Below are 72,089 nucleotides of genomic sequence, written 5' to 3' on the forward strand. Positions count from 1 at the left end.
GGGCAAGGGGAATTCCCCCATAGAAGGCACATCCTTGAGCACAACAAAAATAGAGGAATGTCAAGCCAAGATAGTCAAACATCAAATTGTCACCTCAAGAGTGGGTTGAAACTGATCTAAATATGAAAGTATAGTGGACTAAGGAACTAAAGAAAAATGTTGGTTGGACTAACCAATAGGAGTTGAGGGGTAACACGAAAAAGACTTGCCAAAGTCGCACCAATTGCATGGGAATCCCCCTCAAGAACCACGAAGTGAATGGTAAGAAAAGTTTCAACATCCTAACAAGATACATCACCCTAAGAGAAACCATCAACCAAAGGATCAAAAGCATGAATACTCAAGTGGTCTTCACAAGCATTCCTTCACCATGATGTTGTGCCTTTGTGTCTAAAGAGCGTACAATATTATGCTAGGTGGGCAATGGCAAAGCATTGTCTACAATTGAAGGGAAGACCCTCACAATCAAGTAGTTGAATCCAAAGCCTAATCCCTATGAATGGGCTTGAAGATATCAATTTCCACCGAAATATGAGCAAATGTAGAGTGACCCATGTAAGAAAGTAGCAAAGAAAACTTTTGTGAAGTGACCAATAGCATTGCTAATAGCCTCATAGTAGGCCTCTTCTTAGAACTAGAGAGGAAGATTTGAAAGTCAAACCTACACAAATCTAACATTGAAAGGTATAGAATTAAGGTTGGAGGAGATAAATTGAGGCTTGACCAAGATAGAACACATCAAATCCATATCCTTTGAAGAGGCAAACCACATTATAAAGAAGCCCCTAGCACAAGAAGCTTCCATGAATCCAAAACCCAATTGTGTAATTGAAAAGAGAGGGCCCAAAATAGTTGAACCTACAAACCAAGCCCCTGCACTAATTAAAGAGACTGATCTTTAGCTCAATGAGAAGCTTCCATGACTCCAAAACCCAATCGTGTAATTGAAAAGAAAGGGCCCAAAATAGTTGAACCTACAAACCAAATCCGTACACATCAAATCCATATCCTTTGAAGAGGCAAACCACACTATAAAGAAGCCCCTAGCACAAGAAAAGAGACTAATCTTTCCCTCAATGAGAATCTTCCATGAATCAAAAACCCAATCATGTAATTGAAAAGAGAGGGCCCAAAATAGTTGAACCTACAAACCAAGCCCCTGCACTAATAAAAACATTTATTCTCAAGCAAATCTTACTAGCAACCAACCACAAGGAAAGATTGTGCGCAAAGGAGGGGTTGAGATTTATCCCATAGAGGGTGTGAAGAATCCCCAAAACCCACAATGGCTACCTAGGATTACTAACAACCGATAACAGAAGCTAAAAACTCAAACAATGAAGTAGAAACCCTGGAGTTCATGGCTCCATTACTAATCCCAAAAACCAACACCAACACCAATAGGGGCATAACAGTCAAACATAAAAATGTTCATTGAATTGGCATGAGCAAGGGGTTTTTCCTTTGAATTGACAAGAGGTAGCACATCTCCCACAAGGCATCCTAAACTACACCACCAACCCACAAAACCACAAAATAAAAGAAGGATATTTGCAATTGTTAGGATTAAGCACAATAGCAAGGGAGATGTCAAGTCATGACAAAAACAAAACCATAGTTTGTAATGTAACATTGTCGCCCAAAAGAAGGGTGGACAAACCTCCAACTGAAGCCACCTCTTCCACAAACGCATGCAAACCAACAATCACAACGAAGAGTGGTAAGAAAAAAATTGAAATTTCAAAGGTTTTTGTGGCAAGCAAAAGTTCAACCATTGTGCTCTAACGTTGGTGTTAGATAGTTGATGTTGAAGATGCATAGTTGTTTAAGATATACAACTGTAAGGAATGTGATGCTACTCAACTTATGCAATTAATTTAAACATGGATTGAAAACATTAATATATCATAAAATAATAAAATTAGACACCCAAAAAATCAATGTTCAAATTATAATCTTTAATGCAAATTGTACGATGGCATATTTAGAAAACTAATCTTGAACCTTATTGCCCAACCATAAGCAAAGATTCACGAAGAGTCCAACATCGTATCAAGAGACCTCAAGAAATGCACAAACATAAAACAAACATAAACAAATAAACCTATGTGTTCAAGAGACGCTTGATACTCTTGTTCTCCTATCTACCAAGATCTTGCATGATAACTGGTTGCTCTCATATTTGTAGCACAACACACAAGAAGCTATGGAAGAATGGATTTGGTTGATTGATAGAAATAATGATTTGAAAATATGAAGATTTGATATGAGATCTCAAAATACCATGAAGACATTCAATTTTCAAATAAGTGAGCGAGCCAAAAGTGAGAGCGAAAATGGATAAAAGAGAGATAGATAAGCATTTGTCCCACACTTGTTAAATAAATGTGATTGGTGAAGGATGAAGGTGATAAATTAAATGAGTTTATGAAATGGTTAAGATTAAAGGAGAATGGATAAAATGAATTTATGAAAGGGAATAGAAAGAGTTTAATAAGCTAGATAAATAAACATGTAAATTTATTTAAATAATAAACAAAAAAATTAATGAATTAACTATAATATCTATTTAATTAATAGAGAAATCAAATTATGAAGACATTTTTATGTGTCTACACAAATCAATTAAAACAATATATTGTTTTGATTACATAAATTCTAGAAAGAGCCCTTACAGTAAAATGATTTGATTTAAAGTATATATGAAATGGATGTAAACATGTAAGTCAATTTTATATATATATAAAGAGAGAGCGAGAGAGGGGGAGAAAGAGAGAGAATCCATTTATTAATTAAAATTTGTTACAAAACATTTCATTAAAAATGTTGTTTACATGGAGAAAACCTCAATCTACAAGCACATTTTTTATAACTACTTTTTCTTTTTTTGTCATATCAAGGTGATTCAAAAAGATATTAAAATGGACTCAAATGACTATTATAAATATAAATTGAATATTTTAAACAAAAAAAATTAAGTCCTTAATTCAATGCAATAATAGCCTACCATATGTATTTTTGGACATCTATTTCATATGATACAAAATGAGAAAATTTGATTCCAATGGACATCTCCACTATAAAGATATTTTTCAATCGTTCATTTTATGTCAAAACTGGTAAACAATATACATATTTATAGCATTTTGTTGAAGACCAATTCACTATTTTGGACATAACTCTCAATGTTCTTCAAATGTATGCAACTCCACTTGCATTGGAATGTAGGCTCAAAGAACTATCTCCACTATGAACAAATTCTTAAAAAATTATCATTTGGTCCTTCAAATTGTAATAGAACAAAGCGTTCTTGTAATTTTGACAACTGAAAAAATGCCACAAAAAGATTCAGGTCAATTTTATATAATTTCAAATCTGAATAAACATCTCACCATAATACATGAATTCATTACTCATTTCATATTTAATCCACAAGAATAAATCTTATAATTTTATTAATCAAAATCATTGTTTGTAGATTGAATCTAAAGCTATTGATTTGTGAGGATCATCATGTTGAGTGATTTTTCCTTGCTTTTTTGTTTTTAATATGATATGAGAATTATTTACTCAATACGATCTCCCACCTATGAATACACACATAAATTTGGAAAGAAATCTCTTCCTAAATTTTAACAATGCAATTAGAATAATTTAATTTAAACAATACAATCTAGGAATACTTACCAAGTCAAAAGTTGGTTATTGATCGACATTCACCTTGGAGTTCCAAATCTAACTCGATCAAAATAGTATACAAGAATGTGACATGATCCCTCACAGAAGCACCAAAATAATGGGTGGAATTATGTCCTCTGTAAATTCAAGGAAAATAACCTCGTCATTGTCATGGCAAAAATATGTAAGCAAGCCACAAGTATTTGAATTGAGTAAAATCCCAATGACTTCAAACTAATTTGAAGATTGGAGTTGAGAATTCTACTACAACCAATAAAAATTTGACATTAATTTATTTGATACAAAGAACTATTTTATTGCATTATTTACTTCCTTTTATTTTAAAAGTATCTCACTTTTGTGTGTACATGTTAATTTTTGTTTTGAAGAAACTGCATCCATTATTTCACTAATTCTTGTGTTGTTTTTATTTTAATGAGTACAGTAAATATTATATAATTCTATGTTACTTTTAAATTTGATGTTTATTATTAAATATTAATTATATGATGTATAAATGATTGTCAAATTTAAGTTAATGAATTACATGGTCACAAAATAAGATATTGTCCTACCATTGTAGAAAACCTCTTAGCAAAATTAAAATAAAATAAACAAAATTAAATATATAGAAATAACAAAAAAAAACTAAACGCATTACACAAACTAAAGATCCATATATCATAGAAATAAAGTCCCCACCACAAACCTTTCTATGTGGATTCATTTCTTGAAAGAGTAAGGTGTGTTATCCTCTCCACAAACTTCTACAACAACTAAAGTAAGATCTTACAATTGAAATCATATAATCACACAACACAATTTGAACAAATTCTTCTCCTTTTGCTTTTATTTATTTCTTCACCACTCCTTTACAATATGTATTCTCTTGTATAGAGAGGCTTATTTCAACAAACTTTATAACAACTAGCAATAACAAAGAATAAGATAACTACATTGGTTCAAAATAAATCCAACTAAATTAAAAAAAACCCTATAATATTAGTCAAGTTAAATAAAGTCAATCAATTTCAATACTTGAGACTTCAAATATTTGTGAAACATCCTAATCTTCATACTCTTTTCTTATATTTTCTCCCTTAAGTATAGTTGCAAGTTAATATATCTACGTGCACGTGCGCGTTGTAACTAACATCACATATGGCACTAGAATCCTTATAATAATTGTTGCAACTCTAAAGGTGCCAATATTAGTTGGAAAGATGTTAAATGAATGGGATAAATTAGTAAAGCCAAAATAGGCAGCTAAGGTGGATGAGGTCAAGTTTGGATGCCCGAGACTGATTAATGGTAGCTATAGATCATTATTACAAAGGTAAGAATGATTATTTGCATGTAAGGTAAGACGAGTTGTAGTGACATATATGAATACATTAGAATACCCGGCAAAAATAGCATACTATAATTTAATGATATTTTATGCTCCCAAAATGCCATTATAAGATTTTGAGTGCCCAAGATGATGACTAATCATAAATATTGTTGGAAAGTTCATGAATGCATCTATTATGATGAAGTCCAATCAACAATCAAATAGTTATGTAATACTACATATGTAGCCAAATGTCATCGTGATTTGGACTTAAGGTCTAATAAACTTTTTGAACATGTTCACATGATAATTTTATTCTAAAGCAATGCCTTAAATTGGATTGTGTCCTAAAGTATTTAATCTTGTGCCACATAAAGAGGAGTTGCATGAAGTGTTGAAACTCATATCTTCTTGTACAACCAAAGTGGTGAATCTACAAGTTTCAAGAAGGTGCACACCCAATTCCAAGGGTAACTCAAGGTTGAAATCATTGATATGGGGTCGATCCTTATTCCGAGTACCTAGGGTGATGTACTACTTGTTTGCATTGACATCATCTTTCTATTTCTTTCTTCCTACAACCAAGTGGTTGAAATTCATTTTGAGTAAAAGGCAAGAGAATGAGTGGAAGTTAAGACAATTGTAGACAATTAATTTAAGAGATCTCAAAGATCTTTAGAGTAATGAGAGATGAATGCCTAGAATGTATAGAAGCAATTAAAGCTATCATATAATTTTGTTTATGAATGAATAAAATCAATTCATTGTAGGAAATTTATGTGCCATGCTTTGTAATTTATTGAGTGTTATCATTTGATATATGGTTTTACAATTCTAAACCTTTTAGCTCAATGATGCAATGGGAAGTAGAGTTTAAAGAGCTAAAATAAGTTGATGAGCAGCAAGGCCTGCAATCAACATTAGATTGGCTCAAATTGCATAATAAGGATTCAATTCACTATAATAATTTCAAAAAATGCATGAATTTTTAAATTGGCTAATAGATGATGACTGATTTTTGAGCTTGTTGCTCAACTATGCATTTTTTAGCATTCAATTGTCATTTTAATGCTTGTCACTTGTAGATTGTAGTTGGGATCCTCATATTACTTGTACTAAAATATCAACTTTATCAATCATTCATGCCATTATGATTCTCAAACTAATTATTCGATCTCTTCTTTCACTTAATTTAAATTATTTTTAATGTTAAACAATATTTATTTTAATTTTATTATTGTACCATTGTTATCCCAAAAATTTTAAAATCCTTTCAACACTCCACCTCCATAACTCAAGAAAAAAATTGCAATCTATGAAAAGCTATCCCCATGTCCCTTCTCCATAAAAGACTAACAAACATTGATAAACACTATGTGGAATTTAAGTTTAATGAGCATATAAGAATTTAACACGGGTTGTTAAGTTCTTTTAAAACCAAAAAAGACTTCCAATCTATCATTTAGAGGGAACAAAATGCAAGATTATCATTTAGACCCTATTAGGGTTAATGATTAAGCACATAGCTAGCAACTACAAGCTAACAATGTTAACTTTAGTTTGATAGTTATGTGGCTTAATTCAAGTTGTTAATCCTCTTAAGAGGCTATATAAATCATGTAATCTTGTCCAATTGAATATAAATAATTAGGTTCATCTCTTCTTGTATAATTTATATTTTTGTTCTTATTTGTTTTAGTGTAAAGCTAACAAAGTGTGGTTTCAAATGTGTTATTGTCCACTAGTTGAGTTTGTAGAGATTGTTATGTGAGTCATGGCATTTGATAGAAAATCAAGTATAGAGAAAATCAATTTGTATTGTTTAAAGAATAGACAACACTAATTCTACATACCAAATTTCTCAAAAAAGACAGTGACAAAAATGAGATAAGGTGTATAATTTCGAAAAACTTTTAAAACTTCAGAAATCCTATTAGAAAATTTAAAGTTTATAATTTTTGCACTTAGGAAGTGAATAAAAAAGCAATTAATCATTTTATTTTATAAAGAATAGTTAATGGAATAGAAATAGCAGCTTCAAAATTTAGTGAACTCATCGACTAACATAGCAAAGATAATAAAACAAAAGCAATCATTGGACTAGTCATGTCATATTTGATTCAAAATTGCACCTTATTGACCTAAATACATCATCTAAATAAATCTATGAAGAATTAAGTTATTTGGTTCCAAAGCCATGTATGTCAATTTTATGTTAGATTACATTTTTTAGATTTAAAATGAAAAAGTGGAATGGTTATATCCAACCAAATGAATGGACTTAGATGGCTTATAAAACAATCAGAAAAAAATTGTATGAAAGTAGAAGAAGAAATTATAAATGTTGTATTATCGAACAACTTGCCTTCAAATTATAATAGCTAGACTTTCACATTAAGTCAAATGTCCTCACAACAATTAGATGGTATGATAACTTAACACCTAACGAAGGAAACAAATAAGTTGGAGGTAATACGATGTGTTCCAACGACTCTCCCACTTCTTCTGGTTTGAATATCCTCTCTCCTGCCACTTTTGGCCTGCCTCCTTCAGCTTCTATCCGCTCGACTAGCTTGGCTCCTGGCCCGTTGGACCCTTTTGTGGTTCCACCTGCTTATGTTCCCTTTGCTACCGGGGCAGTGGTGGGTTCTTTGCTCCCGGCTAGAGAGACCCCCTCGATTGCCTCTCCTAGTGTTGTTGCGGCTACTACTCTCAAAGACTGCCCCCCTCCCATAGGTTCTACGGCCTCTGCTTTGGCTCGTGGTGTGGCAGCTCTTTCTGGAAAAATTTATTCAAATGTTGCCCCGTCCAAACCCCCACCTGCTGGTAAACGTAGCTTTGCTCATGTGGCAAGATCTGTGACTCAATCCTCAAAGGGGGTTTGTCCCCTCCCCTATGCCAATTCATCCCATGTGGTTGTCTATGGCCAGGATGTTGTGGACAGCATTGGGTTCTACCAACGTTATGCCCTGGTGTGCATATTTTCTAGGCTTTCGCCCTCCTTATCCGACCTCCATCGTTGGATGAGTGATTCCTAGAAGCCTTTGGTTACTTACAATATCGAGTTATTTCCTTGTGCTAAAGGCTTTTTTATTGCATCCTTTACCTCTTCAGTTGATCGAGACTTGACCTTGGGTAAGTTGTGGGCCTGGGGTGTCCACCCTCTCTGTCAAGCCTTGGACTATTGCCTTCAACTCTCTTACTGAACCACTTAATGTGCGTCCAATTTGGGTCCATCTCTCGAATCTTCCCCTTTATTTTTGGGAGCAGTCCTGCTATGAGGCCATTGGAAACTCCATTGGCCACTTCTTGATGGTGGATGAAGATACTTCCTCTATGGGCCACTCCACCTTTGCCCGCATCTTGGTTGACATTAATGTTGCTTCGCCTCTCCCGAGAGATGTGGTTCTTATGGTTGGGGACAAGCCCTAGACACAACCGCTTGACTTTGAAGGTCTCCCTTTTCGCTGTCGAAAATGCTTCTCTATAGGACATTTGGCCTCGGATTTCTCTCTCGCAACGACACAAGGGTGTTGTGACCTGTTGGAAAGACGTTGCATTAGATCATTTGACTAACTACGCTTCTGAGGAGATTTAGGATGGCTCGGGTGAGGAGTCCCAAAATGCGGTGCCTTTAACTATTGATCCTATTGATTATGTTATTGTGGCTGCTCCTTCTACTTGCGAGACTTTGCAACCTTGGTCTACGGCTCCCAATCAAGGCTCGGGTGCTTCTACTCCTTGATTTGGGTTTGTTTTGCTTTTGGTCTTGCAAACTCCTCTATTTGCCTATCTGACATTGTTTTGTGGGACTTGCTCCCTTAGTTTTTCTTACTACCTATGGGTTTTTGTTAAGGGTCACTTTTGTTGCTTTAATTATCAAAAACAATACTAAAAAAATGTGTTACACACACACACACACACACACACACACACACACACACACACACACACACACACACACCCTACTTTTGTTACTTTAATTATCAAAAACAATACTAAAAAAATGTGTTCTTCACACACACACACACCCCGATCCTTGATTTAGGTTTGTGTTGCTTTTGGTCTTGCAAACTCCTCTATTTGCCTGTCTGACATTGTTTTGTGGGACTTGCTCCCTTAGTTTTTCTTACTACCTACGGGTTGTTGTTAAGGGTCACTTTTGTTGCTTTAATTATCAAAAACAATACTAAAAAAATGTGTCCTTCACACACACACACACCCTACTTTTATGTTGGAAAGCTATTCATATGATGTCAAATGACTATTTCAAAAATTCAAATGCTTGTGTTGTTGGAGAACATGATGCATAGAATGTCAGATCTGGTTGAAGGTTGGAGGAAATGGAGGCTGGAGGGATATCAATCATCTCGAACTAGCTTCTCGTTCAGGGATGATACATTGCATGAAAAGCATCTTTTTATCGCTAGTCCTTTCAGGAGAAAGAGGGGGCATGCAGTGGTATGTTGGTTTGTGGATTGTTGAATCCACAAAATTGGTAAGTTGTTGGTCTATGGATAGTTGGAATCCACAAACTAGTTATGGACAGTTGTGTGTGGGATGATCAATGTATTTACCCAAACATGAGGAGATTGGGTTGATCCTGCTGCAAAGTTGGAAATTCATTTACCTAGACCATGAAGTTTAGGTTGACACTGATGAAGAGTTGGAGATTCCAGACATTTGCCTAAACCAAGAAGTTTAGGTTGATGCTGATAAAAAAAGAAAGGTAGAGATTTCAGACATTAACCTAGACCTGGAAGTTTAGGCCAAATGCTGATATAGTTTTGTTCTTGTTTCTCTTCATTATGTAAACCTTAAAAGGGGGTTGTTAGGAAATAAGGTTTACATTTAATAATCTTTTGTTTGTAGTTTTTGTATTTTTCATAATGTAAACCTTAAAGAGGGGGTTGTTAAGAAATAAGGTTTACATCTAATAAATCAAATTAGGTTAGTTAGTTGGCTGGGTAGGTCACTCCCGTAAATTAGTTTTGTACAGGAATAATGGCTTTATAAAGCCAATATATTTGATGTAATGATTGAACCGAATGACAATAATAATATAAGTTTAAACTTCATTTACAATGTAATTCCTTTTATTGTTATTTTGTGTTGCTGCTTTACAAGATATAGAAAGAGCACACATCAATGCCATGCTTCATATACAAAGGGGAAGCCTTGGCTCAATGCCTAGTCAATGGTACTAAACATTGGGGTCCATCCAAATAAACGCAAGTTTTCACCTAAAAGCTTGCTGCCCATTTGTAAAGTCTTGTGCCCTTATTGCCAAACCAAGAGTTACACATACCATGTTGTCTGCTGTCACAATCCTCTGTTGTGGATTGTTCTATTCTTCTTCTTGAGATTCAACCACAACGCACTCCATGAACAAATTTAACAGAGAAATGATCAACACTGAATTGAGAAAAGATAGAATAAAAGGAAAAAATACAGGGACATTATCTGTTATACATAATTTACCTGGGGTACAAATAGACATTATAGTTTGACTTTGATATAACCAATGTTCCTAGAAGGTACCTAACTTTTCCCTTTTTGAAAACTAATTACAAAAATTGGGTCTTTTAGACTGGCGATGGGAAGTTTTCTCTCATCCTAATTATGGATAAATACTATGCAGCTAACATTCTGGTTTGTTCATAGTTGTTGCAGAAATTTGCAAATTGAAACAATATTAATATCCACAAATGCACATAGCAGATAAATGGGAGAGTTTTGATTTGATGAAAGCAATGCGCCTATCTGATATAGAGCACATTCCTTTGAAATTTCTGATACCAACTAGATCATTTCGAAATATGAAGAGTAACTATAAGCTTCATGTTCGCATTATCCCCCCAAAACTTAGGAATTGTGCGACTCCTTGACTAGTTTGTTAGGAGTTTGTTGCTAAAATTAAAATTGAAAATATCTAAATTGAAAAGAATTGACCAAAAGTAGATCCGGGAAAAAATTTAGAATTTATGCAACCAATTTGATTTTCTGATAATAATTTTCCTTCTTAAAATTTCTGTTTATACCATCATACCAACTTGACCTTAATTATGCATCAGAAAAGCACATTGGTTAAATAAAATCCAAAAACCGTTATAAACAACTTGACCTCTTAAACTGGAATTGAGATTCTTTAAGACTCATACTTGCATTGCTTAACAGCTGTTGCAGAGAATGGAAAATGAAGCCACAATTATATTTATGGCCACAAATGACGGGAGTACATCAGTGGAAGAGTTTTCTATTAACTAATGTTGGAGATGTAACAAGTTAGATGGCAGTTTTATGCCTCTGATATTTGCTTTTATTGCATTACCCAACATTACACGTTGTCAATCTAAAATGCATCCACTTATCAGTCTTTTGAGGGAGATCTTATACGCCTGCTCTTAATCAACTGATTATGCTATTTAACTCTTAATCAGCCAGCAATTATTGTATCTAGTATGTACCAACTTATGGGTGTCTAATAAGGCCTTCTGTAGGCTGTCATAAAAGTTTCAGAGGATTGAGTTTTTACACCAAATTTTAAATATATAAAAGTTGGAGGCTTGCTGTCCAAGATTCCAACCATTTAATAGACCTGATTAATTCTAAGTAGAGATTTTGAGTTTCAAGATAGGCATATGTGGACCTCCATAGATTCAGTAAAAAGAGGTTTTATTGCTATCTTAAGTGCAACAAACTTAGATAGTTTGCCATCCATCTGATACAACTAAACTGGTTCGTTCTTATAGCTCAATTTTTTCAAATCAGTAATTTAACTTCAAAATAAAGTTTCAATGGATTCCAATAGGAGTTAGTAGACATGATGTTTATTGTGTCGTAATAAACTTGAAACCTCATCAGCCATTTTATGTAAACTTAAACTCTAAAAATGGGAAATACAAAAGATAATTCTGGGAGATGCAACTTTAAGGCACATTCTGATTGTTAACTGCTGCAAAGCTTTTAATTCCAATATGAAGGGATCTGATATGTCAGGTAGTCTTATAGGCTACGTTGGGAACTTAGAAATATCCTATAACAAGCCTCAAGTGTTCTAGAATTCATCTTTTTTAAGTCCTGTAGTATAGATTATATAACTGGTTCTAATTGTTAGAAGTTTTGTCATTGATGTCAAGTTTATTCAAAGTTTATTTGAGCTACCTCCCTGTGAGCTTGAGCTGCTTGAGGTGCCTGACTGGTTGGTTGAGGTAGTTACCTGCCTGGTTGAGCTAGTTGTTTGCTAGCTTGAGGTGCTTGGGTGTGTGGTTGAGCTGTGCGTGTGTCTTCATAAGCCGACTGAGCGTCTGCATCAGCTGGCTGTATGCCTGCGTCAGCTGCTTGTTAGCTTACTTGTCACTTATCAGCAACCTTGTCAGATTTTGTGCCATGTCACCCTTTGATTTTTCAAAGGAGTTGATTTTATTCGATTGTAGCTATATTTATCTTTTGTGTATTGTGGAGTTTGTAATGGAGGCTAAATGAATTTAATTCGATAGTCTAATTCGTAAAAGCTTGATAAATTGGTGAGGTGCTTTCGTATGAATATTTTTTGGCTGAGCATTGGGAAGGTTCGTGGCTTCTATACAAGATGAATTTCTTCTTAGAGCATCGTGAGTATATTTGAAAAAAAGGGTTCTGGAGCAAAGTTCGTGGGGAATCCCAATTAAATCCCTGTCAGAGTTGTCATGAAAATTTTTAGATATACCTTGGTTATATGCTAAATGTATAGGTTGGTAGCGCAGAGGTTTGACTGGTAACGCACAGCAGTTATATCCTTTGGAGTTACGCATTTTCTGCGGGTTGTGGAGAATGCTGAAATGTGATGTTTTTTTATGGAGCAACGCGATTTATTCTGAGTAGAAAATTAATGGTGCGTTTTTCAAATAAAATTTCTGGAGAATTTCTGGGCGTTAAAAATAAAAGGTGTAGTCGTGGTGTATTTTCAGAATGGTATTTTTGATTTGTGAGGAGCCTGATTCATTTTTTATTTTAAAGGGAGGATATTAGATATAGAGATACGTTTTGGTTGGCATGGTATCATTGCTGCGACTCTTCAAGCTCATAACGGAAGATCATTTTTTATTATTAAAGGGTGCTATCATGGGAAGAATTGTATGTGTGATCAATTACTGAGGCGTGTAACAATGATGGCATATTTCTTCCCTTTTCATGTCGGCTTCTATTTGTGAGCTGCTTTTTCAGTTACGCATGATGTTTTGAGCTTTCTGGAATATGATATGATGAAATCAGGTGTGTATTAAAAAGAAGGGAGGCATTTGTGATCTTGATGTTGGAGAACTTTTGCTGGAAGTGTGATACTTCTATTTGTTTTGGGCAGTAATTTATTTTTCTGAGAAATACATGGTCTGTAGTATGGCTGTGGGAAGTGTTTGTAAATAAAAAAATTCCTAAGTGCTTTCAAGAGATTGGCTCGATATTTCTGGTGAAGAACATTTATCGTCTTTGTTTTGGTTTGGACTCAAAAGAACAGGGTACTGAGACAAGCTTCGAAAATCTTCAATGTACCTAAGTTGACTATCTTGGGATATAATTTTTGCCTTGTGCTGAAATATTTTTTTTGTTATTCAAGCAAGAGAAGTGTGATTGGTTGGTGGTGGAAGTTCTACCTTAGTGAAGGTTGCTTGTGAGTTGGTGCTCATTACATAAAGTTGGGTTGGTGCCCATTGTGAGTTGGTTCTCACTCCTTTTATTTCTGAGTTGGTGCTCTCTGTGGGATGTTGTTCTCATTTGTACTTGGGTTGATGCTGACTCTTTGTTAATTAAAGTTTTATATGCCATAGTTTTTTACCCGAAAGGGTTTTCCACGAAAAAATTGTGTGTTCTTGTGTTATTTGTCTTACTGCATATCTTTTGGTGTTTTTCTATTAATTTGCGCAAAATTTTGAAACACTGATTCACCCGCCCCCCTCCCCCTCTCAGTGTTTATTGTGTGCTTCTCACTAATTTGACATTTTTTTATTTAACCTTACTAGTTCAATTAATTACCAATGTTCCATGGGGACACATTATCTAAAACTGAGTGGTGTCCTGAACATCCCAGAAACTTGGGGACTCAAAGAGATGTCACCTCCCCATCGCACTTTTCTTGAAAGTTTAAGGCGCATCAACAAGATATCCTCTAAAAAAGGGGCCATCCCTTGAACCACCTAATATCCCCTGGCCGTCCCAGCTATTTTAGGGCATCCCCCACATTAAACACAAAAAGGCAGCAAAACAAAAATAAACTAAAAGCATTCTGAAATGGGCGAAAGCCCTGATGAGGAACCCACCAAGACCCCTCTCAACCCAAAAAAGTTTTGAAAAACTTTAAAAACCCATGCCCATTGCTGTTCTATATAAACAAAAGAGAAGAGAGACTAAAGTAAATGGAAGAGCAAGAAGAAGAGCAGTTTCCAAGATATTAATCTGATGATGACTCCAATTTTTAGAGCTTGCTGCTCAATGTACTTATGTACTATGTGTTGCAAATAATAGCTAGCTCAGATACGTGATTATTGAATTTTAATGTTGTCAATGACAATTAAAATTCATATGAATTATCTCTCATGTAAATGTGTTATTGGGCTCGACCCAAATGTGTAACGTGAGGAAGCAAGTAACGTGGAAGGCAATTAAATGTAATTATTGGGCTGGACCCAGATGTGTAGCGTGAGGAATGTACAATGACAATGTAACATAATTAAATAAACATGCAAGCCGACTTGGGGATATTTGGCACCAAAAGGTTGATATAAAACCAACAACAAAATGAAGTCATTTGATCATCAATCTACCACGGATACAATCTGCTCTCCTACATTGGCGAACACTCCTTCACTTGTGCGAATTTATTTAAGGCTATTGTTAGGTGAAGTTGTCAAGATCTTCAAGCGAACTTGAAGGCTCTCCTTGGGCGATTCTGCTCCAGCCTACCTTAGACCTCTGCTGCTGATCTCCTTTAGTCATCTGCTGTTGATTATTAGTTGTCCTTCACTTTCAGAGCTTTAGGTTCATTCAAAATAATCAGATTATTAGTTGTCCTTCACTTTCAGTTTGCCGTTTTAGTTTTGCAAGATGGTTACAGGTCTGAAAGTAGGGGATAGACTTGAAGGTGCCTTCAATTTTACATCATGGAAGGTTTGTGTCCTCCTTGCTCTTGAAGAATTAGAGCTGTTACAGTTTGTGGAAGACGTGGTTCTGACTGAACCTTCGGATTCGAAAGAGCTAAAGCAATTCAAGAAGAATGCTCTCAAAGCAAAGAAGTTCCTTATTGATTCCATGAAGGATCATCTTGTTCCAGTCATCTCCAAATTGAAGACAGCCCGAGAGATGTTTAAACATCTAGAAGGGATATATGAAATCAACAACATCAGTCGGACACTTACATTGAGGCAGCAACTTCTTCAAGTCAAAATGTGCAAAGGAGATTTAGTCATGTCCTTCTTAATGAAGATTTCAGAATTGAAGGACCAGCTCAGCGCCATTGTGTTGTGCGTTGCACATGCTCCCTGTCGCCGACAGGGTCCCCCTTTCCTCTTTTTTGGTCTTTTCGCCTCCACCCTGTTGAGTTCCACGCGGGGTGTCTCGCATCCTTTTGAGCGTGCCCGTAATTAGTCCATGAGATGATGATGTTATGAACGAAATCTTGGGAATCCGTGAGATCAGTTGAGCCTTCGGGCATGAAATTCCAAGAGACAGTTTAAACTTGAAAAATCGCCTGAGATAGGCGTAGAATGATAGAAACTGGCAGAATCCCCCAAGAAAGATAAAATGTTTGAAGGTCGCATGAGGACCCAAAGTGTCAATTTTCGTCAAGGATATAGGAGAGACAAAAGGATGCAAAAGGTTTAAAGTTTCAAACTCCTCCAAATCTTGAAATTCGCACTAAGGAGGAAATTACATGAGGTTTTAAAGTTTACAGAATGGATGAAAATGGCGATTTTCGCCAGTCAGAGGGTAATTGCGAGAGGGAGTAAAAGTTTTCAAATCCTCCCTAAACCCCGAAAATCGCACTTTGGAGGAATAATGCGGAACGTTAAAAGTTTGCAAACGCCACTAAAAGTCCGAAGTTGCCAAAGTGGGTGAAAACCCCAAAAATGGCATCACAAGGTAAAAGTGCGGAGTTTAAAAAACACTCAAAAATGCCGAAGTTGGCAATCCACCTCCAAACGCCGAAGTTCACAAGATGAGGGGAAAATGTGAAAAGTTCAAAGTTTTAAAACTCACAAAAGCACCCAAAACGCCGAAGTTCCCATTCATAAGGCGAAGTGCGAAAAAGTAATGAGTTTTCAAAACACTTAAAATCGCCAAAGTTCGCAAAAACCTCCCATTTGCCGAAAATCGCGATTTGGAGGATAAGTGGGAGAAAGTTGAAAGTTTGAAAAACTCCTAAAAAGTGCGAAGTTTGCAAAGCACTCAAAAGTGTCGAAATTGGCAAAGTGGGTCGAAACCCCGAAAAACGCGACATGTCACGAGCATCAGAGTCAGATATCCCTCGCAGAGTCAAAAAGATGAAATATCAGTATCAGAGAGAGGGGGATTGAGGGAATCAAAGGTTCAGAGTGTCTGGGAAAATGTCGGTGATACTGGCCTAGGGCATATTGATATTCAAGATTTCAGGGACCGAATTTTCTCCCCTAATGCCTATGGCAGGCCTAGGCAAATGATGGAAAGTGGCATTACCCGGGCAGCCCGGCATTACCAACCAAACTCCAGATTGGTGCTCCTCGAGAATATGGTCCTCGCTAACTTCACTCCTGAAGCCATTGGCGACGCATTTGACATTCCCTTCCCGAACAACCCCATAGCAACAACTATAGATGAAGCGCGAGTGGCGTATGATATAAACCCTGCCAAATGCAGAACATTGATAAATGAAGAGTGGTACAAGGAGAGAAGACCTCCAAGCGTCAGGATTGGGAAAAAGACCCCTATGAGCGACTTTCACAACGAGCATGGAGACATGGTCACATTGCTCAGCAAGATTATGGGACTCCCCCAATCCAACTACTTTGAAGAGTGGATGTTTTACTTCACAGAGCAGGTCTTTGCTGGGAAATCCAAGTTTGACTAGGCCTAGATCATAAGCGACAACATCCACACCCAATTGATCGAACTTGAGGCAAAGAAATACTTTACCATGACATCCTATTTAGTTTACATGTTCGCCAGGAACCAGCCACTACCGAGTTTAATCATGAAGGGTGAGATCGGGAATGGACCCAATCATGTGAAGGTATATGATTGTTATACACAGCTCAAAGGGAAAAGAACAACTCTGCCTATGCAATTGGTCAGTATGAGCGCGTCAATGACGCCTTCACAATGCGCCTGGTCAAGCTGATGCAGGGAGGACTACACATAAGGCTCTTAGAGCAAGCTACTATTCTAGTACAGAGGTATGGTGCCTGGTTCATCCAGTTCCCACGGTTCTCCTACATCCGGATAGTTGGCTTTGAGGGTGCTCCTTTCCGACTTCCACGATATCCAACCGACAAGATAGTTCTCTTGGAAGTCGAAAGGCAGTCGCATTCGGCGAACAGTTTACTCAGAGACAAGAAGCAATCTGGATTCGCATTCCTTATGATTATAGGTAACCTTGATGTCCATCTAAAGAACCCAGCCCAGGCAGAGGAATCCTTTGTAGAACTAGCCTCCTACGGCCTACAAGAGCATTTTCCAAGGAAATGCTTTGATCACGACAATTTGGCAAAGAGAGCCTATGGCAAGCAATACAGAGCAAAGGAATCAGTTGAAGATTATTGGAAGAACTGCTCTGATGACTATGAGGTCCGACGACGCAAATATTCAAGGCTAAGTGTGCAGCAAATGCAACTCTATGAATACTATCGGGTCCCAGATACACTAACAGATTCAAGAAATTGCCTACAAGTCCGAGAATTTGAGGCGGTAAGACATCTTTTGCCAGGCATTGATTGGTCACAAGATCCAATCACTGATTTTAAGGCGGTTATGGCAGCCCTAGGAAGATATACTGACCAGTGGTTGCACCAGCAAATTGAGCGACTGATTCATGAGGGAGTCCAATTCACCTACCACTTAATGGGTAACCTTGATTCTCAGTCCTCCGAAGATGACGGAACATCCAATGCACCAAAGGAAGAGGTTGAAAAGCTTAAAAAAAGGAAGAAGGCTAAGGCTGACAGAGGAACTCGGAGATCTAAAAGAACAAGAAGGGAAAAGATCCCTATTAGGAGACCAGAGGTCACTTGATCATCAAAGGACCTCAGTTTGTCTAATGATGTAGTTGAATTAGATTATATACCTATTCCGCCTTCCCAAAGTGATATTGACGCATTTGGAGCTGATGATCCTCCTACACCCGACATGCTAGATACCGAGGTAAGAGCCATTGAACCCGCCGAACCTGATAATCAAGTGGAGGAAGGAGAGATTCCATCGATTCAGGGGCTGAAGATGCATGAACCCACCCAGCAGAGCCGCCATGAATTGCAGCAACATAATACTACCAAAGATGACTCCACTGTTGAAGGAGAGCAAAGGACAGATGAGACCCGCGAGCCTGAAAGGACAGAAGAGCAACCATCACACAAAAACACTAGGCAGTTGTTCAGTGAAGTGGGAGAGAATTCGGCTGCGAGCAAGGAGCTTGACACTTCCTCCACTCCTCCTGTAACGGAAAAGCTGCAAATATGCGATGAGCCGACTGAAAACATTAAAGAAAAGAGTGCCAATTTAACCATAGCATCAGCCCAAACTATACCTCAAGAATGGTTAATTGCTCGAGCTCAACATAAGGTAGCCACCAAGCCACCCATTGACTTGGAGGACATCTTCTCACGCATAGACCAAGCCAAGGCCAAGGGAAAGAAAAAGCCTAAGGCATATTCCTGGATAACCCATGATGAGCAAAGGAACCGTACCCTTCATATCGCCACCCCACCTATCGATAAGCCAGCAGATCAAGTTACACTGGCTGATTATAGCATCACAACTGTCCCCATCGGACGAGCCACTAAGGAGCAGGAAAGGGAGGAATTCAAGGATTCCGTACAAAACATGCTCAGACAACTCGAAGATATAACAGCTGAAAAGAACATGTATCGAGTTCGTGCTGAGCAAGCTGAGGGATATATTGACCAGCTCCTGAGACCATTGCAGAATGCTTCTGAATCCCACATTCCCCCGACAGCAATGGCACAGAGGACCACGACAGAATTTGAAGGAGTACGAGATACTGCCAAGGCCGTCAAGGAATGGATGCAAGGCCTTAAGGAAAGAGGTGAACAAATTATTGAAGAGGTAAAAGAAATGGTCCACCATCGAGAGACCATTTTGGTCAAGCTGCTCGAGGTAAAACGAGAATGCCTCGAAATCCATGAGGTAGTTGCTACAACCCTGCCTCTTGTAAGAGCCCTTTTCTGGACCCAGGCACAGATCCCTACACTCTCCGCCATCCTAGACCCCCATGATATCAGCGTTTTTAAAGAATGGTACTGGATTATCACTATGAAGAATGAGACAAGGGAGATCATTGACAAAGAGCAAGATGGATGCGATTGAATTCTGAAAAACATGCAAGAACTTGGCAAGACAATCCTCCGATCAATGGTTTTGGGGTGGAAGAATGATCTGTCCGATGACATAATGCAGCCAGACTGGGAGAAAAGATTAAGAACAGACAAGATCACTTACTCAATCGAGGACCTTGGTTTTGCCAGTCAACTACATGTAGACATGTTGTGTTTTGAGCGTAATCGGTCCAGCTGGCAAGATGGTTTGAGGCACGTAGACCGTTATCTAGAGGGCATGCAGTATAAAATTCGTCATCCCCCTATGCCTCCGTTCAGTTTGTTGTTCCAATTGTGCATCAGGTTCTAGGAATATGTTCGCGAAGAACGTGCATCAGGTTCCAGGAGTATGTTCGCGAAGAACATGCAACAAGTCGAGACCTTTGGAAAGAGTATTTGCATGGCGAAGATGAATTTTTAGAAAGAAAATCTACAACTGGAAAAGAAAAGGTGCTCAAGTGCTTTATCTTTCAAATTTGAAAAAATCACTTTTTGGCCAAAGTTCATATTTGACTTCCAAGTCAATTGTAAACTTTAAAACTTTGTGCATGTGCACTTTTTGAATTATTATGGATAGCTTATATTTTAATTACCTTTTTACGTAGTTATTGCTTCCCTTTTGGGTAGTTGCTGATATTTACCCTCCATTTATGGGTATGGGTACCTTTTGTAAGGATGAATCTGGGCCACTTGTTTAAGTTTAGATCTTGGCCATTCATCTGTTTTTGAAAGCCTATTTAAAGGGGACTGGTTTTCCCTCATTTTGTAAGAAGTTCATGGATTGTTGTTGAAGCTCTGGCGAAATTTACACAGGATTTAATGCAAAGTTAAGATTGTTTCTATTTCATTGTGAGTGCATGGTCTCCTTCTTCACCAATTTGAATTATTCCGTTATGTTTCTTTCATTTCTCTATAGCATTTTATAGATAAACATCTGATAGAATCCTCGCTATTCGTACCATTAGGGACTGACTGATTGTCATTCCTTCCGCATGGTTAATCTGAATCCTCTCACATGCTTAGTTCGGTCATTAAACAATTAGTGAATGAATATAAAATTTCTGAATCTATGTTTAATAGCATGAAAACTCAATTTTAACTTGAAGATCGCACTAGATTCATACAAATATTGTGCTTAAATAGTTGAAAGTGTTTAATCTGGTTATTTGGAGGTGTCTGTCTGCTTTTCTTGAATATGCTATCTTAGTTAAATAATTTAGATTCCCTGTATCTCTTTTCCCTATCCCCCTTTTTCCCCTTTTTTACTAAGAAGAATCCGCAGTCCAGCTGAAATAGTATCATCTAATTGGAACCAATCGATAACGAGACTGTTAGAATTTTAGGGAACTCATCCAGCAATTGTCCATTTCACCGTAAGTCCCCTTTGTGTTTCCAGCAAAACACATCAAACCACTGAGCAATCCCGCGGTCAAGACCTGACAATCGAACCTTGAGGTCCTCCCCTTTGATCAAACCAAAAATAGCATTAGGGATTTCCTTATCTCAAGAGAGGATAGGATACTCAGCAAGTACATTCTATTATGCGTTGGCCGGATGGAGTTTGCAGCAATGCGACTTTAGACACGTCAACACATTGGAAGCGAGGTTGTGGACAAGGATATTGTCATGATTGCTTTGAATGGTCTTCCTAACTCTTGGGATCCTTTCATTCAAAGCATAAGTGGAAGAGCTGAATTCCCTTCTTTCGACGCCTCCGGTCAGATTGCATTCAAGAGGAGTCACACCTTGCTGCCAGAGAAATGCATAAAGGCTCTCATGGAGGAGATCAACATGTGCTTGCATCTCAACATGTTAGAAGAAAGGGAGGCCATTGGAAGAAGAACAACTTCAAAAGAGATAGAGACTTCAGACCTCCTGCGTTACGTGTCTGTTGCTTCAGATGCGACAAGTTTGGACATTATGCCAAAGAATGTCAGAATCCGCCCATGCAAGGAGAGGCCAACCTAAATGAAATTGCAAACTCGGAGGATAATGAAGACTATCTCTTCATTTCTGCCTTGTCCAACAATGTGCCAACTGATCGTAACACTTGGCTGATAGACAGTGGTACATCTAGACACATCATGGGATATCGAGAGCATCTCTTAGACTTTATGGAGAAAGAGTCCAACCTTCATGTGGTGATTGGTGATGATGCTCAGTATTCAGTAAGAGGTTTTAGTAGCACTTCTTTAAATTTAGAATCTGGCATGTCCTTGCATCCTAGTGATATTTTATTTGTCCCTGGAATTAAGAGGAATTTAATTTCTATTTCTGCCCTAGAAGATAAATGTTATCAAATAGCATTTTCTGAGGGTAAAGTACTTGCATGGCCTAAGAAATCTAGTATTAAATCTGCTCGTGTTATTGGAAATAGATATGATAGTTTGTATAAGCTTTCAGCTAACCCCATTTGAGCATTCATTCGTGAAGCCCCTGAATCTTGCGAACTATGGCATAGAAGGCTTGGCCATCTTCACTATCAGGCACTTCCTTCACTTGAAAAGATGGTTAAAGGTATGCCTAAACTTAATCAATCTCATGATGATGCTTGCAAAGGTTGTGCATTAGGTAAGAACACTAAAAGTCCATTTCATAAAAGTGAAAGTAGAGCTAAGGAAAAATTAGCACTTGTTCATTATGATCTATGTGGACCCATGTTTGTTCCTTCACCTAGCGGGTTTTTATACTATGTTACATTTATAGATTATTTCTCTAAAAGGACTTGGATTTACTTTCTAAAATCTAAAGAATCTGATGAAGTGTTAAGTAGGTTCAAAGAATTTAAAGCTCTAGCTGAAAATATGTCTGGTAAAAGGATTAAAGTGTTAAGATCTGACAATGGAGGTGAATACACCTCAAGTGGCTTAAATGACTTTTGTGTAGAAACAGGAATTAAGAGGGAGTTTTGCGTTCCCTACAATCCTCAGCAAAATGGTGTAGCCGAACGAAAGAATAGAGCCATTGTTGAAGCTGCCAAAACCATGATTCATGATCAAGACCTGCAGACCTCCTTATGGGCTGAAGCATCCAAGACTGCAGTGTACATTCACAATAGATGCCCTCACCGTGTCCTGAAGAACATAACTCCCGAGGAAGCTTTCACTAAAGTCAAACCAGATATCAGCCACCCTTTAAGGATCTTTGGAAGTCTTGTCTATGTTCATGTGCCAAAGGAAAAGAGGACTAAGTTAGAGCCTTCTGGGAAGAAGGGTATCCTTGTTGGATATAGTGAATCTTCCAAGGCATTTCGCATCTACATTCCCGGTCAAAGGTATATTGAGGTAAGTAGAGATGTCACCTTTGAAGAAAATATTGCTTTCAAGAAATCTAAGGGTTCTCTTATTGATAATGATAAAGAAGTCAATGATAATCAAAATATGGATATTGATGCTAACCCTGAGATTCGGAGGGAGTCCATTGAACCTCCTAAACCTATTGAGCATGATGATCCTCTTGAGCCTCTAGTTCCAACCGATGGACCTAGAGACATTGCAGTTAGCAAGAAAATACCACTTTGGGTTAGAAGCACAATTCAAGATGCAGAAAAGTTTGCAGCTCCTAGTGGCACTTTCAGAGAAAGTAAGAGACCTCAGAAGCTCTCCAACTATGATGTAATGATGTGCAACATCATTGAGGCTAAACCATCCAGCATAGAAGAAGCCATGAACCAGCAAGCATGGAAGTTAGCTATGGACAAAGAGTATCAATCCATCATCAAGAATAATGTTTGGGATATTGTGCTTAGACCTAAAGGTAAGTCTGGTGTTTCTTCCAAATGGTTGTTTAAAATTAAACATGTCGTTGATGGTAGTATAGAGAAACATAAAGCTAGATTTGTAACTCATGGTTTTTCTCAAAAGGAAGGCATAGATTATGAAAAAACATTTGCTCTTGTTGCTAGATATACTTCCATTAGAACTATTATAGCTATTGCTGCAGCCAAAGGTTGGAAATTACACCAGATGGATGTAAAGACTGCCTTCCTTAATGGTGTTATTGAGAAAGAAGTCTATATTGAACAACCTGAAGGTTATGAGATTCATAATAGAGAAATTCATGTGTGCAGATTGAAGAAAGCTCTCTACGGCCTCAAGCAAGCTCCTAGAGCTTGGTATGAAAGAATTGATAAGTACTTATTTAGTTTAGGGTTTTATAAGAATGGTGTTGATCCTAACATTTACTTTAAAGTATTTAATGGTGAAATGTTAATTCTGGTTTTGTATGTGGATGATTCATTTCTAACTGGTGAAGATAGTCTCATCATTGGGTGTAAGAAAGAATTAGCTACTGAATTTGAAATGAAGGATCTAGGTCTAATGCATTACTTTCTAGGGTTAGAAGTATGGCAAAGACCTAATGAAATTATTCTAAGTCAAGGTAAATATACTATTGATATATTGAAAAGATTTGGTATGATGGATTGTAAACCTATGTCTACTCCTATGAAAACTAACTTGAAGAAGTTAAGTATTTCTGCAGGAAACTCTGATTTTGCAGATCGTTCAGAGTACAGACAGTTGATTGGATCCTTGATGCATCTGGTCAACACTAGACCAGATATTTGCTATGCAGTGAGTGCACTTAGCCAATTCATGAACCAGCCAAAGCAAGTTCACTTGGTGGCAGCCAAGCACATCCTGAGATACTTGCGTGGAACAGTTGGCTATGGACTGAAGTATTCAACCAACACAGTAATCAATTTGGAAGCCTACTCTGATTCTGATTGGGCTGGAAGTGTTACTGACAGGAAAAGCACTTCAGGAATCTACTTCAACTTGGGTTCCACTATGATCTCTTGGGCCAGTAGGAAACAGTCCTCAGTTGCACTGAGTACTGCAGAAGCTGAATACATTGCTTCAAGTGTAGCAACTAGAGAAGCAGTTGGCTTCGCAAGCTTCTTGCTGGGTTGTTTAGACAACCTTGGGAATCCACTGTTATTTACTGTGATAATCAGAGTTGTATTAAAATGTCTAATAATCTCGTGTTTCATGAGAGGTCAAAACATATGGAAACTCATTATCACTATGTTCGTGATATGGCAAAAAGAGGTGCCATCCAGCTGAAATATATCAGCACTGATGAACAGGTTTCTGATGTTCTCACCAAGCCTCTAGCTCAGGTGAAGTTTGAGTACTTTAGAGAGACGCTTGGAATTGTGGAGAACACAGCATTGATTGAGAGGGAGTCTCAATCTTAGTGATGCAATTCAGTTTTCATCTTCCACCCTCTGCGGGCAATGCAAGGTGGAGTCACCCTCTGTGGGCAATGCAAGGTGACATTGTATCCTTCTCTGGGAGAAGGTTGAGGTGTAAGACCTCTTCCACCCTCTGCGGGCAATGCAAGATGGACATCATGTAATGAGTTCATGATATTTATGTGTTTTATTGCCGGTATACTCTATAGAGCTTATACATTCATCCTTGCGGGCAATGCAAGATGAAAGCCATGAATGGATCATAACAAATGGCAGATATCCTCCCTAGCTAAGAGGGAGTGTTGAAAATAATAGCTAGCTCGGATTCCTAATTATTGAATTTTAATGTTGTCAATGACAATTAAAATTCATATGAATTGAATTATCTCTCGTGTATATGTGTTATTGGGCTGGACCCAAATGTGTAACGTGAGGAAGCATGTAACGTGGAAGGCAATTAAATGTAATTATTGGGCTGGACCCAAATGTGTAGTGTGAGGAATGTACAATGACAATGTAACATAATTAAATAAACATGCAAGCCGACTTGGGGATATTTGGCGCCAAAAGGTTGATATAAAACCAACAACAAAATGAAGTCATTTGATCATCAATCTACCACGGATACAATCTGCTCTCCTACATTGGCAAACTCTCCTTCACTTGTGCGAATTTATTTAAGGCTATTGTTAGGCGAAGTTGTCAAAGATCTTCAAGCGAACTTGAAGGCTCTCCTTGCGCAATTCTGCTCCAGCCTACCTTAGACATCTGCTGCTGATCTCCTTTAGTCATCTGCTGTTGATTAGAGCTGCATCCTTCATTGCTCTGCTAACTTGCTGTTTGGACAGCAATCTGAGATAAGTTCGCTATATTGTAATTGCCTACATTTGAGATAATACATATCATATTTAAGGCTGGGTTTTTCACCTCCAAGAGGGAGGTTTTCCCAGGGTATTGGTGTCTTTTGTCTTGTGCTTTATTGCTGTTACTGTTTATTCACAGTCTGATTATAATCTAATTGCTTAAATTAACATCTGATTGCCTAAAACTAACACTATGATTATCAATCTATCAAATTGATTATGGAATCTATGAATTGTTATTGTAAACCTCTAGAATTTCAAATTATTTCAGTTCGCTTATGTTTTGTTTTGGTACTTTTGATCTAGTTGTATTTTAAAATCAAATTTTAATTTTATATATTATTTAAATAGCCATCCAAATTTGGAAACACTTGTACATTCCAAAACCCCATTCCCATGCTCCCAAAACTTGGGGAAACACAGTAAATTACCAACATGTAATCTTGGCATTTAGTTTGAATCAATTCATTACCAACATATCAGTCTGTGGGCACCCACCCTGTGGCCTCTGATAGAATACCCAATTAGTGCTTTTGTATGCTCTCATGGCATACAATTGAGATGTCTGCAAAATATCAAAAGAGTACTTGAATAGAATTTCTGTGTGAGCTCCTACAGGGTATTTATTGGAAGATAATTGCTGCGGACTACCACAGAGCACCCAATTAGGGTTTCTGTAGATTGAGTTTCAATTGATTGAGGTTTTACTGTCACTAACCTAAGACCATGTCATCCACTCTGATTGATCTATCCAGCCACGCTGGTCACATAATGAGCTAAACACAATCTTAAGAGAAGATGAATAAAAGAGGAAGAAAGGAAAAAATAAAATTAAAGATATTCGAGAGACTATCCATGCAAATAGAGGATAATCGATATAGAAAGAATTTATCCTTGATTAACTAGTTGCATTGTTAAAAGGTATGGTTTAGTTTAGTTCAGGAAATTAGAATTTTTAAAGACCTGCAAAGACTGTTAAAAATTCATGACCCACTACTCAACCAATCCAACAGACAAAGCTACTTTGATAAGGAAATATAGAACACAAACGAAATGTACAGGATATATCACATATTTACAGGAAAAATGTCTTTAATTTGTATCACATATGTTGTGTATACTTTACCTAGTTTGACCTTAATATGATCAAGGTATCCAGCTGATACCTAACGATTAATTTTTTTTTTAAACTAACTAGATTGATCGGGTTGAAGAGCGTGGAGATAGAAATTTTTGTCTTCTCCTAAAATAAAGGAATTATGCACATCGCAGATTGTTCATAGTTGTTGCAGATGTTTACAAATTGAATTTGTCCACAAATAAACAGTGCAGATAAATGGAAAAAATTGGCTTTGTTACCAAGTCAGATATTGCGAGGTTGTCATTATTTCGTTAGTTTGTCGGGAGTTTTTAGCTAAAAAACTTAAATTGCAACTAAAATTATATAAATTGACCAATATACTTTTCTAATAAATTACTTGCCCTTTTAGATTTCTGGTTTTGCCAACTTATCTTCTGGCGCAGAAATTCACAATCTTCAGCCTCATACTTGCATTTCTGACCCTAAAATCCAGGAATTTTTTAGCTATTTCCATAGTTTGTTAATAGCTGTGGCAGAAAAAGGAGATTGAATTTTTTATTATATTTATAATCACAAACGAGAAAAGTGCCTCAATGAAGAAGTGCTCCTTTGAGGCTTTTCTTTTACTTATGTTGGAGACGTAACAAATAGATAGAAGATGTACACCTTTGAAATTTGTTCCTATTACTAACCACGATCACATATTCAGATTTTAAAAGATTATTAATCTGCTGAACAGTCTTGTGCTAAGCTGCCGAATTGGCATAATTAAATGTCAGTTCAGGGGACAAAACGTTCTAGAATCGAAATCAACATGGAATCCTCTGCAGAATCATCCAATGTTCGGAATTTCCCAGGTCGAATCAATTCCACCAAACGACTCCCACACCTGCACGATTCTGAACATGACGTAGCATTTCTAGACCGATTCTGTCACGATTCCAGGCATCGGCAGAATTTTTGTTTTGACTTTTATAATTTGGGAAAATCCTAAAAAAATGAGGTCTCCTTCATTTTATTTGTTTTTTACGTCAATTTGCTTGTTTTAGACCACAAGAAAAGGCATGTGAACAGAATGAGTGATGTAAAACAAAACAACGCGAATAGGAACGAAAATACATTTTGTCACCGGTTATTTTGCTGCTAGAACAACGAACACCTTATGCTGTTCCGCCATCATAGCAAGGTCAAACCAGGGTGCAATTTCAGTTCAGCCACTACATTTGATACAGGGTTTTTAATTTTAATATTAATACAAAAAAATAATTCTAATATTTAAAATTAAAAATGCTCTTTTGTGCAAACAAATTAAAATATGAATATAGTTCATTTTTATTTGTATATATTATAAATTATTAAATAATGTACAATACTTCAATTTTTTATATAAATTAATTATTATTAAATAATGCAAATATAATTTTATTTGTATATGTTTATTATTAAATAAATAGTTCAGTTTTTATTTGTATATCCCTACTACACTTTGTAAATTTGTAATGCACTTAGAAGTTAATTATACCATTCATTTTTAAATAAATAGTTCAAACTTATAATTTATTTTATAAAATGATTGAACTATAAGATGAAATAAAAATTAAATTTGAATTATAGAATGAAATAAAATCTGAAAAACTTGAAGGTCCGAATCATAAAGTTTACATTATTTTTATCAATTGTTTGAGTTTCATTTATTTTTATTTTAAAACATATTGTTCAATGTTTGTTGGATGGACCGATTCCCCTCCTAACTAGATGTCCAAATTTGACTTGAAATGGGGAGGACCGAACACGATCACTAGATATCTGGGTATTCCCTTCTCTGTCTCCTCGAATCTGAAAGAAATGTGGGAGTGGTTCAGGAATAAGGTGGATAAAAAACTTACCAAATGGAACAGGAACTTCCTCTCCTTGGCAGGTCGGGTTCAGGTCTGTCAAAAAATCTTGTCGTCATATAACATCTATTGCTCCTCAGCTTGGCTATTCAGTAATTACCAGTTCAACTATCTTCAAAAACAAATCAGGAAATTTCTATGGTCAGATGGGAAGGGGAACAGGAAACAACATGTTGTTAAATGGGACTGCTGTGTTAGATCTAAGATGCAGGGGGGGGAGTATGGGCCTCAAAGACCTTAAAACTCAGGGCTGCCAAATGGATTTTTAAAGCCCTTGATGGCAATGAACCTTGGAAAATTCTGATCAGACACAACATACAGCGCTCCACCCCTAAAAAGGCAAAGAATTGGAAGAACTTGCCCATGTGGACCCTGATTGCTGGTAATTTCAAGATCTCTCCTGTGGGATCAGAAGTCTTCAAGTCTATATGAAGGGCTTGGAACCATGTCAGACAATTCATCAGTAACATGGGCATTGTTGATAATAAGGGATCTCTCAACTTGGGCACATCTATATGGTGGAATACTCTACATAATGGAAAGCAACTGGCCTGTCTTCAAGGGTGCTCTGCCTTGAAGTGGCACAACTTAGGACTGGTTACTTTTGAACACATCCTGAAAGATGGTACCCTGATCTCTTGGGATGCCCTCAGCTCCGAATTCAACCTCCCTGTCTCCCAAGCCAGAACCTACAATGTCGTCAAGTCTGCACTCAATCCCATCCTCTCCTCACCTGCCCCTTCTTCACTCTCCCCAATCTCCTCCCTCTGTTGGAGAGATGGCTCTCCCCTTCCTCTAATAAAGGCCAAACTGATCTACTCTACCCTTGCTGATTCCGAAGATATTCTAACCCATCTCAACAATATCTGGAACCTCACCTGGGATTCTAAAAAGTGGCACACTAGTCTCTTGAGATTCTGGTTTAATCCGACTGAACCAAAAAAGAAATTCTTTGCCTGGAAACTTTTGCTTCACAAGCTCCCGCTTAAAGATAATAATGGCAACCCCCTATTGTGTAAATTGTGTAGTCTCCCTGAGCCTGTGCTCCATATTTTCTTTGAATGTCATTTTGCCAAAAGAGGTATGGAAATTGTTTGGTTATTCAGTTGATAATAAATGTCATTCTATTGAAGAGGTGGTACTTGGTTATGTTAAAGGTGGCAGGAAATGTGCTAATCTTTTTTGGTCTGTTCTCTCCTTGGAAATTCTATGGATCATTTGGAAATCTAGGAAAGATGATGTGTTTATTGGAAAAGGTAGATACCTCACTAAGTCTCTTAGGAGACTCATTCATTACCTTGTTGCTATGCAGGTCACTGTGGTTCTACGACTGGACGAGGACAAATTTGACAGATGGCTGAATGATGGAACAACTCTTGTCTTCATCCGAGAACTGTCCCATGGGTTCACTTGGGACCGTATGGGAAGCAACAAGACACATTTTGAGCAGGCGCTAATGAGATTTATGCAAGAGATGGAGGCAAGACAGCAGAGAGAGGATTTTATTGAGCTGGAACTGGAAGGTCTGCCTTCCCACCCCTTTAGAGACCAGTTCGCCGAAGGAAATGTACTGGTGTGGTGCGAGGGTGAGCTAGGATGTACTACGTGGCTCCCCCCCTTGGGAGACAATATTGATCTTGACGACTCCTTCCTATTTAGTTAGTCGACAATCCTCTATGATATATTTTGTGTATGGGACATCCATCTTTGTAATTTTGTAATTCAGCCACTTCCTGTGTATAAGGCCACATAATATGGCCCGCTGACCTTCCTGACATGGTTTTATTGTCACTATGAGATCTAAATGCTAGCTGGCTGTGTGTTCTCCAGCCTAGACTTCTGAGTTTTGTAATGATATTTTATGATACTTAATACAAAAAAACTTCTTGTTGCAATAGAAATTAGCATTGCATTCTTATGATGGCAGCAACTCTAGCTCTATCTGTAAACCTTCCTTCAAATTTGACTCAAGTTCACCTTTGTGGAGGCATGTAGAAATGCTACAATAGATTCTGAGTGATGGGGCATATGTTTGGATATGCAATGGTATACAAATTCATATAGTTAGGTGATATCCCTTTTGTATGTTTTTTCTTGGATAGGGAATCAAACCATGTCCAAGACAACCTAGTGCACCTATACCAACTTATAATATAGAAAAATATATCAAAGAGCAAGAGGAAGTAGATACAAGGGGTTTGTCCCATAGTGAAATGGTTAAGTTGTGGCATTATTGTTGTTGCCACCAAGGTTCAAACATCCACGGGGGTTCGTCCCATAGTGTGATGGTAAGTTGTGGCATTATTTTTGTTGCCACCAATGTTCAAACCTCCATTGGGCATTGTGATCACAAGCATTGTGTCTTCGTTGATTTAATTTGCTCACTTACTTGCACCCTAGCATTGTTGTTGCTAGCATTCATGCCAAAAGACTTATTGCTTCAGATAGGCATTCATGCCTATGACTTTGTGCTCTAAACCCTCATTGGGTTGTCGTGCTTGCAGGCTTTGTGCTTCTACTAGGCTACCGTCCTCATAAGTTTGGACTACTCACATTAATGTTGTCCATTCATAGCAGGGATAAGCACCTAGTTTGGGCCAATCTAGAAATCCCACATTCACCAATCAAAAAAAACAAGAGGAAGTAGCTATCGAGCTCGCAGGTTTGGACTAATCAAGTTAATGTTGTGCATTCATAGCGGGGATGAGGTCCCATGTTTGGGGCTTCACATCGTTTGGGCCAAACTAAAAATCCTGCATTCACCAATCAAAAAAAGAGGAAGTAGATTCAGGATTCATCAATAGAATAGAGCATCTTTTGAGGAGAAGAAGGGGCTCACAGAGGCTACCTACTTCTCCATCTCATATTCATAGTGTCGTCCCTAGTGTTGTAGTTGAAAGCCGTCCATTTTTTTGTAGGAATGAAAATGAACCCAATAATGTGAAGAGAGCAAAACGATCATTGAAGAGGACATTTAAAATAATGTTGGAGAGATTATTGACCAAACTATTGCAAGATGCCTTCTATGCAAATGGTTTGTCCTTCAATGTTGTTTGATCATTGCATTGCCAAAATATGATGAGAAAAATAAATGAAGCTCTAAAAGGGTACGCAAGCATGGTAATGAGGTGTGTAGCACCTTATTGTCAAAATAGGTCAAACATATAGAAACTTTATTGGCTCCTATTAGATCCTCATTGAAAGAAACAAGATTGTCTACAATTTCCAATGGATGGAAGGATGCTAGAAATAAGTCATTAATCAATGTTATTGCAATGTGCCCTAACGAAGCGCAATTATTTTGAAAGCTATGAACTATGAAGAGCAAGTGAAAGATGCACAATTTATCATGAACATCCTTATACAATGCATTCAAGAAGTGGGCCCTCAAAGTGTTGTCCAAGTCATAACAAAAAATGCAAAGAATTGCAAGCTGGCTAGTAAGTTGGTTGAGACATAGTTTTCACATATATTTTGGACACCTTGTGTTATGCACTCACTCAACCTCATGCTACAGGATCAAACAAGACTATGCTAAGGCCAAAGACTCCAAATATTCATCACAAACCACTACATGTTGCAAGCCTTTTTTAGATCATTCTCATGACTAAGCTACTAAAGGTAATTCAAACAACGCATTGTTTCTAATTTTATGCTTTAGTATTTTGTTTTCTAAAAAAAGTATGCATTCTTCTTTTTTTTTACTGTTTTTTTTTTAATTGATTGTTTAGAGTAGATTTGCACCCAACATAATCATCTTGAGATAACTTGAAAAGGTGCAATAGGCGCTTTTTGGCATGGTCATCAGCCAATCATGGTTCATATGAAGGCAATTACACACTTGAGGGGACAAATGTAAAGCAAATGATTCTAAATAACACTTGCTGGAATCACATGGAATATCTTCTTAGTTTCACTAAGCCTATCATGAGTGTGAATCACTTTATTGACATGGATAAACCAAGTTTGGGAGACGTTTATGATGGCATCAACTCAATAATTGAGATCCAACATAAACACAAAATGAGTTTGATACTAAAGAAACTTTCTTCAAAGAGGTCCAATAAATTTGAATTGAGTAGTGGAAAAAAATGACAACTCCGCTTCATCTTCCTGCCATCACATTGACTTCCAAATATTACAATGAAGAGATCTTTGCTCTGCTAACAAGTTGCCACCATATAGTGATGCAAAAGCCAACAAAGGGTTAAAGGAAAGCACCTACTAAACTCTTCCCACGGTTACAAGGGAGTTTGCAAATTTTGCAACCTTCACAGGCCAAAATGTTTCCTCTCTATGACAAGTGTAGGAACAATGCTCACTCTTGGTGGTACCCCAATGGCCATAAAGTACCACACCTCCAACTTCTTGCAATCAAAATTTTACCACATGTTTATCGATTTTGACCCACTCTCTAAATTTGAATTCTATTTATTTTAAACATTATTATTTTAAAATTTGAAGTTTGTTTTATGATTCATTAATTTAACAGCTCTAATGAGAGCTCCCTTTGCTTCAATGTGTTCCTAGTTTTTCTTCATTTCAACAGAATTGGAGTACATACTCCTTCATCCACTAAATGAAACACAACTGATTGGCATCAAGTAAAGCAGAGAAGCTAGTTTACGTGCAATCCAACTTGCACCTTCTTAATGACAAAAATGATTAGTACAAGGAAAGTGCATTGAAGTTTTGGGACGTAGACCCAAAGTGAACTAACTTGAATCTTTCTTCTATTGCACAATCTTCAATTTGAAGGAGTCAAGTAGCAAACATACTATCATCATCTAATGTTAATGATGATATTTTGGTCTTAATGATGATCCATACGACACTGATTACTGATTATGTTATTTTCATATTGAACAATGATCATCTATCATGATATTCAAAATTAATCCTTTTGATTTCAAATTATTAAATGAGTTTATTATATTTCTAACTTTAAAATTTGTATTGGTTTTGTCTAGCAAATGCATGATATATGGTATTCTATACTTAATTATGTTTTTACGTTGATATATATAACCCCACAAAAAGTTGACTGATGCTTCATATCGTACCCACATACCCATACTTGTACCAATACCCAATTCAGCAACTTAGATCTTGTACGGTTAAAATATCAGCTAGCTCTTGTTCAGCAAATTATCCTAGTTCAATTCTTTACCAACATGTAATTATGGCATTTGGTCCTAGGAATTTTTAGATTGCTTTGCAATGATGAAAAGCAAGGTTAGCTTTAGATTGCTTATTGGTGATGGAAAGGTTAGTTACTTTCAGAGAAGGTTTTCTTTCTGATAAATATAGCAAGACATAATGTAACAAGGGCATGAATATTGGTAATGAAATTACAGGATTTGAGCTCAACTGAAAATTGGTTGTCTTGAAAAATCCAGGAAGCTCACCTGCACGCTTAGCTTGTTCTGTTTATTGGTTATAACCGGTACAAAGTTTTACTATTTATTTCTGTGAAAAAAAAAAGAAATTTTTTATTGTTCCTTTCACATCTAAGAAATTTATATTTCAGAATTTTATAGATAATTTTTCTCCTGAATATTACATGTTCAGTCAATTTATCTAGACTCGATAGAGGCCAATAAGCCCTGCATTGGCACTAGAACTGAAGATGTGTTAGGGACAGAACGCTGATATCTAGAGTCACCTAGTGGGTTACAATTTCTGTGGGGGGGCTTTTTTCCATATATCTGCTTGTATATCTGAAAGAGTTATAAGAAAATTTGTAGAATCTCTACAGATGTATTATTGAAGTCCGAGGGAAGTACAATGGGAGGAATGAAGGCAGAAGGCAGTAGAATAGGTTAAGGTAAATTCAAAAACTAGAGAGAAGAAGAAGAAGGAAAACTTGTGAGGCAGAAAACCATTAGCCCTCTGTACATAACTTCTTCATAAGCCCACTGTTAGGAAAATTACAAAAACTTTCATCTGTGTTTTGAAAAAAATTTCCAAAAGTGATGTTTATTCCCCTAATTTTGCCTTCACCGTTCTCTTTTTCTGTTTTATCCTTATTATTTTATATGGAGTGAAATCAGTTTTCTGTTTTACTATACAGATAAATGCTGTGCAGATAATATAAAAAATGATCTCTAAAAGAAAAAAATTATGTCAGGCTAAAATCCACTGGTTAAGACTGGGCTTTACCCTGCAAAAGAAACAGATTCAAACCCCAGTGGTCATTGGTCTTTTGAATTCAGAAGTTAGGATCAAGCCTTCATGGGCAAGGATCAAGCCTTCATGGGCATAAAGCCCTTGTATGTGTGAGTGTTTGAATTCAGAAGATAGAATCAAGCCTCACTGGGCCTAAAGCCCTACTGTGTGTGGGTGTTTGAATTCAGAAGCCAGGATCAAGCCTCGTTGGGCATAAAGCCCTTGTGCCTCCTGTTGTTTGAATTTAGAAATCAGGATCAAGCATCGATGGGTATAAAGCCCTTGTGTGTGTGTGCTGAATTTGGGTGTTTGACCTGAGGAATTTTAAAGAAGAAAAAACCTAAGGTCTCTTCATTATTGAGATTAAAATAATAAGAGTGGTGTTTTCAATTTTTAAAACAAAAAACTGTACAAAGATAAAAAAATAACTCTCAGAAATGCAATTTCTCGGACATCAGCAAACTATAAACAGTAGCAGCTTTCAAAATTGAAAAGGATTAGGCAAATGAAAATAGTAGTTTCAAAACTTACTTGGTTGCTGCTGGTATTCAAATTTGCATCCCGATCACAAGGAACAAGAACTCCAAGCTTCTCACAAAGTCCCTGCTCGTGAACCCTATTACCTACAACACCATAACTGTACCTCAGCGGCATACGACCCCAAAGCTTGTGAAACTCTGTAATGCAACCCCCACGGCGCTTCCTGTGACCATGGATAATTTTTACAGAACACTTTGAAATTTTAGCAATCTTTCCAATATTGAATTCTCAAATTTTTTTATTTGTTATCTATGATTTTTCTGGAAATTGATTATACGTGTCTTATAAAAAAAATTGGCAAATATTCAAATTAATCATATTAATTGGAAAAATGCATATAAGAAGATAATTTGATTAACCTATATTAGATGGTGTTTGGGACAGGGATTGCAGGGGACAGAGGGGCAGGGTTCTTGTATTGCAATTTTTTTCCCAGATTTAGAAAAACAGGGAGGGCAAATATAATGCAATACAAATGCATGTGTCAGATGCATGTAAGTATGACAATTTGAAACTTCTGTTGCTATTGCCTATTTTATAACTTGAAATAAAAACCTAATAGCGTGAAGCCATAGCAGTAAAAATTGTTCTTGGGAAAAACTCAGCCAACCAAAAGATTAAAGATTTTTTCAATTTCTCAGGACTAAATCGGGAAAACCTGAATTCAGAATAGAAAAAAAATTAGAAAAATCACCACAGATATCAGAAAAACCAGAAAGCCTATAACTTTTGAGAAAAAATGCAAAAAAATATAAAATTGTGATTATATCATTAAAACCTTGTTTGACTGATTCTTCCAAATTATTTTGCTTATTTCAGGGGAAAACTTGAAAGGGGGGCAAGAAGACAAATCATGTTTTTTTAGAAATTACTGCTTCTATGGAGCCTATGAAAATTCAACATTGAAATATTTGAAAAAAAAAAACTTATGAAGTGCAATGTGAAACAAAAAAAAATATTGCACTTATGGCTAAAGGGTAAATGGAACATATGGAAGTTTGAAATTTTGATAGCTTTTAGTATTTTATAATAAAAAACTTACATTCTATTGAACTAAGAGCCTGAACGTATGAACATCCAACATTGAAATTCAGGAAATGAAATGTGAACAAATATTGAACATTCACATGAAATCTGAAACCAATAAATATTGGGCATGGCTAGGGGTTTCTGAAACTTGTAGAACACATCTAGGAGTTTCAGAAACCTACAAGAAATGACTAGTGATTTCTAATATTCACAGGAAACTTTAAGGACATTTCCAAATTGTCCCCCTGCTTTGTTGGCATAGTGGAAATGCTCACCTAAAACAAAATTATCAGGAATGGCAAGGAAGAGTTTCTTAGCCATCCCCAAACATCAGAAATGGAGAAAGAAAGGAGCAGAGGGGGTCGGTCAGGCAATGTGTTTTCAGGGAACTTTGTTATTAGCAAGATTAACCCTTCACATCAGAATGGAAGATGACAATATTATTTGATCTTCCAGTGTGATGATAGGGCCTAATGAGTGGCCCCAAATGTCACTAAATTCTTCTCTATACAATATTTCCTTATTCATTTTTCTAAAGGAAATATTGTTTGTAAAAAATGTGGCCAGTATTCATTTTCAAATGATTGAATGCCATAAGAGAAAACTTTGATAATCAAAATGTGGATAAAATTCTCATCTCGGAGCATATTTCTTAGAGCAATTTTCTATAATAAATATTGTTTGGTAAAAATTGTAGACAAACTTCATTTTTAAGTAGTGAACATTATTGGAGAAAAAAATAACAAGAAAAGGCAATCAATGCACATTTTAAACACAAAAATAACCCCTACCTGTGATCTTCCAAACTACTCAATGCAGCATCAACCACCAACCCACCTTCAGAATTCCTCGTATCTCCCCAATCCCTAGGATTTCCCTCCACCAACACAGGCCCAGCCCTAGTGCGATCCGCCACAACAAAATTCATGGCAATGTCCTCACAGTTCCTGGCATTATCTACAAATTCTTTGACCCCCTTAGGTGAATGGCATGTGTACAGGTACAAAAACTCCGTTCCAACAATCATGAGCTTTGTAAGAATAATAGAGTACCTACATTAAAAAAAAAAATCATTTGAACATGGTTGCTTCCAAATATAGGTTTCAAAAATATGAATATGCGAAAACACAATTTATAATTACTATAAAGCAATATCTTCAGGAATAAATGCATGGATAATTCTTAATCAACATTTTCAATCACTCAATCTGATGATGGTCCAAAAAGACGGGCCTGAAACCTTGATTTAGTCATGCATCAAAAAAAGTGATTGCACACGGACACTTCCACATATGTGTTCCATAAATAAGATCCAATGGAAATTATATAACAATTTATTACAGACTTCAAGCTTCAGCAATCAATGGCTATTTATATACAAGCTTTAAAAATAGTTGCATTTATATGGAATTAATTCGATGTTTCCAGCCATTGCTGTTCGTAATGGGTAACACAGATTCGCCAAAACAAGAATTGAAATTTCAGTCATGTATGTGAGCAAAAGTTGTTCAAATGAATTTCGAATGTATTTGCACAAATAATTTCAAAAATTATTACACGTCAAGCCTTCCCAACCCATAATTAATAGAAAACAATGTGCAGGAACAACTGTATTGCTACAGATTGAAAAAGTACGTTTTTGGCCATTGTCCTAATAGTAGGAAATTATAATACTAAAAGCTTCCTCGCAATGTGTATGAAAAATTATGCAGACGCAAGACTGAAATTTCATGTTAGGCCACTCGTCCCATAGTAGATAGGAGATTTATTAGACTTACAATCTTCCCCAAACAACTGTGCAAAGACAAAATTGAATCTGCAGTTTGGGCCGCTTGTCCTAATGATAGAGCCATTCGTTTAGGCAATCTTGTCAATATGCAATTATTATGAAAACAATCTAGAATAAGTATTAGGTATATCAAGCTTGGGCAATCAATAGTTATTAGAAAACAGGCTTTAGTAATGAAAAATGGACTTAAACATGAATGCAATCTTGTATCTACACAATTACTGTTGAAATAATGTCAAAACCCTAGCGTAGACTTCAAGTAAGGAATAGCGGCCTATATTTCATAACTAAACAGATCCGGATAATAAGCAAAACTCCCTTTCATCTCTAATTATTAGATAACCCTGTTTTCTAATAATATGAAAATCTAAAATAATATTAAATATGATAGTAGATCAAAGAATATGATTCAAAATTTAATTTAAAAAATTTTGAATTAATGTTATAAATGTGATGATTATAACCTACAAGAATAGTGGAAACTCCCTGTTAATCTGAAAACCTAAAAGAGTAATATAGGTGATCACGAAATATGATTTAAAACTTTGAACTCGGAGTTAATTCCATAAACATGGTGACTTACCTATTAAATAATATAAATTTTCAAAAGGAACATGGACTGAGATCTAAATTGTTGATTCAATAACTTACACGGTCAATTCAATTTGCACGGTGACTAACCTAAAAGAAATATCTGTCCAGTAAGACTGTGTTTTATGATAAGATGAAAATCTAAAAGAATTTTTGGAAACTTCTTGATAATAAAAACTAAAAAGAATATTAAAAGTTTCTTAATAATCTTAAAATGAAAAAAGTACTACAGATTATGATCCAATTTGTTAATATATAGAACTTAACACAATTACTTCCATGAATATGGTAATTAAACCTAAAAAGAATACCTGTCCTGGAAGACTGTTCTCTAATAATCTGAAAAGCTAAAAGAATAATAGACACGATGACAGATAATCCGACACTTCGATTCATAAAACTTACACTGATAATTCCATAAGCATTCTGACTAACCTAAAAAGAATACCTGTCCGGGAAGACGGTGTACATCCATGCGCGCGTTTCAAGGTCAAAGCCGTGGGAACGAGCGAAGAAGCCGACGATCCGTTTTCCTCCATGCTGAGACCAGAGGCGCAGGGCAAAGGTGAGGGAAGCAGAATCCTGTATTTCCACATCGTCGTCGCAGACGAGCACTGCGCGCGTAGAAATGAAGTCACGCGGGAGGAAGCGGTGATTGAGGCTCGACGACGGGTTTTTCAGGACATAAATGGGGGCACCTAAAGACTCCAAATTTAGGGTTTGTAGAACAGTTGGGGGCGTCGAATAATTGCCCCAGAGAATGAAAACAGAGTGTACGCAGGGGAAGGAAGAATAACTGCGGGTGATGTTTTGTAGCAGGTGAAGCCGGGATTCTGAGAAGCCGCTTATGAGGACTGTGAGTTGGTCCGAGCGAAGTTGCCACTGGGGAGGGTAGCTGTTGCGGTTGCAGATGGAGGAGAGCGAAGATTCGATCGCAGGACCTGCCCGAAAGTTTGGGGAGGGTGTGCGGAGGAAGAGGAGGGAGAGGAAGAGAAGAAGAGGAACGAGGAGGAGTTTCCAATTCTTCATTATTTTGCTTGTCCGATCTTGCGATTCACAAGGAGAGAAAATGTAATCCGTGAAAGACGACGTTGGATCAGACTTTTTCTTTCTCAGTCTCATGTTGGATCTAAAGCGTCATTAAAAGCAAGTTGGTATCAGACCCGCCTCTGCAAATAAACATTTTTTTTTGACAAGCATGTCAATCAAAGAGATTTTTTTTTCTTTTCTTGACTAGGGGAAAGGACCCAGTAGTAGATTTTAGGAAAGTGTGAAAATTTTAAAAAAATATGTGTGGAGCACAATAATAGCTATAGTCCCTTAATAGCTATAGTCCAGTCATTTGCCAAAACTAGGGCATTTGTTTTATGTTTAGAATATTTGAGCAAAAAGGTTTCATCGAAAGAAATGAAGGATTTTGAGGTATATGTAGGAAAATACTATTTTGAATATTAGCAATGAATATGAAAACTTTGAAATCTTCATTAAAAAAAATCAAGACAATTTAAAATGCAAACATTTCCACAATTTTTGCCTAAGAACAACTAAATATTAGATTGAATTTTTTTAGATGTGAAGACATTTTCAATCTCTTTATTTGCAATCAATAATTTTTGTAAAGAAAATGGTAGAGTTTGGTCCATACTAGAAATCCCTCTATGAAAATAAGGTGGACTATAACTCTTAAAAACTTGGGTCTTGGTTGTTATGCAACAATTTAGGGCGCAGTGGAGTGTGAGATATACTTAGTTTTAGTAGGTATTAAGAATGGGGATTCTAGTTATAATAGAATGAAACCCATATTTAGAAGACTTTTGTAGAGATGGATATTAGGGCGACAAAGATGCAAGGTGGGGGACTAATTTTTGAAGGATGTCTTGACTCTATTAGTGAACAAACATATATAAAATTTCACAATCAATTTTGACAATTCATCTACATATCTGAAAATATCAATAAAAGTGAATTTTTTTTCAACATGTTTTTTTCTCTTGAAGCTTTCTTTGCACTTTTCCTTTTTAACAAATAAATTAAGGCCCATACAATGAGAGGAGCTCCAAGTGTAATTTAATGGAATGCCATGTTTGCAAGTGTCAAGCTAAAATTTGTAACTTTTTCTAGCATTTTGCTTGTCTATGCCAAAATGGAAGCATTAGAATAGGGATCCATCAAAGAATAAAGGGGAGGCTTTTGTTAGTTGTAACATTTTTGCAAAAATGTGGAAGCATAGAAAAGGGATATGTATGTTTATGAATGCTCTTTTTGAATCCACTGAATGTTTATTTTCTTAATGGTTTCATTTTGCAACATGTTTTTTTTGGATTAATTTGGTTTAGTCATGTGTTGTTAGTGAACATTGATTTAGTATAGAAAAATAATATTTGTTATAGAATTATATCTGAATGTTGGATTAAAATATGCATGCTATGTAACCAAAGAAACAATCGATTTGAATCCATACGGAATGTTTTATTTTTAGTTTTAGTCTTGCTAACTTATTGTTGTTTTTGAATATTGATATGCCCAAAACAAGAATATTAAAACACTCATTGTCTCTTTATGTTGTTCTATTTCTCTATCTCTCTATTTCTTATACTTTATTTTCATTATCTCTTTGTCACTTCTCTTTCTCTATAGACATTGACCCCCTCTATAATTAATTCTTCTAACATTGAATAGATTAATTTAAAATAATATCATAAGTTAATATATATTAGATTAAGGGATTGACCTTGCAGTGCAACAGTAAGTTGCAAAAGCAGTGTTGATACTACTTCCATGTTCAAATTCCGCTCAAACTGATGCTTGGTGTGCTTGGTGGAGAGAAGGAAGGACGGTTGCTATGAATGGAAGGGCAGCAATTGATGTTGGGGTAGTTTGTTGAGCACCAAGGTGGCAAGGATGAAGGACTAGCCTTGGAGTACGGTAGTGGAAGGTGTCTCAGAGCAAAGTTCCACTGCATTCCAAGTGTACAAGTGGTACGGTATGAGGAAGAAAAGATAGAGGAAGAAGTTAAGGAGGAGCGATAAGGGGAGGAAGAAAGAGTTGGTTGGCAAGTGGAGATTGATGAAGATACAACATGATATAAGAGGTGTTAATGCCTCGTATTCCGATGCGGCCATGCCCAATACAGTAGGTTGTGGCTAGCATAAGAGTGATAAGATGTGTAGGAGAGATAAGGAAGAAGTAAGAAGATATAAGGAGGAGAAATAAGGAGAGATAATGATTATTTAATTTATTCATTGTTAGATAATATCATAAATATATTTCTAATATTTTTTTATTTTTTTTTTATATTTGAAATTCATTAATTTTATTTTAATGCTAAATGATAATTATTTTAGAATACTTATTAATTAAAATTAGAGTGATAATATATTTGATATAAATATTGTAAATTTTTAAATTAAAGTTAATAATTTGTATTGTATGTTTTATACATGTTTCAATCTTAAAATTGAAAAAAGCATATAATTAATATAATTTCAATTCTAATTTTAATTTTTAAAAATCATATCTTATTTATATTAGTTAAATATATTATAACTAAATACAATCCTAATCTTAATTTTACATAAAGATATATAATTATAATTGTAACTTAACCATATAAGTATAATAATAAACTTAAACTTAAATCTAATTTTTAATTATGATTATTTTTAAAATTATAAATAAATTTTAATCATGTTTGCATTTAATATAAATCTTAATAAATTTTAATTAAAATTAAAATTAACTTTTAAAACATAACAAAATAAATTAATTAAATAAAAATAATACCTAAAAAATATTGTAAAACATAAAATAAAAAACCTTTGAAAAAAACATGCATTACAATTATAAAAAGCACAAAGGAAAATAGTCGATGCCACATGAAAAAAGGGGAGGGAAAAAAAATGATCAACAGATGATATTTTTTATTGCCTTTGCACTGGTTGGGGTAATAAATCTGTTTAAAAGTAAAACATTAGACATGCATTAATTTTTTACTCTCCTCTTTTTTTATTGGTCAAATATTAAATTTTCTTCAAAAAAAATTAAAAACTCTCTGCCAATAGAAAAAAAGAAAAATGAATTAAAAAATAAATTTAAAAAATAAATTACTACAAGATAGGTTGATTGGAAGGAAAAAAAATGGCTCTGCAAAAGCTCGAATCCACGAAAAGTGGATTACATAAAAACTCAATTGCAATTTTGAAAGGAACAAGGCAGAAGAAATCTCATGGATTCGCCAAGCACTCACCTAGGCAAACAGGACAACCTCAAAATTTCGCCCACTGTAATAAGGTGGGGTCTGCAAACAGATTTGAGGCCTTAAATACCTGCACTACGGGGGGAAATTCCATTCTGGTTTCTTTGAATCAAAGATGCAAGGAGGCGGCTAGGGTTCCTAGGGGTCCTCCAATCAGTATTGAGGTCTCGAAATCTCAAAAAATAAACCCTGCATCTATCACGGGAGTCTCTGGCTGGTATGGGAAACAATGGAACCCTAGACCAGCTCTTGGCATCCATTACAATGCAAGAATGGGGATGGTCAATAGGCGACCTCCACAAAAGTCATCACCTCCTAGTAATTTTGTCACCACTAGAGCGAATTTGACAAAATTAGGTGAAAAAATGGGTTAGGGTTGAGCCTTTGTCAAAACTCCTTGTGAACCCTCCTCGGGTTAACATCTTGAAAAATAAAAGATTGAAATGCAGAGAGGAGCTACAAGCAAAAAATTATTCCAAATTGGACCAAAAAACAATTATTATCAACAATCAATACACGGATAGCCTTTGGGAAGAATATATGAGGCGGGGGTTGTTTGGAAAATGGTGCGGATATGGCGCTTCCACCTCGGAAATCATCCAGTGGCTGGTTTCGGCCACCAAGGGACAGGTAAGTATCACAACCTTAGAGGACAATTATCTATTTATTCTCTGCAATTCATCAGAACTAAGGGAAAATATACTTAACAAGCAACCTTGTTTCTTTAAAGGTTACTGTTTTTCCTTTTTTAAATGGAGGCAAAATTTGTCCCGTAAAATGTTTGAGAATTGATTACTTCCCAAATGGGTAAAATTGCCAAATCTCCAAGTAGAACTTCTTAATGAGCACTACTTGATTAGAATAGGGGATTCATTGGGAGGTTTTGAAGGTTTTGAAGAAAATTATAGAGACTCCGCTACAGCCAGAATAATGGCTAAACTGCATATAAAGGACTTAAGCTTGGAACCTATTAAAATAATAACTAACCATTCGATGTATATGGTAAGACCAGAGATATATAAGGGCAGGGTGGAACAAATTGAAGTAATCTTACCATGTCCAACCCTTCCCAACCCTAAACAACACAAAAAAGATCAAAAAACACCATCTGAGGACATGGTAAATGCCACCCTGAGCCTGACTGAAAGCAATTTAGTTAGAGAAAAACTGGGGGAGAGAAAAACTACCAACACAGATTCAACATATATGAATGCAAAGACCAATCCAAATCCAAAACCACTTCCAAGAGAAACCCCAACCCTAGAGTTGGAGGAAGGGGAAATTGATTGCAGCTCTGAAGGCGCATCTGAAATTCCCTCACTAATGGACCAAGACATCCCGATTCCTCCCATGGGAGATCAAACCCTCCTTAAATGGTGCATGGAGGATCACTCAAGTGAGAAGACATAATTGGATTGTCCTATGGAAATGAAACATAGCCTGGAAAAGGTTACCCAAACAGAGAACACACATGAAAACGGTGGCTTTGAGTCATCGCCCATTAGCACCCAGATAATAGAAACAAAGGAAACAGAGGAGGAGTATGCCAAGAGGTTCACTGAGGAGAATAAAATCATTTTGGAGAATGTGCGTAATGAAACAGTCAATGACCTGACTGACTCCTTTATAAATGAAGTAGCGGATGAGGAGGAATTGGCTTATCAGAAAAGACTACTAATGTCAGGTCTCCTAGAAGGGAAAATTTCAAAGGCTAAAATTCTAGAAGTCAAAGCCTCTATGGATAAAGTACAAGAGGAGTTGGGCTTAGCCAAAACACTAAACATTATTGAATCCCCGGATTGTGCAAGAGAGGTAAAAAGAAGAGGAAGGAAATCAATATTAGAACTCATTAGTAAAGCAGGAAAGGCTGAGGGCCAAACTACTTTAACTAATCTCTTTCATGCAGGGAAGGGGAAGGTCCTTCCCAAGGAGAAATGAAGCTCTTTGCATGGAATGTTAGGGGCTTGAAAAAGGGATAACTTTAAGAAACCCCCCTGGGCAATTGTGTAAAATCCTGGTGAATCAGACATTATTTTCGAGGGGAAATTTTCATATCGATGGCGAAAAAAAAAATTTAATGGGGAAAAAATTATTTTGTATTGGCGATTTTTTTCTGGGGTACGAAAATTCCATAAATTTCTGGCGAATAATACCTTGTTCTATGGGGAAAATATTTATTGTGGGAGGCGAATATTTTTTGTTAAAAGGAACAAATATATAATTGTATGAGCGAAAAATTTTACTCTGAAGGAAAAATTATTTAAATGTATTGGCGATTTTTATCCACCGCTTGAAAATTATTTAAATGTACTGGTGATTTTTTTCCACCGCTTGAAAATTATTTAATTTTTTTTGGCGAATATTTTGTTACTTATGGTACAATATACAACTCACAGGCGATTTCATGAATTCATTGTCATTAATAGACAAGGCAATGAAGGCACATCACATCACATCAGTACATCACATCACATAATACATTGAGTCCGAAATCTGCACGATGTATCAATAAGTGCGGCCTCTTTGACACATGAAGGGTGACACATACCTAAAATCTATCAATGATTTTAAGTCGTTCAATGATCATAGATCAATGGCTGAAGTTTTATTTCGACCCAATTTTCTGAAGAGAACATAGCTCACCAGAAAGTGCCCGGAATGGAATTGGATTCAGTAAACACGTATCAAATGTCACGAATCACGATCGATAATTTTGTCCATTTAATATATATCTATTCACTTACGGAAATCCACTTTGTCCCCATGACTTCCAATGTGATACTTGCCAATTTGGTACTGGTTCATAGCTATTTCCATTTTCGCACAATAGTGCATTTATGGGAAAGATTTGCAGAGATACGAAATATTCAAAAAAAAATTATAGCAGTTAATACGGTTAAAGAAGTAATTATTACAATCAAGAGCTTCAACAATTTATATACGATCTCTCACTTTGCTTTTTTCATCTTCAATTAGCCTTTGCCATTTGGTAGATAAATCGTCGGAGCTCACGGTATTTTAGGTTTATAGGCTCAGGTTGTTTAATTTGTTAATCTATTTTCTCAAGATGGACACTCCCATCTGCTTGAGAAGCATTTTTGCAAAGGACCAGAGGGCCTTTCTAGGCTCTGTTAGAGACCCAGCCCTCCAATCAGTCTGCAATGAGGTTGGATTGTTCACCAATGAGGTTGTGTGGATGGTGCTGGGCAGAGAGTTTCTGCGAAATGAAAATAGGTACCGTGTTAACATGGACATTACATCCCACTTCTTAGCGTCTCTTCTGGACCTGGGAGGAGACAAGGTGGATATGTTGATGTTGTCGAGGAAGGTTTTTAAGGAAGACTTCCTTGGAGACGACATTACTCTTGTTGTCCTTGCAGAAGTAGGGGTGGGGATCTCTTAAGTGAGTGAATTATCCAAGCTTCTCCTCCCTGACCAAACAGTGCTAGTGGCCAGGCAACCGTTTCTCCTAAACCTGAATGCGGAGAAGTTAACACGTCACAGGAAATGGGCACGGATTGGCAGGGACTTCCTCCGAAAATGGTTCCTCCTGGACGACTTTCCAAACTACATTTGGATTGAAGAATTCTCTCAGCTTATGCTGTCTGAAGAATTCTACATGGAAGGAGGGCCAGATTCTTAGGGCAAAATTGTAAACAATTCCACTACCTGTGCCCTAGCCCTCCCCCCTGTAGTTTTTTTTTCCTATGTCCTCGAACCCTAACGGGCTCAGTGCTAGTGGCTCACTCATTTTGACTTTTAAGTTTTTGGGGGACTCAAGTCTCAGACGAAAAAATTGTAAATTTCAAAAGCATAGATATTAATGATAATTTTTCAAATTCCAGTTTGTTTCAGTTTGCCTCTTACAGTCTTATGGATATAAAAATGCTTTCTATAATTCTATTTCACCTTTATTAATTAATTTCTTTCAAATGCTTTTTGTATATGAGCTATGTTATTTCAGTTATTTGTTAAACAATGGAAATAAATTTAATACTTTGATCTTTTTTATGTAATGCTATAAAAAATAAAAAATTCAATTCGTTCCATTAATTATTTGTACATTGATTATGGTTGATTATAATTTTATAAATATATACTATATAGTCATTCAAAATACAAAAATTCAAAAGTTTCAAGATACAAAAGTTTATCGGTAAAGGTTTTTTCATTCTATCAATTCAAAAGTTTCAAGATACAAATTTTGCAATCATTCATGCATAAACACAGACAAAGAGAAAACCATACTGCCCACAGCTTATAACAAGCAGACAAAAAAACCAGTTCATTGTCGATAGGCCGCTCACTCAGTCTCACTATCCCCCTGGGTCACCTTCTCCCAGTCCCTTCCCTCCTCGGAGGTCGATGCTTTGGCTTTCCCTTTTGCCGCTTCAACTTTCATTTTTGGAATGCATTTTAGGCACCCGAAGTCGGGGTCACCCTCCAAGCTTGCCAGTAGCTGTATGGCCCTTCCTTCTTCAGCCCTATCTCTTAATTTCCTACCAACCTCCATCCTTGCCACCACATGCAAAGCCTTTAGGACTTCATCCACCTTGGTTAATTTCACAAAGAGTTTCATCACTTCCCATCCCACTCAGGCACATTCACGGCACTGGTATTTGATTTCATCCTCTGGGCCACAAATAAAAAGAAGTAATTCATCCTGGTCGTCCCCTTCCTTAATTCGAATGCCAACTCCTGGCACCACCACTCCAAGATTGAATCCAGGTTAATAAAAAAATCTCCATCAATCAATCCAATGTGAGTTTTACCTTTTCCACCTCCGGTTTGAATTTACAGGCCCACGCTAGAATCAGAGAGTAAACCTCCATGTTAGTTCAATACCGGTGACTGATATGTGCCACCTCCTCCGCAAGCATCAACCGAGCTGCCACCCACAACTTCTCCTCCTTAAACCTAAACAGTCCTTGCATTCGTTTATCAGATACTTTGCCCAAAAAGGGCACCAACTTCTTGTATGTTCGAAGTGTGAAATTGGCCTCCATGGTCACTTGCAATTTCAAAAGCACTTCCTGCAAAAAAATGTCTTACAGAAGCTACGATTCTAGGAACTACATATTTGTTCTGCTTCAAAGCAAAAACTAGTACACAGATCAAAAGGTAATAAATTTTGCCTTCGTCTTATAGGTCGGGTAATGAATGTGCACGATGAGGCATTAATGCCATGAGATCAAGAAAAAGATTTCCTGCCATCCTCCCCTTCCTCCATTAGTGCAACATGTCACAGACAACTCCTTCTGCAACAATTAATTGCCACCTTGGCATTTGTACTTTCCAAATTTGCTCGCCTTAACAGGTTGAGGACTGCACATTTTTTTAAATTAATACACTAAATTTATGTTGAACTTTTACATATATTTTTAAAAAAAATTTAAAATTATATATCAAAATTGCATATCAAAATTTATATTTTTATTTAGTTATTTGTTTTATTCTAGAAACTAAATTTCATGTTTTATACTATTTTTGAATTTCAAATTTTTACAAATAATATTAACATTATATTTAATAGTTATCTCAAACCATTGCGCATCTTTAATTACAAATAATATTAACATTATATTAATAGTTATCTCAAACTATTGCACATCTTTAAAATTTAAATGTCTCTTATTATGGGACCGACGACATCTGACAACACTCAAGTTCTCAACAGGTATCATCGTCCGTCGGATGAGCAAAGATCAATGGCTTAGGGTGGATTTCGGCCCAAATGTGGGTAGTGAACACATTTGTGAGAACTTTGCCCGGAATTGAACATTTTAAATTTAATTAAATATAATTAAGTCTATAGTCTATAGACTATAAATCTCTTTTTCGGGCGGAATTTTAAAATGATTAAATAGACTTTAAAAACATACCCGAAAAGTGACACGAGTATGGTGACGTGCCAGAAAAATGGTAGAAGTCGTGGGACCCACTTCATCTGAAAACAGGTACCATCGACCGTTGGATGAACAAATATCAACGACTTAGGGTGGATTTCGGCCCGAATGTGGGAAGTGAACACCTTTCTGAGAACTTCGCTCGAAATTGGATATTTTAAATTTAATTAAATATAATTAAGTCTATAAAGCTTTTTTTTGGGCGGAGGTTTAAAATGATTAAATAGACTTAAAAATCAAACCCGAAAAGTGACACGAGTATGGTGACGTGCCAGAAAAATGGCAGAAGTCTTGGGACCCACTACATATGAAAACAGGTACCATCGACCGTTGGATGAACAAAGATCAACGACTTAGGGTGGATTTCGGGGCGAATGTGGGAAGTGAACAGCTTTCTAAGAACTTTGCCCGAAAAAGTGACACGAGTATGGTGACGTACCCGAAAACTGGCAGAAGTCATGGGACCCACGACAACTGACAACATGTACCATCATCCGTTGGATGAGCAAAGATCAACGGCTTAGGGTGGATTTCAGCCCGAATGTGGGAAGTGAACACATTTGGGAGAACTTCGCCCGGAATTAAAACATTTTAAATTTAATTATATATAATTAAGTCTATAAAGCACTTTTTTTGGTGGAAGTTTAAAATTATTAAACAGACCCGTTAAGTCACAATAGGTACCTTGGTCCCTCGTCCGTTGGATGAGCAAAGATCAACGGCTTGGGGTGGATTTCGGCCCGATTGTGGGAAGTGAACACATTTGGGAGAACTTCGCCCGGAATTGAATGTATTACATTTAAGTCCTCATAATTTATACTGAAGTAGTGAATGTTTTGTCCTTCGGCATCGAATAGTTATTAATAATAATTAATAAAATTACAACATGATTCTTAATGTGCTTGGAATTTATACTGAAGTAATGAATGTTTTGTCCTTCGACATCGAATAGTTATTAATAGTAATTAATAAAATTACAACATGATTCTATATATTTTGCCCTTTAGGTTTTACTTTTCTACTTTTTCAGAGTTTCAAAATAAGAGACTCGTAAATCATAATCATCTTTCATTTCATGGACAAACCTGTAAATCGAGGGAGATTCAGAAACAACTACTAGATTGAGGAATGCAAGTTGCAACAGCGACTGTCTGCGCCAATCTAGTGAAATAGAAATTCCAATTTCTGGGTAAAATCTAGAACACCTACATCTCGTCTTTTTTGCTTTTGGTAATCTCGTGGTCCAATTTGAGGGTTAGCATTTTCAAGTTTTTATCTAGCATTATTTTGAATTATTAACAATAATAGTGATGGGGAAAACAAGAAGTAGTAGTTCAACAAGAAGCCAAGTGAAAAACAAAATGTACCTAACCGAACTGGTTAAAACACCAAGTTTCATTGATGAATACCATGATATTTATGACCCTTCTATCCATGGTGAAAAGTGTATCATAGATATTAGATATACATTGTCTAGTAAGGCGGCAGATGCATCTAGGGCAAAATTTACTGTTTTCAACCCAATGTTAAAACAAAAAACAAATAAAATCGCATCGTGGGATGTTGGACTGGGAAGCATGGTATTACCTGAAGTATTCCCTTGCCCTGATTTTGTCATGGTCTGGGCCAAAAATTATGATGAAGATAAAAAAGCAATTGTCAATAAAAATACAAAAGAAGAAATTATATCCATAAACGAGAGAGAATTTGCTCGTTTGTTGAACCTGGGATTTGAAGCCCAAAACTCAAATGTCCAAATTGACCTTGAAAAGCTGGTAGGGAATTATGAGAGTCTCGATCCAAGTCACAAAGATTCATTTATCAAAGCTCTAATAAAGAATGGTACTGGTATTGTGTTGGATCAGAATCATAAGCCTCCTTATGATTCTAACATTTTTGTTCCATGGGTTGGGGATACTATTTCCTTGTTGTCGTTTTGCCTGGGATTGGAAAATATCCATTGTGCAGGTCAACTAGTAAGATATAGTTTTATTGAGCACATTGTAAAATCCATGCAAAAACAATTACTAATGATCAAAAAAGGTTCATGTAAGACATTTAGGTTCTCATCCTACTTGTGCTATCTCCTTCTATCCAAGGTGCAATAATTGAGACCAACAAGCTTCAAATTGTGAGCTAAGAGATTGATGAGAAGACTGGGAAGAGAACAGAGTGTCCAATATATGATTGGACACCAAAGATAAGGATGCATGATAACAGAAAGAACTACAACCATTTTGTAGACTTCTTTTTGGCACCAATGTACAATGAAATTACAAGCACTCCAATGCCTAGGTTGCATGTGTCTTGTAGAGATTGCATTCAACTCGGAAGTCAAATAGAATTGGTTGACTGGTTCTTCATGGAAGAATTCACTGTGTTAAGGTTTTACGGATCGGTAGTAAAACCATACAGACTTCCAATACATGTGACAGGGAGGGTATTTGCATTAGAGTATGTACGGAAATTGGAAAGCACAGATAGGCACTTCCATGGTCAGCAAAAGAAGAGCATATTTCTTTCCTTGCATTTCTCATGTGGAGGGTTCACTTTTGAGAGAAAATCATTCAATGTGGCACATGATTTTTTGATAGTTTTTAACTTTGGTGGTGAGGGTCTCTGGCAGTATGATCCAATCGGTGTAGTTCAAGCAAGGCTTAAGAAAAATGGGAACTCTTCAGCGTTATGTCAACATGAAATTAAACCATTGCTAGAAAATCTTAGAAACATGGACTCCTGGGATGAGGTTAAAAAAGAGATGGAGAAAATTGCAGCTGACAATAACATTTCAACAGAATAAATTTCATCACAAATTATGGTATTGCAAATGCACACACAGAGGACAACAGAGGAGGGTCAGGGCATCCAAAATAGGAGGTCCTACAATTTCTACCTTAAATATGCTAATCCATCTAAGAAATCTATTCCCAAATCAATTTTGCACAAATGTAAAGAGAATTATTGGACTCAAACCAAAATAATTGATTTTTGGACTATGACGAAGAATCTCAGTGAACCAAAGACAAGTGTAAAATTTGAGAGCATCAACGAGGATGCAAAGTTTAGCAAATTGTGGGATATGGAGCATGGCAGGACTGAAGATGATGATGAGCATGAGGTTGTCGTTGAGCCCCCTCCAACAACTACTACAGTCTCGAAAAATATTAGGTGGAGTCAATGAGTCCATGAAAGAAAAATATAGCAAAGGGGAAAACCTTGTGGAAAAAATGGGTTTTGAAGGTGGTGTTCTAGGTGCCAGAGGAGAGGGCATTTGGTATCCACTTCAGGTACAACTTCCATCACATTCAAAATCAAAAGGTCATCTTAAACCAGTCATTGGACTTGATTCTTCAAATTCATCGTGGATAGGTACTACTCATTACCCTCAGGGTCCACCTACATTTGTTTCAGGTTCAAATCCACAACCACCACCACATCATGGTATTCCCATTAGTGGTGAATCAAGTGCAACTGCCACTGGTGGGGAATCTGGGGATAGTATTCCTATTATTTTCAGTCAAGTGTCATTGTGATTGGTGGGGTTGGCATGGGTACTACTATTGATACTAGTTGTCTTGGTGTTGGACAAGGGCAACAACAAAATATCTCTCGCAAGAGGCCACTAGAGGTAGATACTCAATATCATACTATTGAGAATCCCATATCAAGTGCCACTAACACTACAAATCAATCATTTGCAGCTTTAGATCACACACCTCAAAAGACTATGAAAACTACACATGAAAGTGTCAGTGGGAGTGGGACAGCATTAGGAACTGGTGTTGGTAATCCTGGTCAAGCATTAGTTAAAACCATGGGAATAAGTGGAACTCGAGCCTATGGTATTCCTATGTCACCTTTCAAACATTCAATTGCTTCAGCAAGCCCAGATTTTCAATTTCGTGATTACTATGAAAAATATGAACACACAACAAAAGCAAATAAAGAAAAAAAGAAAGCATTTCATAGGGTTTTCATGTCTGAAGTTGTAAACGAACAGCCTACAAGGAATAGGGTATTTCCAACATATGATCCACAGAAAGATATGATGGAGTTCATGGTTATTATGCTCCCGGCCCTCGCCCCATCTAAAGATAAAAATCCACCACACAGTCAGATAGATCCCTCTCAATTTCAAGTTAGCACCCTTCAAGTGGATTTTTCCAAAGTACATAATGTGGACAAAATTAGTGTGTCAAAAATTACTAACGAAGTGGTCTACATTTCACTGCTAAAGGTGGAGAGAGAAAAAAATAAACTGGAGAAACAAATAGAAAAGTTATAGGCAGACCTGGAAAACGAAAAATCAAGGAGGAAAGCAGCAGATAGCAAGTGCAATGATTCACGGAAAAGGATAAAAAATTTGGGCTCTGTCGTAGAAATTGCAGAGCAGGAGAAGATGGATGTAGAATTGAAGGACCCGACAAAAAAACTGGCTAAAAGCAGTAAAAAAATTGTTGAGGAAAAAGCCAGTTTTCAAAAATTATACAAAAGTTATGAGTCTGCTGTCATCGAAATATGAAAATTATAGGACCTATTGGATCATGGGAAGGAAAAAGAAAAACATTTGCAAGAGGAAGTAGAGGAAGAAAGAAAAAAATGTGCACAAATGAAAGAAGACCTGCACAATGCAAATGATAAAATAAAAACTTTGGAGGATAGATTGAAAGATAATATCAAAAATACAACAAAGTATATACAAGAAAACATTTGGGGGCAAATAATGCAGAGGAGTGAGAAGTTGTGTGAATGGTTTCAATTGACTGAAAGTATGAGACTAATTTATATAAAAATCAAAGGGCGCTACGAGAAGAGCACACATGTTTATTCAAAAGAGGATATGGCAAAAAAGATTCTGAAAGTAGTCTACAGTTCCAGTGACAGCTACTTGGCATCCAAGGGAATTAAGAGCCACATTGAAGCCACAGTTAAGACATCATCTATCATTCAAAAATGCCAGAAGCTAAGGGAAACAACAAAAGTTATGGAAAGTTGTGGAAAAAAGATATCGAAGCTGCAAGAAAAGAAAAATAATTTGATTAAACTTGGTTTGCCTAAGCCTGTTGACACATCAAATAAATTCATTGGAGAAGAAGCTTACAAAAAAAGCATGGAGATAAAAATGAAGTCTGATTTAGACTTGCTTCCAAAGGACAGAACTCCCCAAAGCTTTCTGGAATTCATCCAACCATTTACAACTCTAAATTTGGTATTGGATGAAACAGTGATGTCAAGTAAATCTTCTAAATATGGAATGTTGACGAAGTCATAGTTTACAGAATATTGACCTTCCATCAGACGAAGAGTGGAGCACCCTACAAAAACTGGCACAAAATTCTTAAGCATCATAGTATGTATTGTACAATTTTCTTCTTTTACTCTTAATTTCAAGGTTTTATGTTTTTTTTGTTTGCTATTTTGCTAATCCAGCCTATGAATCTATGATGCACTCACTATTGCTATTTTGCTAATCTAGCCTATGAATCTATTTTATGAATAGGAAAAAAACAACACTCACTATTGCTATTTTGCTAATCCAGCCTATGAATCTATGATGCACAGTGCAAAACTTCATCTAGTAAATTTGTATTCTCAAAATCTCCCTTTCTTTAACATTTATGCATTTCTCTATTTCTGATTAGTAGGTTTTAGGCACTGCTATTATCTATGTTTAATTTGTCATGACGTGAATTAATATTTAATTTTGAACTCTGTTTTTTGAACAGGAGACATCAAACATGTAGCATATGTTAAATTGCTAGTACGACCTATGATGGCCATATAAATATGTGTTGAGTTTGTGATTTTGATGTTCAGTCTTCACATGTTGCAAACTTGCAATTCGACCTGAAGCTGTTGTTGCTCCCTTGTTTCTATTAAAGGGAATTCAGGGTCATTTGCAAAGGGTTCTGAAACTTTGTATTCACTTTTGCATGGACATTGGAGAATCACACAAGAGTTGTTGTTGCTCTCTTGTTTCTATAAAAGGGAATTCAAGGTCATTTGCAAAGGGTTCTGAAACTTTGTATTCACTTTTGCAATTTGCATGAGAATCACACGGATTGGTGTATTACTATTGAATGAATTGTATCATATGGCTATATATTGAAAGAATTAATGAAAATCTAAGTTCTCGACATGTGTATTACTATTGGATGAATTGAATCATATGGTTCTGAAATGTATCACACAGATTTGAGACTCAAACATGTATAAATAAACAATAAACATCTACGTATCAATAAACACATTATGGTTTTTTTTTTATTATGCTATTTTAAATCTGGAAATAGAAAGTTGAAAAATACAATTACAAATCAACATTAAATTCTAATTGCAAAAAGTAATATGCTTTTGTAATATGAATGATGAGATACAATAATAAGATTAACAAATACCAATCTCTTACAGTTGTCATTCATCCTCATCAAATTCAAAACTTTCTTGATTCTTGTTTGTGGTTTGAGTTTCTTCACTCTGAGTCTGCATACCTTCATCGAACTACATCTCAATGCTACTAGTAGGTGATGGTCCAGTACATGGGGAAATAGTCCCACTGGCACTTTGGTTTGAAATGTTGCCCAAACCTCTTCTTTCACATTTGGACCTCCAGATTTGCAGTGCCCTATAGTAAGGAAAAGTGTGGACATCATACCTAGATGTATAGAGCCTCAAGGAATTTTCCAATTTTTTGTCTAGTTTGTTTCTCAGCTTTGGTTTTAGGAACCCCAAAGCACTGAAAACTCTCTCATCTTCCACCAAACCCAATATCATGGTAAGACATAAATCAACAAGCTTCACATATTCTGGCATTGAATCACGCAATATTTTGTTCTCAGTTATAGTTTTTCAAAGCCTTGTTATTGATCCCTCTTTGTTGGGGTTCTCCATTTTGGCATATTGTTCTCTCATAGTGTATGCAAAACGAGATGATTGCTCTTGAAGATGAGTTTTGTCTAATATTCCATTTATAGTTACTCCATTCAATTCTCTAGATATGCAAAATTATTTTATCAAAGTCAGTAGCTTACTTCGAAAATCGGTTGCACTGTTGAGGCTCCAATAATGAGGAAACACGGTAGACATGGCTTCAAGTAGGTTGTCGGGAGGGAATGTGCTTCTAATTTGTGAGGATCATACACAATTTTCTTCACAGAAGTAGTTACAGTCTCAACAATCTTGTCGAAATCTTCCCTTGTAACTCTTGCTAGTTGCTTCATGGGGCACATTCTTGGTTCCTTGAGGTCAACCGTGGCATAGAAGTGCATTGGTATCTCAACTCCCCATGCATTGGCACATACCTCCCCGTCTACACCGATTTGTAAAAAGTTATCAGGATTGTTCAAATCTGTCAGTGTCCACCACTTAACAAATTTTTCATCAGATAGTGTTGGTTGATTTCGATAAAGATTGTCGAGAGTCATGCATGTCATCTTACACAGTGTAGCATATTCTGCAATATACAGAGCTCTTTTTTGGGCAGCCTTCATAATATTCCTCATTTCCTCTAGCATGGGCAGAAGAGTTGCTAAAGTTAAGAGTGTCTCTAAATTACTTAACTTGCTAAGAAGTTCAGGAAATTTTGGTTGATCTGATCCATCGCGAGTTGTGTGAAATAGTCCAATCAAGGATGGATATTCTGAAAACACTCAATGCGCTGGACCATCCAAAGAGATCCATCTGGTATCATTATCCTTGAGAAACTTGTTCCCATCAGTTATTCCATCAGTAAAGTGTTGAAATTCCATAAATTGCCTGGGACTTCGACAGAAGTGTGAGTAGAGCTCTCTGATTAAAATTTCAATTTTTTTAACCGAAGGAAACTTACTTGCAATTCCAAAAGCTAGATTCATTCTGTGAGCCATGCAGTGAATTGCAGTAATGTACGGTGCAAATGAAGTTTCAATCTTTGTACAAAGACCATTCCTATGACCTTGCATTACTGAAGCTCCATCTGCTCCAACACAAACCAATTTTTTGGCTATTGTCATGTCATCCATACCTCCATATTCAATTAAGCTTCTCTTTACTAGTTGAAATAAATTTTCTGTTGTCGTACTCTCCTTCATTTTAGCAACAAATAGTAGATGAGGTTGGTGGGTATGATTCTCTACAGTATAAACATGCATGCATGCCCATGAAGTATTGTCTACTGCCGTAACTTCGTCTAAAGAAAATGCAATAAAGTTTGACTCTATTATTTTTTCCTTTACATCTTCTTTTTCAACCTCAGCAAGACAACTTGCCCATTCCCATCCACTGTTTACTGACCAGTGTCTATTAAGATAGTTAGGAACTTTCAAAAAGTGTAATAAACCACTAATTGATGGGAAATTTGTCATAGCACGCCCTTTGCTCAAAATATAAAAAACAACACTTAACTAAACAGCTTTTCCCAGTTGTTCTATTTGCATTGCTTTTCCAAAAACAGCTTCAATAGAACCTTTAACTTCAACAGGCTTTGTTTGTATTTTCTCATGAAAATAATACTCTTCGACATTCCTCACATGCTTACATTCCTCCTTTGTTTTCCATCTTATCACTGATTTTTCAACCCCGTCTATCATTTTTTTTCATAAACTTTACCCGTATGCTTTTCTATGGTGTCAAATTTTAGCTGCAACCTAATTTCCTTGTTATGTTTCCAAGTGCAAATCTTACACCTGCATTCTATTGGAGGCTCGCCTTCAATTGGATTCTCCACTAGTTCAATGAATGGATACTTTGATGCCCAATTAATTTGAAAATTCCTCACTGACATATCCCACTCCCGATCCTTTTTTTATTGTGGTTCACCCTTTTTTGATATGGCTTTTCTTTTCCCCTTCCTTGCATTATCCTTTTTTTTATTGTGGTTCACTCTTAACATTATTAATCCTGCCACTAGGACTACTCCTAGTTTTAGCCCAAATATTGGTTTTTCTCTAGTAGTAGGTGGATATTCCCCTAATTCTTACCATCCACCCATCCTTGCTCATCCTTCTATTTAGCCTCAACTCAATGAGATAGACCTTCTTGTTGAGTCTTGGACGTCAAAATGGGAAGACAAAATGCAGGATTACAGAAGGCAACTTGATGAAATCAAGCAACAACTCTGGGTAGAATAGCATGAGGAGGCCTTCTATCAACAACAACAAGATTATGAGGCCCAACAACAACACAAGGCTTTCCTTGCAGAGAAACTTGCTTCTACTAGGGAGGAGGAAATCAGATAGTTGGCAGCCCTAGAAGTCAAAATCATGCAGGTAGAGGCCTCTGCTCCTATCCTCCCTAAAAGAAGATTTCCAAGTTTCAAGTAGGATAGACATCCTAAATCTATTGAGGAACCTTTCCTTGAACATATTCATCCTTACAAGAAGCCCATTTTGCAAGAGGTATTGTCTGCTCCTTGTATTTAGGAGGAGCCTCTAGAGGAATCCATTCAAGAGGAGCTTGTTTATCAAGCTCAGCTTTAGGAGCTCAAAGTTGAATTCCAAAAGCAACAACTTGATGACTCTCTTGTAGAACAATTTTTTGCTTCTGCAAGGGAGGAAAAAATTAGGTAGTTAGCCATTATATTGAATAGGCTCATGGAGAGGAAATCAGAGGTGCCGCAGGTGGATGTTGAGAATGATCAGTTGCAGTAGCAAGTTATGGATCAAAAAACTAAAGTTGAGGAGGCCATAGGGAGCAATGATTTTGTAGCAGATAGCATGGCAGTTGAGTCATGCCATGAGCCTGAGGTTGTTGCAATTAGTTTCAAAGAGGAAAGAACAGAAACAGAGAGACAATATGAAGATTTTAAGTCTTCATGTGAAGTGTCTCATGAACCTAAGATTTGTATTGATGAGATAGAGATTGGCACATGTGATCATGATGTTTATTGGTTCTCCCATATCCCTGTAATGTCACCAAAATGTAATGGTGGGTGAAAAATGTGTGAATGAGAGATCAAGAGGAAAACTACCCTTTCCCTCCAAAGAGAGATGATAGTTTCACTATGGATTTCCCTTCAAACACTTTTCATGCATTACATTGGAAGAGGGGAGGAAAATTCACTAGATTCAACCTCCAAAGAAGAAGATAGAATTCTAAATGAAATGGGAATGATAAGTTAATCCCCTCTTCTATTTGAAATGGAAAGGAATTGATTGAATTATGTATAGAGACTAAGTGCAAAAGTGACAAAGAACTGATTATAACTTAAGATTAGAGTATGGGATGAAGTTGTGCACCTGGATCTGGTAGTAATATGTTGAGAGGAAGTCACCCTACGAATTTGAGGAAAAGTTTCCCGGACCGTGATGGGAATGTACACGGTCCTCCGAAAAAATCCACGAAACAAAAAGGGTTTTTCTGCCTCTGCAAATGGAGTCCAAATCCAAAAGTAAAGCTGCGCACCTAGAACCTACACATAGAAAAGAGAGGAAAAGGGGTTGGGATTGGGGGTTTGCCTTTAGGTCAAACCCTAGTTTTGGATTTAACCAAGTAATGAAAGAAAGTACTTGCAAGTAAATGCAAATGAAAGACTGAAATGTAGATCACCTCAAGGGAGGTTGTGATAGCAATGTTGATAGAAATGCTTGTGTGGAATTGAATGTTGGAATCAATCTCCTCTTCAATGGTTGAATCCTTGACTTGAATAAAACACCTAGCCTTGAAGGGAGACTTGAGAATGCTCAATGTTGGAAAGGAATGCTTGAATGCTCTTGAATGCTTGATCTCATGTAAACTTCTCAGTCATCCCAACTTTTCCAACTTATGCAAATGAGAGGAAAAATGCAACTTTTATACTTGTCAATTAGGGTTAATGAAATTGATTTTCATCACAAGACGACATCGAGGAAGTTTTCTCGCTCAGTGCACAACCTATAATGCAAGCTCAGGAAAGGGTCCTGCCCCAAAATAGGGCAGGGACAGGGGCAAAACGCCCCTGTCCTCCCCCTTTCTCCAGGCAAGAGTGAAGATAGGGTGGTGCGGAGGCCAAGGGAGAAGCATATTCCAAGGGTTGAGAAGTCTCTGGTCTTTGATCAGGCTAGGGGATTCGATTTCGCATGCGTGAGGACCCTAATACGGTCAAAAATTTCTAGGGTCACAATTTTATGACACTACAATCCCTAAATGTAATGATGTTAAAAATGAGACCTTCATTTAGTGTGAAGACATTTATTTTGACATTAGGGATGAGGTGCCTGAGTTTGAATGTTTTGCTTGGGACTACCATACCAAGTTTGATGATGTTGAGAAACAACATGTTGACCATGTAGATATTCTCCTAGTTGCTCAACTTGATAGTGTACCTAAGCTTCAAAATTTCCTATTTGATATGTCTGAGGAGCCCCCTTTTGTAAATTAAGACAAGGAGATGGTATACTTGTCATCTTAATGTGAGTTTGAGGCCTTTTCCTTTGGTTTCAGCTCATACCAAAAGCAGGACAATTGTGATAAATCTAATTCTGACCTGACCTTTATGCATCTTCCCTTTGTTGTTGAGCATGTATTTGATGCAATCACATGTGCTTTAGAGGCCTATTTTGTGTGGATCCCCTGTAGCAGCAAAGAAAAGGGCGAGTTCTCTTTTCACCACATCAACAACATGCATATTTTGATATATTCATGTAGAATACTTTAATTGTTGCAGTTGGCTGATGACTACAACCATGAACTGAGAGAGATTAGCTCCTTCTGAAGGATCATTTTGGACAAAGGTAGAAGCTTTCATTTGCCTTGACTCTGTTCCCAATGGATATACATAAGGACATCTGGTCTTGCCCTAATTAGTGGGCTTAGGACCCCCTCTGAGTTGCTAAAAATGTTTATTTTTGTCAACTTTCCTGAAGATCCAATCTGAGAAATTCAAGGTTTTTCATAACCTATGTGTTATGCACATTTGGATAACCTGCTTGTTATGCACTTTTTCTTGACAACATGAAGAAGGAACCTCATCTTTTCCAGGCTCTAAGTCTATTTTTGTGTTGATCGAGCCTGTTAGGATTAATGATAGTCCCAAATATACTGAGAGGGGGGGGTGAATCAGTATCTAACCGATTAAGAGAATATTTAACCTTATTAAGTATTTTGCATTCCAAAACAATGTACCGATAAACAAGAATTAATGCAGTAAATAGGAACAGTAAAGACATCATAGAAAACACACCATAACACAAGATGTTTAACGAGGAAACCCGGTGTGGGAAAAAACTCGGTGGGATTTGTGATCCACAATATTCACTCATTGGCCAATGAATAAATATTACTTACAATGAGGGGCCTGCACATGCAGGAAGGCCAATTGCCTAGAGCTCACTGCTCAATCTACAAAATGGAAGTCTCACTGACTTACAAAATAGATTATGAAAATCCAATACAATGTACTGCTTCAAATCAACATCAACTATGCCAGGTTCAGTACCGGTTTAAGCTCATACTATAACCATAAACCTTATACAAAATCTGTCCTTATTATTCGCTCATTCCTATCTTATCTCCTCTCTTCTCTCTTATTAAAATGATTTACAAGATCTCATATATATATATATATATATATATATATATGAGTCTATTACAATATGACATGCGGATTTACAAAAAGATATTTACAATTAAATACAATAAACAAAAGTTTATTCCTGTCGGCTAGAGTGCCAGTATGTATTGTTGCCGCTGCTGGTGCCAGTTCCTGTCGGTGGTTTACCAGTTGAATGTTGGGTGGTTTCCTGAAGGTTGCCAGTAGGTTGCCATCAATGACAACACCATCATTTCTCACTAGAGTGTAGAATTCCAACAATCCCCCCCTTTGGCATTGATGGAAACACTCATGAGAAAAATCCAAAAACTGTTTCCAAAAATGAAGTCCAAAAAGTTACCAAAAAATATGTGCTCCCCTTGAGCAGATGATCTCCTCTGAATAGCCATTTTAATCTGTCCACTACTCCCCCTTTGACATCAATGACAAAGGTTGTCAAAAATTGTCAAATGAGTGCAAAATTTTACCTTAAGGTTTGTAACCAGTTGGTTACAATCTCAAATATATCAGCCAAAACCAAGTTTAAACTTTGCATGAATCTGTTGCTATCATTCATGGTTGCCTCAGTTCGTTGGATCATACCAGTGAGATGATGCATATGTTCCTCTGGTGATCTTTCTCCTTGAATTAATGCCTTAGAGATCTCATTCCTTAGAGAGATAAGGTTGTCCAATTTAGGACTGAGTTTATACTTCAGCTCTTAGGCATTTGCCTTGATCCTTGCTTTTTCCTTCTCAAATTTCTCTAACTTTTCCTCAAATCTTGCTATCTCTTTCTCAATAACTGATATAGGTTCGGATGAACCAATGATGTTATCAGCTATATCATCAATTTCCTTTTGTACTTTGCTTATCTCTTTATCAATGTCCTGGATCAACAGACGTGGCTTGCATGTCTCTCTATACTGTTCCTTATACTCCAAAATTGTTGTATTCAGTGCCAGTAGAAGTGTGTTAATGTGTTCCGTGCACTTCTCTATTGTCCTCTCAAAGAGTTTTTCTTTTTCTTTTTCCATTTTCTCTTTGAATGTGTCCTCATTTACCTTATCCACTGTTATTACATTTCCAACAATAAATTTAGACAATATGTCTAACTGTCCTAAAGAATCCTTTACATTATCTACATTGCATTTTGGTGCAATCATCTTAAGAATAGGTATAGTATTATCAATTGCCTTGTAGGCCAAAGCATTACAATCAGTTATCTTCTTGATTGAGTCCAAAAGTACTTCAGTCACATTTGTAGGTCTGAATTCACTTAGTAAAGTACTTGATGTCTGACCAACTGCTTTTACTATCTCAGTGCTTGCAGTAATAGTAACCAATTTGCTTGTCTCAACCTTCGATGGATCAGTCTGAGTTTGTGTTTCCACCTGTAGTGGTTTGGGTTTCTCAGTGATTACCGGTTTTTCTATCTCAACATGTTTTTGTGCTTCTTTCGGTTTTTCTGTTGGTTTCTCAATGTTATCAGCTACCGGTATCTCTGTGTTATCTATTGTCAGTATCTCTATCTCTGTCGGTTTCATTATGCCAGCATCTACACTACCAATATTTATTCCACTGTCCAAAGGTTGCTCTGTATGCACTGTTTGTACTTCAACCTCTACATTTTCTGTCAGTTGCTCGGCAATGTTTCCACTGCCAGCAATATCATCCTGCACCTCAGTGCTATCCTTGTCCACAATAATGTTCACTTCCTAAGTATCAACATTCATAGTGAATAGAATTTATGATTCAGGGTTAGTGTCATCATGTGGTATGTCCACATTTTCAGTAGCCGGTGTATCCTTAGTGTGTACAGGTGAAGTATCCAAGGGTGGTGGTAGGTTGTCAGTTATTTTTATGTTTGGTATTCCACCAACTTTACCTTTCCCTTTGTCCTTGTCCTTTTGATATAATTTGAATGTTTTCTTAAGTCTATTTAATTCTTCCTATTTTTCTTTTTCTACAAAAAAGATATCCCATTTGTCTGTTGTTTCCTCTGCAATTTCATTAACTCTTCTAGCCATTAGGCTCACATGCTAGTGACCGCTTGCAAAAATTGATCTGTTTGCTTCACTAATTAGTTCATCAATCTCTTCTTTAGAGTTAACCGGATGTACAACTAGTAGTTTTTCAATCTTAAGTTTCTTATCTAACTCCATAACTGCAATCCTCTTTGCATCTAACCTTCTATACAATTCATTTGGCAAATCATCTACAACTTCTATTAACACTTTCTTGTAAATGTCCAAATGTAGAATAATGTTGTCCTCAACACTTTCCTTTTCAGAATCAGTGAATGTATTGTACAGTTTGCTCACATTTTCCAAGTTGTCGTCATTAGTGATTTCATTCAGTAAGTTATCCAAAGGTGGTATAACCTGTTGTTGTTTCTTCTTAGGTGTCAACCTCTTTGCCGCTTGTCTTACCACCCATTGCTTCTTCCTCAATGTTCTTATGTTCTTGGGTGAAGGAGAGGGTACTAGTGAAGGTTTTCTCTTCCTATCAACTCTCTTAAACTCAGCAGGTATCTCACTATTAGATGATGTACCAACCGGTGAGATACGTGCCTCCAGTTGTAATCCTTCCAGATCACTTTCCTTTATTCCATTAATTTTCATGATGTTTTCTTTGATTTCCTTTACTTGTTTTGTTGCACTCCTTATGTACTTTTCTCTTTTCTTTCTTTGTTTCAATGTCTGTACACCGCTTTCATTTGTTTCTGCACTGCCAAAAACTTTTTCCGTTGGTTCTCTAGGTGCTTCTAATAGGGATTTAGCATAAGTTTCAAAAATATTTACATCAACCTCATACCCCATTTTAGTTACCCATACAGTTCTAGGAAGAATTGCTTCCATCCATATTTCATCTTTCTTAATCACAAAACATATTTCCTTATCATATTTGTCTATTATACATTGTGGTAGTCTCTCTCTTGTTTTCATGTTGGCTTGGAAGGTTTTAAAATACTCAGTTATATTTCTTTCCTTATCAGTACCCATGCCGGTGAAGGCTTATTGCAACTGTTTTCCTACCTATATGTCATATCCAAAATCTTTGTGTCCAATACCGAGAATTTGTTTTGAAAAATACAACATAAGACATACCAAAAGATTACCAAAATGAAATATTCCTTTCTTGTCTCCTTTTATCTTCTTCAAATTGTCAACTAGTTCATCCTTCAGCCATTCACACACATCTATTTTTGCATCATTATTTACCATATCATAAGCACTTTTAATGCAAATACTAGAAACTGAGTTAAGTCGGTTTACATGTGCGGTCTTGTAACCTAAGATCATACTTATGAATCTGACATTTATATCCTTGATGTCATTTACTCTCAGGGATCTGCTATCAGATGTTGCTCCTATTAAGGTCATGATTGTGTTGTTGGGTACCTTCTTTGTTTTGTCTGGCCTGCTACCGGTGGAGGGTAAACCTGTCACTGCCCTAATTGCTTGCCGGGTGAATTTACAGACTGAGTCTAGCCAAAGAAATTCTCCATGTGCCCTACTTAGGACAATTCTCACTACCTCCTCTAGAAATTCAAGGATGTTCAAGATTTCTACAAAACCTAAGGTCTCAATAACCTTGTGTTTAGGTTTGACATTTCCATTCTCATCACAAATTCTTGTTTTAAACATCTTTAATATTTACACAAAACCTAACTCTTCAATATTGCAGTGAATATAAATTCTAGGGTCTTCAGCATAAGCTACTCCTTTAGGAATTTTTGAGAATGCGCCTATGGAGTCATCTTGCTTAGCTATCTCGGGAATCATTTTGAAAACGGGCCTAGGGCATTTTACAATTTCCACAACAGTAGGGTTTGCAATAAATTTCAGAGCAGAAGAGGAAGCCATTTGAAAAATACCTTAAGCTGCCTGATAATGTTTGAGTGCTTGAAAGTAATCGCTTCACTTCTTCACCTTGAATGCCTTCGCTCATATTTTCGTGCTCTCTGCTAATTTGAATGCTCGTTGAATCGAAAAATAGGGAAAATCGATGATTTATAATGAAATTTTATTCAACAATCGCAATAAACACTCGCCGGTTAAGTGAAAACTTAACACATCTGTCGGTAAAGAAGAAATCTATCTTCTCACCATCTACCGAGGGTAATTTGCATGATGTTCAACTTGCTGCAATACCCCCACAGGGTTACTTCTCAGTTGGATGAAGAATTTCCTACCGGTGGAGTGATACTATATTCTACCAGTGAAGGAATAGTCTCATCAACATTCTGATATGTCTTTCTAATCCATTGTCTTAAAAATTCTTGCTTCATCACCAACCTTTTTTTTGCCTTTCAAACTGGGTCCTTTATTGTTTGCCGGTGAAGTCTTGCTTCTACAAAATTTTGCAATATGTCCAATCTTGTTACAAGCATAACACGTCACATTGTTCTTTTGAATAGCCTTTCCATATCCTATGTCAGTTTGTGTTCTGCATTGATTAGATAAGTGCCCAAATTTTCCACAAACATAACATCTCACATTCATTCTGTAGTTTTTTGAATTATAACCAACTTTGTTGCATTTGGAACATTGACCGTGTTGGCATATGTGCAGAAGTTTGATGACATGATGATACTGTATGTTGTCATTGATGTCAATATGCTGAAGTGTGAACTGGTATATGTGAAAAAGAAGCGTTATGATGAAGTGTGAACCGGTTTGATGGAATGAACCGGTATATGCAGAAAGTAAACCGGTATGTGAACCGGTATATGGAAAATTTTGTATCAGGGTTTCATTTGGTATGACTACCGGTTGGTAGTCTCAGCTTCAGGGTTTCTGGTTGATGCATTTCAAGTCTGTGTGATTCTACCAATGACATTCTATGATGGGTTAGCATTGAAATGAAGATCAGATCGTGTTGCCGCATCAGCCTTGTGCGCATGAAGGATTTCCTTGAGCATCTTGCATAAAGAAGATTGATCCTATCTACCTTGGGAATGTGCGAAGTCTCAGTAAACGATGGAGAGTGCGTGATGGGTTATCAGTTTCTAGAAGCGGCAAAGAACGAATGATGGAGAACGTCTTGAGATTTGTTCAAGACTATTTTATTCAATGCAATGTGTTTGAACGGTCAGGATTGAATCAACTGTTTTGATAACCTAAATGTTTAGGGTTTAGGGTTTATGCTACCGACCTATCTGTTTCCTATAAGGTCGACGATGATTTGCATTGTGAAGTTGTTGGCAAATGTTATGTGTGTATCCAAGTGAAGAGATACTTGATTCTTGCCAGACTGGAGAAGTGTGTTATTACCTACAAAGTGTGATTGCAGAAGCAAAGGAGCTAAAGTGGATCTACTTTGGCATTGAGTGTTGTTATCGGATCAGTGTATTACTTGTTGACTTCTAACCATTTCAGCAGTTGGAAAATCCCTTAACCGGGTAGCTTTAACAGGCTTTGTGTAATTCTTTTAATAGGGTGACTCAATTCAATGAGTTCTTCAAATCCTCTTGTGAGGTAACCTTTAACAGGGTTCTAACCTTTAACTGGGTATTTAGCCATCCCTTAACTGGGTGATCCCTAGCAGGATTGGTTCCTAGCAGAACCTATTGTAAAGTCCTTAACTGGATTAGGCTCCTAATAGAGTGGAATTTAGAAGAGTTCAAAGAACAACTTGTGGGTATTCATCCCCACCGTGGTTTTTCCCAGTTGGGTTTCCACGTGAAAAATCCGTGTGTCATGTGTGATGCCTTTTCATGTGATGATTAGTATTTTTTGTTAAGTGGTAATGCATGCTGAACTAGTGGTCTTTATATTTCTAATGTATTACTTTTTTATGCATATGGGTGAAGTGGAAAGGAGATATTAGGTGTGGTGAAGATCTAAGTGTTAACCGATTTATGTCTTTCATGGTCATTTTGTGTTTTACCGGTTGTACCCTATTTTAGATCGATAATACTGTTTACCAATCAGTTCAGTCCTTGCAGTTAATGTGGTTTAAGGAAATTTTTGTCTATACTGATTCACCCCCCCCCCTCTCAGTATCTGTTGAGTACTTTCTATTCATCATTATTAATCAATTGGTATCAGAGCCACCTCCAAGTCCTCTGTATTGTAAGCTTAACCACTTGAGGAAAAGATCCTATTCTAATGATGAAGAGGGAAGGTCCTAAGTTTAACAGAGATAACTTTAAGATATGGAAGGACGGAATGAAGATATACATTAAAAGCATGGGTACTCAACACTGGAGCTATGTTGAGAATACTTATGTTGTCCCAATCGGTACTCTCACCGATGATCAAAGAAGAGAAATTCAGGAGAATGGACAAGTCATGGAAGTGCTTATCAACAACCTTTCTGATGTTGAGTTTATTGATGTTCGAGATAAAGACAATCCCAAAGATGTATGGGATACTCTGGAGTCTATCTATAGTGGAGATGAGCATGTGAAGCAGGCTAAGGAAGAAATCCTTAGAGGAAAGTTTGAAGACATGCAGATGATTGAAGGAGAGACCATTCAACAATATGGGATAAGGATTAAAACTGTTGTTGGAGACATCAAGAGTGCAGGAGGCACGATGGATGATTCCACCATTGTTAGAAAAGTTTTGAGAACCTTGTTATCGGTCTATGTAATAAGGGTTGCCACTATTCAGGAGTTGAGATCTATTGACAAGACAAAGGTGTCTCTTGATTCTATCATTGCTAAGTTGACCGCTTATGAGCTAAACAGTTATGATGCCAGTGTTCAGAAGACTAATTCAACCTTTAAAGCATCTGTTGCACTATCTAGAAAGGGTACAGAAGTTAGACTAGTTGTGAACCTAGACAAAGCAGAGATATGGATGATGAAGAAATCCTGATGGAATTTGAAGCTCTTCTGGCCAAGAGACTTCCTAAGGGAACTGGTAAATATAGAGGCAAGGTCCCTTTGAAATGCTTTTCTTGTAATAGGATTGGACACATTGCTGTTAACTGTCCTAATGGTGATAATAAGGACAAACTGGAGAGGTTCAAAAAGTTCAAAGGAGGAAATAGGAGAAACTGTCTTGTTGCAGTTGATGAAGGTGTCACTGATGATGAATCAGAAGATGAAGAAAGTGAAGACATGGTATTTGTAGCTGTCAAGGAAGATGTGTTAGATGAGAAAGCTCTTGTCTCCCTCTTTGATAATTCTAATGAATGGATTATTGATAGTGGTTGTTCTCACCACATGACTGGTGACCGAAGAAAGTTTATGTCTCTGGAAGAGTATGATGGAGGTGTAGTTCGATTTGGTAATGATGCACCTTGTATGGTAAAAGGAAAAGGGTCCATCTCTTTAAATGGAAAAAGCAGTGCTGATAATATGTATTGGGTAGAAGGTCTCAGGCATAACCTTTTGAGTGTTGCTCAACTAAATGACAATGGACTCACTCTGGAATTCAAAGATGGAGTATGCAAAATAAAGGGAAAGAGTGGTGAACTGATGGCCACCGGTATGTAGACCAAAGGAAACCTATTTTAGTTAAATGCAAATATCAGCTAATGTCTAATGGCTAAGTATGATGACAATTGGATATGGCATAGGAGACTCTGCCATGTAAATTTTGATAACATTGTGAAGGCCAGTAAGATCAAGGCAGTTAGAGGATTGCCTGTGCTAAACAAACCGAAGAATCCTCTGTGCAGAGAATTTCAATTGGGGAAAATGTCTTCCTCAACCTTCAAAGGTAAATCCTTCACAACAGAAAATTTACTTGATCTTGTGCATATTGATTTGTGTGGTCCTATGAAAACTAGGAGTGTTCAAGGAGATAGGTATTTTATGATTCTTACTGATGATTGCTCAAGAATGATGTGGGTCACATTCTTAAAAGATAAGTCTGAAGCTTTTCGAAAGTTCAAAGCCTTCAGAGCACTAGTTGAAAAGGAAAGTGGTAAGAGAATCAAATGCCTTAGAACCGATCAAGGAGGTGAGTTCACCTCTGGAGAATTCAATAAGTACTATGAAGATAATGGCATCGAAAGGCAACTGTCTGCCCCCCGGACTCCATAGCAGAATGGCCTAGTAGAAAGGAACAAACGGACTATAGTTGAAGTAGCCAGAACTATGTTGATCCAAGGAAAGGTTGCTCACACCTTTTGGAGAGAAGCGGTGAGCACTGCAGTCTACACTATGAACCGGGTACTCATCAAGAAAGGTAAGGATAAAACACCTTATGAGTACTGGACCGATAAAACTCCTGTAGTAAGCTACTTTAGAATGTTTGGTAGCAAGTTTTATATCAAGAGGAGTGAACACCAGAGCAAGTTTCATGCAAAATGTGATGAGGGAATATTCCCAGGATATTCCACCAAGAGCAAATCTCTCAAGTGTTTCAACAATAGGACTCAGAGAATTGTCGAAAGTATTAATGTCAGAGTTGATGAAACCTCTGAGAAACCTGAGGAAAATGACAGTGAGCAAGTGGTAGATGAACCGGTTGTAACCTTCAGGGAACCGGTTGCAAAATAGCCTAGTACCAGTAACAGTGCTCCTACACCGGTAGATGTTGATGCTGATGAAGATGAGGATGAAGAAGAAAAGCAAGAGGAAATAACTAAGATCATTCCTAGGTATGTAAAGCCGAATCATGATCCAAAGCAGATCATAGGAGATAAGGATGCAGGAATTCTTACAAGAAGAAAGGTCAAAGAAAACTCTTGAATGATCTCTGAATTTGAGCCTAAAACATTTAAAGAGGCACATAAAGATGAAGACTGGATCAAGGCTATGGAAGAGGAACTTGACTAGATAGAAAAGAATGGTACATGGTCTTTGGTACCCAGACCTGAGCATAAAAATGTCATTGGCACCAAATGGGTTTTCATATGCAAGTTGAATGAAGATGGCACAGTGGTAAGAAACAAAGCCAAGGGATATGCTCAAGAAGAAGGAGAAGACTGTGGAGAAACATTTGCTCCACTAGCTAGATTGGAAGGAGTTTGAATGCTTCTTGCATATGCAACCTTCAAGGGATTCAAAGTGTATCAGATGGATGTAAAATCTGCATTCCTAAATGGAATACTCGAAGAGGAAGTGTATATAGAGCAACCAGATGGGTTTGCCCTATCAAAAGCTAGTGATATGGTGTGTAGGCTACATAAAGCCTTGTATGGATTGAAGCAGACACCTAGAGCATGGCATGAACGCTTACACTCACATCTTGTAAAGATTGGATTTGAAAGAACAAGTGAAGATAGCAATATCTATCTGAAGTCAGAAGGAGATCAGATCCCGATTTGTGAAGTGTTTGTTGATGAGATAATTTTTGGTGGATATGACAAGATGAGTCATGCATTTGCAGATGAGATGAAGAAGGAATTTGAAATGTCACTAATCAGAGAGATTTAGTTCTTCATTAGACTACAGATTCAACAAATGAAAGATGGTATCTTTATCACTCAGTATAAATATGTCAAAGAGGTGTTGAAGACCTTTGGCATGGAAGACAACAAACCGGTTGGTACACCAATGGTGACCGATTGTAAATTGTCAAAAAAAGATGACTCAACATTGGTGAATGAGAAGGAATACCGATCAATGATTGGTAAGTTGCACTATATAGTACATAGTAGACTAGACATTGCACATGTAGTGGGCATTACTGCTCGTTTCCAGAAAAGTCCAAGAGAATCCCACTTGGTAGCAGTCAAGCGGATTCTTAGATATCTGAAGGGAACTGTCGACTATGGATTGTGGTATCCATACAGTGATGATTTCAACCTCAAAGTGTTTATAGATGCTGATTGGGCTGGTAATGTGGATGGCCGGAAGAGCACAACCAGTGGTGCATTCTTTCTTGGTGGTAGACTAGTTTCATGGATGAGTAAGAAGCAGAGTTGTATCTCTCGGTCTACAACAGAAGCAGCATATGTTCCAACATTTATGAACTGCACTCAAACAATTTGGATGAAGCATGTATTGAGCGGTTTCAAAGTTCTTGTATCTGAACCAGTGAGTATATTTTGTGATAATACAAGTGCAATTAATATTTCCAAGAATTCGGTTTTGCATGCTAGAACCAAGGACTTCGAGCTCAAGTATCATTTCTTGAGGGAGAAGGTTCAGAACAAAGAAGTTGTATTGGAACATGTTTCCAGTAAGAAATAGTTAGCAGAAATATTCACCAAGCCTCTACCAAAGGCTACATTTACCTATTTAAGTGGTGAAGTAGGGGTACTGCCCCTTCAAGAGGTTAACTAAAGGTTTGTGCTCCACATCAGTCAAGTATTGCACTGCCAAATATTTTTAGGATTGATGTGTTGAAGGATGCTACTCCTCAGGGGGAGCAACATAGTGGAACATAGTTATTTGTGCCTCCACTTTGGCATTGTTGTCAAAGGGGGAGAAGATGTGAAGCGGAGAAGGTATCTGCAGTATTGGGGAGAAGATGTGAAGTGAAGAGATATCTTTGTATATTGCCATCAATGCCAAAGGGGGAGATTGTTGGTATATGTGCAGAAGTTTGATGACATGATGATACTGTATGTTGTCATTGATGTCAATATGCTGAAGTGTGAACCGGTATATGTGAAAAAGAAGCGGTATGATGAAGTGTGAACCTGTTTGATGGAATGAACCGGTATATGCAGAAAGTGAACCGGTATATGGAAATTTTTGTATCGAGGTTTCATTTGGTATGACGACTGGTTGGTAGTCTCAGCTTCAGGGTTTTCGGTTGATGCATTTCAAGTTTGTGTGATTCGATCGACGACATTCTGTGATGGGGTAGCA

At 36.8% G+C, this 72,089-nt stretch overlaps 1 protein-coding gene across 1 annotated transcript; it reads right to left on the reverse strand.

The window, feature by feature from the left end:
* Positions 1–2,916: 2,916 nt before the first annotated feature.
* LOC131037545 (glycosyltransferase family protein 64 C3) lies at positions 2,917–40,010 on the reverse strand. Its single transcript, XM_059207396.1, has 5 exons — positions 39,168–40,010; positions 37,131–37,391; positions 35,302–35,473; positions 3,688–3,815; positions 2,917–3,325 (listed from the first exon to the last, which is right to left on the reverse strand). The coding sequence occupies exons 1-4, from the start codon at positions 39,839–39,841 to the stop codon at positions 3,807–3,809; spliced, it is 1,116 nt and encodes a 371-aa protein (XP_059063379.1). The 5' UTR covers positions 39,842–40,010; the 3' UTR covers positions 2,917–3,325; positions 3,688–3,806.
* Between the last annotated feature and the right edge of the window lie 32,079 nt (positions 40,011–72,089).

The sequence above is a fragment of the Cryptomeria japonica genome, chromosome 6 (assembly GCF_030272615.1).
Source record: "Cryptomeria japonica chromosome 6, Sugi_1.0, whole genome shotgun sequence".
In the NCBI taxonomy this organism is placed as follows: domain Eukaryota; kingdom Viridiplantae; phylum Streptophyta; class Pinopsida; order Cupressales; family Cupressaceae; genus Cryptomeria; species Cryptomeria japonica.

Coding starts and splice junctions, on each gene's coding strand:
- LOC131037545 (XM_059207396.1), bottom strand. CDS start 39,841: ATGAGACTGAGAAAGAAAAAGTCTGATCCAACGTCGTCTTTCACGGAT. Junction 37,392..39,167: donor TACACCGTCTTCCCGGACAG/GTATTCTTTTTA, acceptor TTTTTAATGTAG/GTACTCTATTATTCTTACAA. Junction 35,474..37,130: donor AGTAGTTTGGAAGATCACAG/GTAGGGGTTATT, acceptor CCATGGTCACAG/GAAGCGCCGTGGGGGTTGCA.